At 39.7% G+C, this 56,323-nt stretch overlaps 1 protein-coding gene across 1 annotated transcript; it reads left to right on the top strand.

Moving 5' to 3' along the window:
* The first annotated feature begins 36,770 nt into the window (after nt 1-36,770).
* Nucleotides 36,771-38,324, top strand: LOC127800329 (uncharacterized). The gene is made up of 4 exons (XM_052334917.1): nt 36,771-36,954; nt 37,156-37,432; nt 37,538-37,787; nt 37,845-38,324. The coding sequence occupies exons 1-4, from the start codon at nt 36,771-36,773 to the stop codon at nt 38,322-38,324; spliced, it is 1,191 nt and encodes a 396-aa protein (XP_052190877.1).
* Nucleotides 38,325-56,323: the final 17,999 nt, after the last annotated feature.

Raw genomic sequence — 56,323 nt, 5'->3', positions numbered from 1 at the left:
AATGTTGCTGTCAACTATGTTTGATTTAGAAAAAGAACATAGTCGACTCGAGTCTTAGAAGCTGTCGACAGATAAATGATTCTGTCAGCTATCCTTGTAAATATTTAACTCTTTAGTCGACAAAGACATGAATTATGTCGACTATGCTTGAAAAGGAAAAATTTGATTATCATAGATGTGCCCAATCATCATTTATAAATTTTGGCCCTAATACATTCTGTCAATAGATTATTTTATTTATTTGACAGATTGAAAGCTTGGCCTTATCAAATATATATATAAGCAAGCATAAAAAAAAAATTCAAATACCACATACTTACTCATGTTATAATTAATCCCAGTTCACTCCTAAAATATTCAAACTTTTCTCAATCAAGAGGCTTTGTAAAGATATCTGCTACTTGATGATTTGTATCTATAAATTCAAGACTTATGTCTCCTTTTTGAACATGGTCTCTAATGAAGTGATGCTTTACTTCTATATGTTTAGTTCTTGCATGAAAAACTGGATTTTTTGTCAAAGCTATAGCACTAGTATTGTCACATTTTATTGGTATATTTTGAAGCCTTATTGTAACGCCCCGCTCCCACCTACGGGTGTTACTCACGAATAGCCAACTTACTATTCACATGCTAGGGCAAAGATGAAGAGACGGTTATGTTTCAACGGGAAACGACCTATGTGGGAACTAGGCTTTGCCCTCTCTTCGTTCCGATCGAGGGTCCGGGAATTATCAAAACGACCTATTAAAACCCGAAACCTCGTAATCGTCATCCCTTCTCAAGCTCTTTAATGAAGAGCTTAGGGTGACCTCCCAGGATCGAAAGAAAATAAGCTATAACTCTCTAGCTTCACATAAATCATGGCATAACGCCTTAATTATAAGAAAATAATTTTTTCCTTTCTTTGCCCCAACCATTAACCCATTTATCTCACATTCAATTCCTTTGGAAAATATTTGGATTAATATTTCTTTGGAAAAAATTAAATAAATTTTCCTCATAAATCTCCATCGAATTTCCCCTTTAATTATTTCAAAAATTCCATAATTTTCCAACCATTAGGAAATAAATTTTTGAAATACAAACCTCAAGGCATCCTCATCCAATTTTCAAAATTTAAGGAGAATACTCCATTATTTAATTTTCCAAAATATAGAAAATTTTCCCTCAATTGCCTCAAATTTATATTAATTTAATAATTAATTTAGAGGCTAAATACTCATTTATTTATTTATTTAAATATAAATTATTTCAGAATTTCTAAAATAATATCTTATATTTAAACAAACAGAAATTAAATTAAAATAAAATAAAAAAGGGAAAACAAAATAACCAACAGCAGTAGGGGGGGTGTGCGGCAGTTGGCCGCGCCCCCCCCAGCGCGGGGCCGCGCGCGCGCATGGGCCGCGCGCGCCTGCCGCGGGCGCTGGCCGCGCGCACCGGCCGCGGGCGCTGGCCGCGCGGCCATGCGCTCAGGCCGCGCACGCGGCCTGGCCGCCCGCGCGCACCAGCTGCGCGCGGTCGCGCCCAGGCGCGCCCAGCTGCGCCCCTGGCCAGCACACTGCCACAACTCCTCTTTTTTTTTTTTCTTTTTTTTTTTTTTTTGAATTGAAACCCCACATTTCCAGAATACTTCCTCATTCCAAGGGGCTTCCAAAACATTCAAGTTTTCCCCCTTTCACCCACATTTAGCCTTCATTACACATTAACAAAATAAATACAACACTTAAGCATAAAATACATAAACACTACTACTCTTGCTTTCTTCCTTGCTTTCAATACTTAACCTTGCAAATCTCCCTTCCTTCTTGCACATGAGATACCTACATGGTGAGGATAAAAACCTCATGAGCTATTAAGCTCAATAAGGGTGCAATGACAATAGTATGAACATGAAAATAAATGTGATGCCAATGCATGTATGGAACATGGTTAGGGCTTCCACATCCTCACAACCACCTTGGTTTGAGGTTTTAATCTACCCTACCCCACTCAACCTCATGGCCATAGGTCCTAGAACACACAACATGCCAATGCACACATAGGATTCATGCATCATACTTACAACTTGCAAGCCACCATCCCATGGGGCTATCCCTTACCTCTATTCTTTTAGATCTTCTACAATCTTTAACTTCAAGAGAGCTTCAACAACTTGACTTGGCAAGACTTCACTTGCTTCCATCCCCTAAAGAAGTAAAAGAAATAACCTTGATCTTTAAAAAATCTAATCCTTGAAGATAAGAAGACCAAGAAGTAAGAAGACTTAGATTTCTTTACAAAAACCAAAGAGTTTACCTCTAGGCTCTTTCTTCTTCTTCTTCTTCTTCTTCTTCTTCTTCTTCTTCAAATGACCAAAGGGAAGACTTGTAAGGCAACTTTCCAATTAATTGCCATTTATTTTAAATGAGATACTTTTCACCCATCAACCATGAAAATTTTCAAAATTCAAATTTGAATTTCTTTTCCCAACATCATCATCACCATCATTAATGGCTTGAGTGACTATTAACCTTTTCTTTTTAATTTAAAATAATCACTCTTATCTCTTCCATTTTACTTGGACAAGAAAATGCCAAGTGTCACTCCATACCACAACCTTGGCTTTCAAGACTTAATCTAAACCATCCATGTGGCATTTCCACATTAACCCACTATTTTAGGGAAAATCCATTGTTTTACTCACATAAATAATTTATGAGTATTTTTCCCTATTTCCATAATTTAATTCCATTATAGAATTACTCCAAAATTACCAAAATACCCTTTATAAATTTTTCAATCCCATTTATCTCCACATAATCCAAAATGGGAACTAATTCACTTCCATACTTAATTCCACCTAGGAATTATTTCCAATTTACCAAATTACCCTTTATTGGACTTCACTATCCAAATTACCAAAATACCCCTCTTATAGGGCACCCTCAATCTCAAGGATCCAACACCTTCTCAAGGGCATTTTTGGAATTTTCTCACTTTCTTTCTCATTCTTTTAACACCTGTAACACCGGGTGTTACACTTATGCCATAGTCTTCTACTTGGTATTTCATCCACAATATTTGAGCACAACAATTTCTAGCTGCTACATATTCAGGCTCAGTAGATGATAGAGCCACTGTGCTTTGTTTTCTACTTGACCAAGATACCAAACAGTTTCCTAAGAATTGACATGAACCACTTGTACTTTTTCTATCTATTTTACATCCATCATAATCTGCATCAGTGTATGCTATTAGATCAAAATTATTTGATTTTGCATAAAATAGTTCTAGATTTTCAGTTCCTTTTAGGTATCTCAAGATTCTTTTAACTGCTTTCAAGTGGGATTCTTTGGGATTAGATTGGAACCTAGCACACAAGCACACACTAAACATGATATCAAGTCTACTAGCTGTTAAATAAAGTAAGGAGCTAATCATACTTCTATAAAGCTTGTTATCTACAGCCTTCCCTAATTCATCTTTATCTAGGCTTTGAGAACCACTCATAGGTGTAGCCATAGGTTTACAATCTTGAACATCAAACCTCTTGAGAAGATCTCTTATGTATTTTTGTTGAGAAATATATATACCTTCTTCTTCTTGTTTTATTTGCAATCCTAGAAAGTACTTAAGTTCACCCATCATACTCATCTCAAATTCTTCTTGCATAAGATTTGCAAATTGATCACATAAAGATTTATTTGTAGATCCAAAAATGATGTCATCTACATATATTTGAACTAATAAGATGTCCTTATCATGACTTCTTATAAATAAGGTTGTATCTATTTGGCCTTTTTTAAATCCTTTTTCTAAGAGAAACTTACTAAGTCTCTCATACCATGCTCTAGGGGATTGTTTTAGACCATATAAAACTTTAGACAACTTGAACACATGATCTTCATACTTGTGATTTTCAAAACCAAGGGGTTGTTCTACATAGACTTCTTCATTAATATACCCATTTAAGAAAGCACTCTTAACATCCATTTGATATAACTTAAAGTTTTTGAAACAAGCAAATGTTAACAACATTCTTATAGCTTCTAACCTAGCAACAGGGGCATATGTTTCATCATAGTCAATACTTTCTTCTTGGGTATAACCTTGAGCCACTAGCCTTGCTTTGTTTCTTGTTACAATACCATTTTCATCCATCTTATTTCTAAATACCCATTTTGTGCCTATAACAGGATAATCTTTTGGTCTTGGCACTAGTTTCCAAACTCCATTTTTTTCAAATTGATTTAATTCTTCTTGCATGGCTATAATCCAATTTTCATCTTCTAGAGCTTCTTTGATATTTTTGGGTTCAACTTGAGATAGGAAGGTAGCATACTGGCATTCATTTCTAATGGAAGATCTAGTTCTAATGCCTCTGGATAGATCTCCTATGATTTCATTCTTTTTGACATATTTCCTTTCTCTTGGAAATGTTGGTTCTTTTTCTACTTGCTGCTCTTGTTCTTCTTCAAACGGATCATTCTCTTAAGTATTAGATTCATTTTGTCTTATTGAAAGTCTTTCAAAATTTTGGGTTACATCATTTTCACCATCTTTTCTAGGTTTTGGAACTTCAATGCTTATATCATCAACTATTACTTGGATTGTTTCTTCTACCACTAGGGTTCTTTTGTTGAATACCCTATAACCTTTACTTTGAGATGAATAACCTAAAAATATACCTTCATCACTTTTAACATCAAATTTACCTAGAGATTCTTTTCCATTGTTGAGAATATAGCAAGTACTACCAAACACATGAAAATGACTTATGTTAGGTTTTCTTCCTTTAAATAATTCATATGGAGTCTTTTTCAATAATGGTCTCATTAAAACTCTATTTAGAATATGGCAGGTAGTATGAATAGCCTTTGCCCAAAAATATTTAGGAAGATTTTTATCACAAAGCATTGTTCTAGCCATTTCTTGTAAGGATCTATTTTTTCTTTCTACTACACCATTTTGTTGGGGAGTCCTAGCACAAGAGAAGTTATGATCTATTCCATTTTCTTCACAAAATAGTTTGAAAGATTCATTTTCAAATTCTCCTCCATGATCACTTCTTATTTTTGAAATACAAAAGCCTTTTTCTCTTTGAATTCTTTTACTAAATATTTCAAATGATTGAAAGGTTTCATTTTTGGATGCAAGGAAGATAACCCATGTGAATCTAGAATAATCATCTACTATTATCAAAACATATTGTTTACCTCCTAAGCTTAGAGTTCTCATTGGACCAAACAAGTATAAGTGAAGTAGTGTTAGAGGTCTAGATGTTGATACTTCATTTATTGGTTTGAATAAAATACTGATTTGCTTGCCTTTCATGCAAGTGCCACAAATGTGATCTTTTTCAAATTTAAGCTTAGGCAATCCAATAACAAGATCATGTTTTACTAACTTGTTTATTAGGTTCATACTAGCATGCTCAAACCTACTATGCCACAACCAGGAATTTTGAGATGAATTTGCAACTAAACAGTTCTCCATTTTTGGTGATTCTAGAAATGTGAGATAGATGTTTCCTATTCTATTTCCTTTTAATTTTATTTTTTTTGTCTTAGAGCGTACAACTTTACAAGAGTTAGGATCAAAACAAACTTTATAGCTTAAATCACATAGTTGATTAATACTAATCAAATTATGTTTAAGACCATCAACAAGAAACACATTTTCTAATGTAATATTTTCTAAAGAAATAGATCCCATACCTATGATCTTACCTTAAGAATTGTCACCATAGAAAACCTTACCTCCTTCCTTGAAAACAATGTTGCTGAGAAGATCTTGATCTCCTGTCATGTGCCTTGAGCACCCACCTATCAAGGAACTACTTGCTCCTTGAATCATTTGAAACCAATGCAGCCTACATAAGAAATCATTCACGTTGTTCCCTTTGGTACCCAAATCATCTTGGGTCCATTATTGTTAGAAGAAACTATATCTTTAGGAACCCAAATTTGTTTGAATTTTTTAGGAAAATTTCGTATATAACATTTGTTAACTGAATGTCCATTTTTTCCACAGTAATGACATGGAATACTTCTTTTTGAAAATTTTGGTTTAAAGAGTGGTTTTCTTTGAATAAACTTTTGGTTTGAGGCTTTAACAAAAACTGTTTTACTGGAGCTTGCTTGGAATGGATCAAATCCAATTCCTTGTTTATCTCCAAAATTTCTTTGAGCTCCAAGGATCATTTCTAGTTTATTTTTACCTTCAACTAATTTTTCTAAAGATTCCTTCATGTCTTTGTTTTCTTTTAAGAGATTTTCCTTTTTAGTACTTAGACTGTCTCTTTCATTTTCCAACATTCCTATTTTGTTTTTCAGATCATTTACCTTATTTTCTAAAGAATTTAATTCCCTTTTTAAATCAATGTTTTTCTCATTCATATGCTCACATTCACTTAGCAAATCATTGAATACATCATGAAGTTCTTCAAATGTAAATTCAAAAATTGAATTAGGATGCTGAGAGTTTACCTTGTCTTCAATATTAGCCATAAAACAAAGGTTGGCAACTTCTTCATCTTGTGATTCATCACTTGATGAGAGCTCTTCTTCACCCCATGCAGCTAGAGCCTTCTTCTTCATTTTTCTTTCCTTGCGATCCATCTTTTTCAGTTAAGGGCAATCACTTCTAATGTGACCTAGCTTCTTACATTCAAAACATCGAAGCTCATTAGATGGATTAGACTCTTTTTGATCTTTTTCTTTCCGAAATGTTCTCCTTTGATTAAACCTTCCTTTCTTCATAAATTTCCTAAATTTCCTAACTAACAGTGCAAAATCATCATCTTCACTTTGAGAGTTTTTATCTTTATCCTTAATTTTAAATGCTACAGTTTTGTTTTTCTTGGAATCATCAACTTCATTTCTTTTCATCATTATTTCATGTGTCATTAAAGAACCTAGCAAGTTGTCAAATGGAAGTGTATCTAAGTCTTTAGCTTCTGTTATGGCAATGACTTTGGATTCCCACGATCTGGGTAAACTTCTTAAAATTTTTCTAACTCTTTCTCCATTTGTAAATGTCTTACCTAAGGCTTCTAAAGTAGTAACAATGTCATTGAATCTAGTGTACATGTCTTTTATAGATTTGTCTTCCTTCATAGAAAATAACTCATAATCATGGACAAGAAGATTGATTTTCGTTTCTTTTACCTGATTGGTTCCTTCATGTGTTACCTTTAATTTGTCCCAAATTTCCTTAGTTGTTTTGCACGTTGACACTCTATTGAATTCCTCTGAGCTCAGTACATAGATAAGAGTATTCACGGCTTTAGCATTTATCTCCATATTTCTTCTTTCTTCTGGTGTCCAGGTCTCAATTTTCTCCATGTCAGTTAACTTGATGTCCTTATAAACAGCTTGCATTAAGCTTGAGTCCTGCATCAAATAAATCTGCATTCTTGTTTTCCAATAGTTATAGTTAGTTCCATCAAAGAATGGGGGACGAGTGGTGCTTAGACCCTCGGATTGAGATGATGAGGCAAAATGAGCCATATAACAAAATCTTTTTCCCTAGGTTGTTAAACCGATAAAACATGGGAACCTTGCTCTGATACCAATTGATAGAATTGAACTGATATGGCACACACCAAGAGGGGTGAATTGGTATAATTAAAATTTCTTTAAAAAATAGAGATGTCATCAATGAAGACCACAGATTCGTTAAACCTCAAGACCTTGAAATGGCACGATGAGGTGTCAACCGTGTAAAAGACACTCTAGTTTTGTGAAGAATAAAATTGAAATCTTATCAATGAATGAACACGGTGAGTAGGAACAGAAATGCAAACACAAATAAGAAAAATTGGAAAGTAGAGAAGACACGGATTTATAGTGGTTCAGCTTTCCAAGCTTAGTCCACTATCTTAGCTACCCACTAAGGATTTTTAAAGCTAACTTCACTATCAAACCCCCTACTCAATACGAGCAGGTCCTCTAGTCCTTGACTAGGTAATGTACAACCTCCCAATTTAATGGGCCCTCTAGCCTCTACTAGGAAAAACACAGAAATTGTGAAAAAGAGATTCTAAGAGTACAACTCTTAGTTACAAGCTCTCTCTTTAAGTGAATGTTCGAGGCTTAAAATGAATGGAACAGTGAGATATCAAAGCCTCTTAAACGAAAATACAGAGAGAAAAATTAAATGCTTGATGTAACAGTGAAAGCTCGATAGTTCAAAATCTTCAATGTGTTCAACAGCCTTCAATGCGTCTTCAACCACCTATTTATAGTTGATGGTGGATAAGTTCAAAATTTGGACCGTTGTGGGTGGATGGGCGAGCATTAAATGTGTTAAAAACTAGCCGTTATAAGTTTATTTGAAACACATAGTCGACAGAGAAAATAGGTTAGTCGACTATTTCATCAAATAAAACTAGCCATAGTCGACAAACAGAAAAATATAGTTGACTATCTCTAACACAAATTTTCCATAGTCGACAGATACATAGACATAGTCGACAGATGTAAAAATATGAAGAGGATTTTGAATTTTATGGACAAATATAGTCGACAGATGAAAAGCCATAGTCGACTTTCCTTACATGATAGTCGACAGATCCAAAAATAGTCGACAGATACAAGATATAGTCGATAGACAAGCCCAAAAAGCTTCGTCATAGGTGCAGCTATCTTCGAAAACCCTTCCACGAATCTTCGATAGTAGCCTGCCAATCCCAAAAAGCTTCGCACTTCAGTCACACATGTTGGCTGCTTCCATCCTCGAACAGCCTCAATCTTGGCTGGATTCATTGAGATTCCTTTGGCTGAGATCACATGCCCAAGAAATGCCACTTGGGATAGCCAGAACTCGCACTTCGAGAACTTGGCATACAATTGGTGTTTCTTGAGGTTTCCTAGCACTATTCTCAAGTACTCCTCGTGGTCATTCTCATTCGAAGAACACACTAATATATCATCTATGAAGACGATCACAAACCAATCCAGGTAGGGCTTGAACACCCTATTCTTAAGATCCATAAATGCTGCTGGAGCGTTAGTTAATCCGAATGGCATTACAAAATACTCAAAATGGCCATACCTTAACCGAAATGCAGTCTTTGGAACATCATCTGGTTTAATTCCCAGCTGATAATTTTCGGATCTCAAATCAATCTTTGAGAACACCTTCGCACCTTGTAGTTGATCAAACAACTCATCTATCCTTGGGAGCGGATACTTGTTCTTTACCGTGGCCTTAGTTAGCTGACGGTAGTCAATGCACATCCTTAGACTCCCGTCTTTCTTTTTACAAATAGTACTGGTGCGCACCATAGCGACGTGCTTGGCCTAATGAACCCCTTATCAATCAACTCCTGTAGCTGACTCTTCAATTCTTTCATCTCCGTCGGAGCCATTCGGTATGGCGGAATTGATATCGGCTGGGTTCCTAGCACTAACTCAATTGAGAACTCGATTTCCTGAGGTGGAGGTAGTCCCGGTAATTCTTCCGAAAACACGTCATCATATTCTCGTACCACTCGCACCACATTGAGTTTCGGTACTTCTCTTTCTTCTAACTGAGCATAAGCTATGAATCTATGAGCTCCTTGGCTCAGCAACTTTGCTGCCTTCATTGCTGAAATCATTTTTCCAATCTCGGGGTTCCATTACCCCTAAAATTTGACCCACCCTCTGTAACGACCCGCTCCCACTTACGAGCGCCACTGGTAAGTAATCGACCGGATTACACACCCAACGAACCACAACTGAAGGGTTGGACTATGTTTCAATAGGAAATGCCCTAGGTGGGAACTAGGCTTCGTCCTTCCCTTCGCTCCACTCAGGAATCAGTCCCAACTCAAATAAGAAAACTCAGCGGACCAAGACCTGAAACCCAAGTGAGCTTCACCTCTCTTCAGCTCGCCTTATAGCAAGCCAGAGGTGACCCAGGCACAAAGTTAGCATAACAACCACTTCGCTGAGTATTGGGGATTTATGAGAACATACCTCGCTGATCTTTACTCGGTCCGAAACTCAGCTTCTCCAACTAAGCCATATACAACAAACAATCTCACAATCATTTATCACACTATGATGATTACAACAATTAAATACATTTAACGCTCAACAACACATACATTTACTCACAAGGGTATACATACATAACACCATATGGCTACATACAAGAGATAATAAAATACACAACTCGGGCAACACAGCTAGTTGCCACCACGGCCCCCCGGCGCCATCCCTTCTTGCATCTGGACTTGCAACATCTACACATGAGGTAAAACCTCATGAGTCATAAAGACTCAGTAAGGGTGCAATGCATGTAAATATGAATATAACCATGTTTATGTATGCCAATGCATGCAAATGAGGCTAGACCCACTCATCCTCACAACCCTCCAAGGTTTAAGCCATTAACCTATTAGCCCTCACAACACTAGTCCTCCATATGGCCACAGGTCCACTAGATCTCGCATCACGCAAGTGTTAACCACTTCATGCAAATGCAACATAAAAACATTATCAAACACATTTACCAACTTGCAAGGCTACCTTCACATGGGGCCGTCCCTTACCTGGTTCGAAGCCTCTTTTCTGCCTCGGCATGAATTCCAACCTGCACCTCAAGTTCCTCTTGGATCACAGCCTTCTCGGTCGAACCTAGAGGCAAACAAACAAAACCTAATTCCATTAACATCTGGCATTAAACCAATGCCCTTAACTTCGCCACACATCGTAAAACTCACCCGACAACAACTTCCAATCAACCCCACTCGAGGGTTCAATCCAATCAATGCTACACAATTTATTATCTCATTTAATGAAAATAACTACGAAAGAATTTAACTCAATTTACCTCGATTAATTCTAGAGAAGATATCGAGAAACCGCTTGCCCGGCGTTGCTTCCTTGGCTGCAAATCTTGCGCCCAAATCTCATTCTCGGCCTCCAGCACACTCCTCGGGCCCCAAATTAATTTCCAAAACTTTCCCATTGTTTATGGAATTTTAGGCTATTTTTCCTCATTTTCTCCATTTTTCCTTATTTTTCCTTTCTTTTATTTTTTTTTTCTTTTCTTTCTTATTTCTCTCTTCTTCTTCCCTGCTTCCTCTCCCGCGCGCGCTCTTGTTCCTTCAGTCGCACCTGGCACAGCCATCGTCGAACGTTGCCGGCCACTCGCTTGGCCTCTGTCGTTGCCGGCTCCACCGTCGGCTGCCTCCATATCGCCACCGCAGCCCGCACGTAGCACCACCGAGGCCCGCCTCTGCTCCAGCCATTATCGCAGCAACCAGTGTCACTGCAACCGCCATTAATGGATGCCGAGCTCCTGTCCACCTCGTACGCCATCGCACGCCACCGCGAACCAGCTCTGCCGACCTCCACTGCTGCACAGCCGCCTCCATCAGCCACCTCAGTTTCTGATTGCTACTGTCATGGCGGAACCAGCCACTGCCTGCCGCTTACCCTTGCTTCTGGCCAAAGCTCGTCGCTTCAGGCCGCTTCCAACCGACCATCTCTCCCTCGTGATTTCGCTCCATTGCTATCGCTGCTCTCGGCCACTACAACTGCAGCGTGAGGCTGGTACCGCCATGGCCAAGTTCGGCCAGCGAGCTTTCTCTCACTCTCTCTCCCTCTTTCTCTCCCCCGCGAGCTCTATCTCGCACTCTCGCCATCTCTCGAGCTTCGGCTCTTGGCCTCACTCTTTATCTCTCACTCTGCTCCATTCGGCCATTTCAAATGACAGAGACAATACATAGGAAGCTTCCTTGAAGCTTCCTCTCACGCGGGCGAACATACACCCATATACATATATAATTATATATTAACTCCATTGATTCTTATTAATTTCACTTGAGAACCCCTAATTCCACTTAGGAATTTTTAATAATGACATTTGGGCCCTCCAAGACCTAAATTAATTTTCATTAACCCACACAAATTCTTGATTCTTTGAAAATTAATAACCGACATCTACTCGAAAATCTTGATTTTGATTCTACACCTGCACGAAACCTTTATTCGACCCGAAAACACTTAAGGGTTGCCTTACTCAGAAAACCGAACCACCCCTAGGATCCCCTACGACTATTTGGTATTGGCACCCACTCGGGCTTATACAAAATTTATTTTGAAATTTATTCCCGAACGGACCGCTTCCAGCGTCATTATCCTCATCTCGAGACACTCACCAATCCCTTTCCCTCTTCCCTGGACATCCAAGTCCTGAGGCACTCCCAGCCGCCAATTCGGCAATTTTATTAATTAATTTCTCGAGATTGACCCTTAGTCTTCTCGGACCACCCGAGGTCCTGACAAAATAATCCAAATTTATTTATTCTTAATACCATGTAATACCGGATATTACATTCCACTCCCCTTAAAGAATTTCGCCCTCGAAATTCACTTTATCATACTTTCCTGCCCAAGACAATCACATTCACAAGTTACTCTCCGAATCCCCTACTCGAGAATCTCGTACCCGAACCATTTCTCAGTCCTTACCTCGAGTTATTCCCACCTCAAGGCATCACTTAGGCATTTGGTCCTCTGCCTCTCGAGGACATTCACCAACTGAATACCGCCTTGGCATTTAGCCAAATCGCACCACTGGTCGCTAGTCATGCTTACTGCAACGATATCCATCTCCTGATGGATTTCCTGTAACGACCCGTCCTGGATTAGCTATTTATTTTAGTGATTAATTAATGCAATTAGTTAATTTTTAGTTTAATACATATTTGCCAATTAATTAATTTAATTTGGAAATAGAGATTTTTAATTAAAAAATAGTGATAAATAGAATTAATTCCTTTATTTTTAAAGAGAATTAAGAGTAAGGGCTTGTTTGGCTTTTTAGCATTAGTTATTTTATATTATTGCTTAATTATTTAATTAAGTGATATATATATGGGATTTAATTAAATCCAAATATAAGATAATTTAAATAATAATCTCCTATATAGGTTAGGAGAAGGTTTTAAATAAAGTCTAGTGGGCCTAGGATTAATTAAACCTATTTTAGCCCATTAGGTTTTATTGTTATTAGTATATATATATATATATATATATATGCATAGCATGTAATTGGCCAAAAAGAAATTCTTCTTCAAATCTTGGCTGTGAGCAGCGCTTAGGAGATCTAGCAACAATCTGAAGGATCATGAACGAGGAAACAAAGCATGCAACGGAAGCGGTTTAAGATCAAAACCGTTCCTCGTATTGATTAGAATCTAGGAGACTTACTTTTTCGACGGATTACCGGTCGGAATGGAGCGACAGGAGCAGGATGAGCGGGAGCTACGGCGCGTGGTGGAGACGACGGCTGTCCTGCGATCCTTCGGCTCCTTCTCATCAGGGCTTCGAGACTCTCTTTCGATCTTCCGGAATATGACTCGAACTCGTGGCCTCTCTTCGGTGAAGAAGAATGAAAAATGACTTAGATGAAAAAACAACTAAAGAGAGATATATATAGGGAGAACCCTAGGGTTAAAACCCTAGTGGGCCAAACCCTAATGGGCCAAGATCTTTTAATTAATTTTCTAATTGGGTTAGCCCAATTAATTAATTAAAACCCTAATGAACTATTATTTTATTCTAGTCCAATTAATTATGGACCATTCCGAATAAAATAATTCTCTCTCAATGTAATTCATCCAACAAGCCAAATGTATTAAAAAATACATGAGTTACATCGAGCTACCCCGGGGACCAAAAGACAAATTATTCACGGCTACTAAAATGACCAAAATATCCCTGCTACCTAGTAGCTATATTTTGTCATTCTAAGTGTTCCAACTATCACCATATGGTAACACTGACCCCACGAATAATTTTGCACATGCCATGTCTTTGACCTACTAGTGTAATGACGAAAATACCCCTCTGCGTAACACCCATCATTTAGAAAGGAATAATGTACTAACACCTTTCTAAATGACTTCTACCATCCTTAGATCACTAGTCCAATAATCCGTGACTACTCGAATGTACTTGCCTATCACTGGGAGCTACCCAGAAGCACACACTCTTAAGTCACGTTCCCAGGGCCCTGGATTATTTGATTATTCTTGGACAATCACAAGGGGGTGAATCAAAGAAACTATCTTGTATTAGTCTGTCTTAGCTAATTAGAAACCATACTCCCAACTCAAAAGGATATTGATCTTTGATAGACCTCACCTACAATGAATCTAAGAATATAGCTCTAGGTTCACTAGACCACCAACTAATACTCAAGTATTAGAGTACTCGTCCACGTAGTAGCAGTGATAGACTAGCTCCATGATAATTAGTACTTTGTCATTAGCTTCTATCACAGGTCCACTCTACGCATTCCAAATGCGCTTGTACAATTAGAGTAAACAGACTGTTTACTGGCTAAGGCAAGCCATCCTCCATTAGGATCTATTGCACAATGATCTTATCATGATAGAATGCCCAGTTCTATCAAAAGATCAAGAGTTATATTTTCTTGCTTATTAAGTACCCATGATTCATGCCTAACTGTGAAGAACGACCCATCACATGAATCACTTACTTAATAGCATGGACACCTTTCCAACAATTAAATGCAAATAATATATGTGCCATAAACTGAATAAAAGAAACATTATTACCATAAATTAAACAAAACGTGTCTTTAGGGCATACATTTCCAACACAATCAAGAAGTTATTTTCTCCAATTTTTATCAATTAAATCAGAGCATCTAGAGGCAAGTTCTTCCATTCCATTCTCAAGATTTCTTCATTCAGTATAGATATATATATATATACATATATACGCACAGTTCATGCTTCATAGCATTCCAGGAAATTTCATATTTAAGTTCTAGTTTTGATCACGTTTTTGTATTGTAAATCAGTTCTTATGTGATCTTGGATTAATAGAAAACTATTGTTTCGATTCCTTTTAATGAGAAAGCAAAGAAAACAGAATGTATATTTATATATATATGCATACAGTGGCAGAAAACCAGATTTTTCAATTGAGTTGAATCATCAATTTTTCGAGTTTTGATCTGTTTATTTGCTATAATAATGATTCTTGCTTCATTGGGACTTGTTTTTCCCAAGATTTCTTCGAATGGTGATGTTTAGAATAAAAAAAATAATAAATTCCAGCATCCGGATACTCTATTAGTATCAGTTTTGATTTCTGGCGATTCCTTTCACGATTTCGAGTTTATTTCACTTTTTTTAGAACATTTTTGTTCTCTTGTGGGCCAATTTTGACCTTTATGGAGCCCGAATCTTGGAAAACGCAAAACATAAAAGTTGTAGGTCTTCCTCTTGGCTTTCCATATAAATTTGAATCAGCTCAATCGAAGTTTAGACGAGAGAGTTATGGCCAAGATACAAAAGAGTATCAAATCTGTCCAGAATTCCGTATTTTCGGATACCCCTCAGTAGAACTTCAAAATTAAATTCCAGCAAGTTAAAATTCTTTTATTTTCAATAAAAACAGTGTATCTCTTCCCTTTATTGAAAATAATATTAGTATAAATTAAAATAAATTATGTTTCAACATAATTTATAAAATCATGTACTTTTAAAATACATCAAGTATCAGTTTGGCAACAGTTATTTCATGACTAGTATTTAAAATGTTATGATCAGCATTTATTTGTGAGTTATGTGCATACATCCTTGTATGAACATTCAATATGAGTTTATATGGAGCACTACATATTGTGTGCCAACATCTTAATGTGCATAGCATTGCATGTTGCGCGCCAGGCGGCTTTGTCCACGGGGATCCCACCAGTTTGCTCGCCTGTGGTCGACCAGGGAGCTAGGGGTATATTTTACCCACAGTATATGTTTACAGTTTTTTTCTGTTTGCAGGTTCAGATTAGTGAGGTATGTGTTAAAACTTTCGGCCAACTTAAATCAGGTTCATACTCAATTAGCATTAGCCACCTGATTTACACCATGCAGAATGGTTGCCTTTGACCTTCCTGACAACATCTTTTCCCTGACAGCGACGATGACACCACCATATCATCTCAAAAGACTTGCTGCTCCTTAAATCTTCCTAGTCATCGCAACCAGCACGACCCCACTCTTAGGCCGCTTTCCTCATATCACTTTGCTATGCTTATAGCAGCTAGCCAATTCCCTGAGAGACTCTGGCTTCTCCTGGACTTTTTATAACTTTTGCTTCAATCAGCTCACACCACTCGGTGAGCAACCACATGGGTTCTAATGCCATCATCACCGGTTAAGATGAAATCTTTCCATCGCAGCGCCACATCCAGCCGCAACCGCGACTCAAGAGCCACCTATGCCACTAACCGACTATTCTCACGACTCCCCACGACCCTGGCCAGCCGCTGCACTGCTGCTGCCGCTATCACCGGTCGGCGTCTTCGGTCGCCATCGGCTACCCCCGACCGATCACCAATCGACTCCACTAGTTGCTTTCCTTCACACCCATTAACCTCTAACCACGAGGCTAAATCTTATCAATTACCCACACACTAAGGCATCCCTCTAGCTGTATCACTCACAGCCATTAGGTGATTTCATCACCTCAACACCATTTCTGGAAACCAATCTCGTCCCATAAGCTCTTCCTTCGAGCTCTCGTCACCCATTGGCGACATCTTAAATTCGCCCTTATCTCCCATCTAACCAACTTGATTAGCTTTAGCCTGACCGCCCAGCTCACAACGAACATCCTTTCACCAGGCACTGCACTTGCAATCATCAACTATCACCTCGATTTAAACTCCACCTACCGGACATCACGCCTACCACTCCGGTGGAATCCACACTTTCACTCAATGCCTTAGGACTCATCTTCCTACTCAAGCACTTGCCATTACGCTGGCTTTCACCGGGTGATCCATCCTATTAGAGTTGTAGTGCCTTAGAAGGTCCATCTAGTGTTGTTGCCCTATGCCCAACTTTTCCTTGGGAGAACCTCTCAAGTTCTACCTAGACCACATTTCGACACTACTATCTTTAACATTCGTAACGGAGTAACACTCCTTCAGCAGCACAATTCTACCCTGACCAACCATCTTCTATAATACTTGGATCTCTTTCTCAAAATTCGCCTGGTCTAGCCACCAGGACTCGCTGAACCTTTATGTACACGGTCAGTCAACAAGGCTTCCCATCACAGTCCTTGAGCCTCACGCTCCCATCATTCCATCAGGTGCTACCACCTGACAACTGATCCTGTCTCATCAACCGAAAATCCATCCAGTGCTACATGAGGATACTTCCTCATTTTCGCATCGATACATCAGGGCTAACAGTAGACTGTGCAATTGTGAGCCTTTATGGATTTCGATCCATGCCTTATCCACGCGTTCAGCCTGCCACAACTCACATTACTAGATTAGAGATCCCTTTACTTGGAACTTTTGCATGCTTCGATAATCCCATCCCATGGTTGGCTTTCATCTCGTAAGTCTCACCCTCCACGACACTTACGTAACATTCTGGAGCCATTTACTGACTCCACCAATTGACCCATCTTCTTGCATCACCGCAAGGTCACACTGGGTCTATCATCCCAATTTGCCTGATCAATTGCGATCAATTTAACCATAACTACGTTAGCATCCTTTAGCAAGGAGCCTCGCCACATTTCTTGTTTTCACACTACAAGATATCACCCACTCGATTCACAAACCTTCTTGCTGCCTTGACAACAAAAGCACTACCACCATACTTCAACCCTCACAGAAATTTAGGTCTGGCCTAGGCATAACCTACAGCATACCGTCTTCGGTGTCTAACCGTCTCCACTGTAGACATATTACTCCACATAGAGGGCTGCAGTCCCTCCCGTGAACTAACTGTCTACATCCAGTGGTCCTTAGCATTAGATCCGTTAACGATAGGCATCAACCGTAGCGTTATTCCCATGCTAGACCCGTTTCTTTTTCCTTGGGTTTCTTCCTCAAACATCTCAAGATGCTATAACGCCTTAACATTCGCTTATTACTCGCAGTTGAGTTGCGTAACTGACTACAGCTTTCGTCACCCCTACCGCATTTCACAAACCTTTAGCCCCTGACCATCTGCATAATCGCTGTGTTGCCCAGTGCTTTAGCCGAGCCAACACTTGGTCATCATTACCATGTCACTCCCATACACTGGCCCAACACTGGTTCCCCATCGTGTTGCCCTGTGCTTTGGAGAGTCAACACTAAATCATCATTACCGTGTTGCTCCCTTACACTAGCCCAACAACAATTCCCAACAACATGGCTCAAGTCCAACACTGACTTGCTTCACACCCGTAGCATCACCCCACCGAGTTTCCTACTCAACTACTACTCCATCAGAACGTTACCGCGTTCCACGATTCCTCCTTAGGACTACTCTAGATGTCCTATCCCTTGTAGGAGATTATTAGCCTCTTCTGACCAAATCTCTTAAGGTGTTGCTCTAGATTTTCGGCATCTGATCATCACCTGCAGTTCACTAAATTGCTCAGGCCCATGGGCCACTTGCTCTCAACGCGAGCTAACTTATTAGTCCTCTGCCACACGATCCATAGCATCAGATCCATCACGATGAGCCTTGCACCCGTAGCATCAAAGCTACTTAAAGCCTCCCCGAGCTATGATGGTTCCACCACCCTTGACCAAAACCATCCTACTTGGTTACCCTTGCCTTGATAACCTCAAGCTCACACCATGAGCCTCGCTTCTCAAGACTTTGCATCTCTTGCCGCTTAAGAGACTCTTAAACTACTTCTCCTCTTGAGGCCTCATAATCTTACCCCACAAGATCATGCCTCACGGCCTTCAATCAATATTTGAAAGCTCCAACTTTCCATGACAATGGATCCAAATCCATCATGATTCATTTCACCACCCAGCTCATCCCAAAGCTTGATTATCAATGATCTCTCTATCCACAACCGATATGCTGAGCCTACCTCAAGCTCCGGCACCCATAACCATAGAGCACCTACCATTACCCTCCAGGTAAATTGAGACCTCTCGTCTCTTCTTGCACACCCATAGTGCATTTAGTCACGACGCCCGACCTGGCCTTCTAGCACGCCTCACACGGGCTTCCATAACTTGAAATTTAAAATTCGGGGCCTCCACGTTGCTCACCATGCCCCTGCCCACTTGGCATTTCTTGCGCGAGCATAGCCCATGAATGTCTTGTTGCCACAAACTCATCGCCCTCGGACCACACACCGCTCATACCCTTCATTGGGTGACCTCCGCGTATCCCATCAAGGGTCTCGTAACCTTAGGCATCACAATGAGGGTCTATTCACCTCTCATCTCCTGACCTTAGGTGTCCACCAGACCCCAAGCGTCATAAAGAGAGTTTTGATTGGCCCCTCATCCATCAATCACATGAACGGTCTTTTGGCCCTTCACAACTAAGACTTCTAACCCAATGGCTCTCACACGCATATCAACGCATGCCCAACTTCTTAATCCTAGATCTGGATTCCCCTGGATTCCAGTTCGACCTACTTGGAATTTCCATCTCATACAGAAACCTACCAGGGTCCACTCATATCCTAGGTACATCCCTTATGGGATCATCATAACAATGCGATCACCTCTCATTAAATCATACCGTATACATCCAGCATGTTTTCAGCACGCATGACTCTCCTTGGAGTCCTTTCGGAGGCTAATTACTTCATGCCGTCACTGGCCATGACATACAGATGCCTTACATGCACACTTTCCATAAAGCCTTACTGGAACTAACCTTACCCCTAGGAGCTCGTCACATAGCCAGTTGACGACTCATTTCCTTGAGTCTCGAGCTAACTCCCACTATAGCTCACTCTATCTTAAGCGCACAAGCCTTACTGCACCACTTCCAAGGGACAACTCTATTCCCTCGAACATGCTCGGCAAATCCCTAACATAGGGACGCTCCACTAATCCTCTCCTGGACTAGTCACGCTTCGGCTTCGTGTCCCCACACGAGCCTCAACACTTCAATCTCAAAGAGTCCCCATCCTTAAAGCACTTCATATCCCCGAAATGCCACATTCGGGTTTTCTTGACACCAACACCCACACTTGGGTTTCCGGTTCCTTATTACCCCTACCCGTATACCACTTACGGGTATATCATCTCGATCCACGATATTTTCTTATCCCTGGAACAAGAATATCCAAGCATACCCGCAAAGCTATCACAGGCCTCAATGCCTTGACCACATCCCTTACGGTCCTCAGACCACATGTCCAGCTTTCAAGGTTTTCGGATCCATTTCACATCAAAGTCCCGAGACCATAACTAACTATTCTCGACCCCAACTCAGCAGCGAGGACATTCTAACTTACATCCAAATTATGCCAGACCATCCCTAACTCATAACTCTAGCAATCGCTCACATCAATCACTTAACCGACGTACTTAACACCCAAGTACGCTAGCCTTCCCCACTCATATAGCTAGCCATGCTCTGATACCAACTGTAATGACACGCTCCCACTTACGTGCTCCACTGGTAAGTAATCGACCGATTACTCACCCAACGAACCACAACTGAAAGGTTGGACTATGTTTCAATAGGAAACGCCCTAGGTAAGAACTAAGCTTCGTCCTTCCCTTCACTCTACTCCAGAATCAATCCCAACTCAAACAAGAAAACTCACCGGACCAAGACCCGAAACCCAAGTGAGCTTCACCTCTCTTCAACTCGCCTTATAGCAAGCCAGAGGTGACCCAGGCACAAAGCTAGCATAACAACCACTTCGCTGAGTATTGAGGATTTATGAGAACATACCTCGCTGATCTTTACTCGGTCCGAAACTCGGCTTCTCCAACTAAGCCATATACAACGAACAATCTCACAATCATTTATCACACTATGATGATTACAACATTAAATACATTTAACACTCAACAACACATACATTTACTCACAAGGGTATACATACATAACACCACATAGCTACATACAAGAGATAATAAAATACACAACTCGGGCAACACAGCTAGTTGCCACCACAGCCCCCCGGCGCCATCCCTGCTTGCATTTGGACTTGCAACATCTACACATGAGGTAAAACCTCATGAGTCATAAAGACTCAGTAAGGGTGCAATGCATGTAAATATGAATATAACCATGTTTATGTATGCCAATGCATGCAAATGAGGCTAGGCCCACTCATCCTCACAACCCTCTAAGGTTTGAGCCATTAACCTATCAGCCCTCACAACACTAGACCTAAATATGGCCACAAGTCCACTAGATCTCGCATCACGCAAGTGTTAACCACTACATGCAAATGCAATATAAAAACATTATCAAACACAGTTATCAACTTTCAAGGCCACCTCCACATGGGGCCGTCCCTTACCTGGCTCGAAGCCTCTTCTCTGCCTCTACACGAATTCCAACCTACACCTCAAGTTCCTCTAGGATCACGGCCTTCCCGATCGAACCTAGAGGCAAACAAACAAAATCCAATTCCATTAACATCTGGCATTAAACCAATGCCTCTAACTTCGCCACACATCACAAAACTCACCCGACAACAACTTCCAATCAACCCCACTCAAGGGTTCAATCCAACCAATGCTACACAATTTATTATCTCATTTAATGAAAATAACTAGGAAAGAATTTAACTCCATTTACCTCGATTAATTTTGGAGAAGATATCGGGAAAAGGCTCACTCGGCGTTGCTTCTTTAGCTGCAAATCTTGCGCCCAAATCTCATTCTCGGTGTCCAGCACACTCCTCGAGCCCCAAATTAATTTCTAGAACTTTCTCTAATTTTTCTGGAATTTTAGGCTATTTTTCCTCATTTTCTCCATTTTTCCTTTCTTTTATTTTTTTTTCTTTTCTTTCTTATTTCTCTCTTCTTCTTCCTTGCTTCCTCTCCCGTGCGCGCTCTTGTTCCTTCATCTTCCTCGTGAACAGCCGCACCGGCACAACCATCCTTGAACGTTGCCGGCCACTGGCTTGGCCTTTGTCGCTGCCGGCTCCATCGTTGGCTGCCTCCATCTTGCACCGCAGCCCGCACGCAGCGCCACCGAGGCCCGCCTCTGCTCTAGCCATTATCGCAGCAACCAGCGCCGCTGCAATCGCCATTAATGGATGTCGAGCTCCTGGCCGCCTCGTGCGCCACCGCACGCCACCGCGAACCAGCTCTGTCGACCTCCACTGCTGCACAGCCGCCTCCATCAGCCACCTCAGTTGCTGATTGCTGCTTCGACGCTACTGCCATGGCGGAAACAGCCACTGCCCGCCGCTTGCCCTTGCTTCTGGTGAAGCTTGTCGCTTTAGGCCGCTCCCAACTGGCCATCTCTCCCTCGCGATCTCACTCCATTGCCATCGCTGCTCTCGGCCACTGCAACTGCAGCGTGAGGCTGCTACCGCCATGGCCAAGTTCGGCCAGCGAGCTTTCTCTCTCTCTCTCTCTTTCTCTCCCCTGCGAGCTCTATCTCACACTCTCGCCATCTCTCTATGTAACACCCCTCTCCTAGATCTTCCCGAGAAGAGGTGCTACCAGAAAAATAAAATAAACTAACTGATAATCTGAAATCTGATACCATGACTGAACATCTCAATCAATTGGAATAAAAACTCTTAGTCAATACAAACTGAAATGCATAAACTCTTACTGAGGGACAATCCCTCAACTGAAATATAAAATAAGATCTAATCTAAGAAAACTCTATAGAACTCAACAGACTCCCAGACATCTTTTATCTTGAGCGGCTCCATGTACACACACTACTGAACACTGCTGCTAGGCCCCACATCTGATACTCCCCTGCTAGAACCTGGAGGGGTGAAGAGTACAAGGTGAGCTACAAAAGCTCAGCAAGTAATAAGCTGGAAAGAATACTGAAGCTGAATCGAAGAATATCGATACTGGTAAATAACTGACTGAACTTGTACTGTAAAATCGCTGTCTGTTTGCATTAATAAAAATGTAATGCACATAAATTGTAAACTAAATGCAGGTATGCAACTTTGGCTCATAGGCCCACATAATCTGATAATACATACCTGTCTGATCTGAAACCTGCATACATAAAAACTGTAAGCACATACTGTGGGCAAAGCCCCTAGCCCCCTGGTTGCCACCAGGCGAGCAACTCATAAACTGAGCTGAAACTGAAACTGATGGGATCCCCGCGGATAAGCCGCCTATCGCGCATAATGAAATGCAATGCTCACATAAATGCTGGCACACGATATGTAGTGCTCCATATAAAGTCATGCTCAATGCTCATACCAAAATGTATGCACATAATCTCACAAAATAATGCTGATCATGTCAAAATAAAATAATGCTGAACATGATATGATCTTCATCTATATATTGGAATACAAAGATTCTATGAATTATGATTTATGGTATGGGTATGATTAACTTGTCATGTTCTGGCTTATGAATTCAATGTTGGAAGGTATTGAATACATTGATTGAATTAAACTTGAATTAGGACTCACTGGAAGCTAAATTAGATTTCTGGAAAAGTCATCCGGATATCAGAAAGGATATCAGGATAAGAACAAAGACATCCAGATATGAAGAAGGCTCATTCGGATACACTGACATTCAAAGAAGAAGCTATTCGGATATGCTGGGAAGTATTCGGATATGAACTAGGACATCTGCATATGATTTTGGTCCTCCGGATATCTCACTGATGCATTCAGATATAACTGGAGACTATTCGAATGAAAAATTCAACTTTTGAGGGAGGCATCCGGATATCAGGCGAGACATCTGGATATTATCTTGACCTTTTCGGATGTATAAACAAGCCATTCGGATATCATACTTGAAGAACTTTAGATACATCCGGATACGATACAAGGTATCCGGATATTAGAACTTAGAGTAATAGAACTTACAATCCAAAATGGATAAGGATTAATAGAACTTGCAATCCAAAATGGATAAGGATTAATAGAACTTGCAATCCAAAATGGATAAGGATTACTGGAACTTGCAATCCAAAATGGATGAGGATTAAAAGAACTTGCAATCCAAAATGGATTAGGATTACTGGAACTTGCAATCCAAAATGGATAAGGATTAATGGAACTTGCAATCCAAAATGGATTAGGATTACTGGAACTTGCAATCCAAAATGGATGAGGATTAATAGAACTTGCAATCCAAAATGGATAAGGATTAATAGAACTTGCAATCCAAAATGGATTAGGATTACTGGAACTTGCAATCCAAAATGGATGAGGATTAATAGAACTTGCAATCCAAAATGGATAAGGATTAATAGAACTTGCAATCCAAAATGGATTAGGATTACTGGAACTTGCAATCCCAAATGGATGAGGATTAATGAAACTTGCTCATAACTTCACTGTTATACGCATATATATATATACGTCTCTGCTTACTGATATAAAATCTAAGAACTCAATGAAGAACTGGAATAATCTGAAAAACTGATATAAACCTGTAATGGAAGGGATTACAGGAAGAATACTTGCCTGATAGAACTCTTTGATCGAACCCTGGAGCGATCCTGAAGACTCTAGCAAGCCTCTGCTATCTCTTAGCCTCTTGGTTCTTCACATGGCGTGAAGAAAAGCTAAGCTAATGTGCTCTATATATAGACATAAAGTCCTAGATCTCTTTCCTTTTATAACTTGGAATCCCTCTCCCAATTGAACTTGGAGACTCTCAAAACCTTCTCCTATTGGGACTAGGAGACTCTTAATCCAATTCCATCTCATACATGGATTCTCATTCTTCTTTAAATACATAGTCCCACTTAATTAATAATAATACAAACATTATTATTAAAACTCTCAAATAATAATAAAACTCCAAAATTACCTTCATGCCCTTGCATTTAATCCACAAAATTGTTAGAGTTATGCCCCACAAGCCAATTATATTTACATGTAATTGATCATATTTTTCCATTGTGACTCTTTATCTTCAATCAATTATTATTGTAAGGCATTATGTTTTATTTGTCATTGATGGTTGACTTTATTATTTCCACTCTTGACAAAGTCCATAGATCAAATAGGCTCATGAAATATGGTCGTGCATAGAGATGACGATCATGAAACATATTCCTTATAAGCCTTGATCTTAAATGTTCCTAGTCATAGAGTTATTAGGATTGGACACTAATAACTCGGATAGACTAGCATATATGATGCATGCTCAATTAGGAGAATGTCTTGTTTCATAGACATTGGTGTGTGGACACTAGTGCATATATGTGGGTGCTTATTATAAGAATAAGTACACTGAACTGACCCGCTACAGAATTCCTAATGGTAATTGTTGATTGTCGAATTGGAATTTCTGTGTTGCAGTAGTGCAGATTGGTCCTTAGACTTGAGACATCATGGTAGTCTTATATTTGACTGGTTACGCTTTGGTTCTTTTTTGGATTCCAATGGAGTCATTAACAAATTATCACTGGGCGTAACCTTATCACATATGAAGGCTTGTGAATGTCGAAATAGGATTCATCACTTATCGACAAGATGAGAAGATGTCCTATGTATTCCGATGATTTCATGACTAAGGAAATCCTTGGCCAAGGTGAGATGGAAATCAAAAGGTGTTTTGATTTCATCGAACAAGTCATAAATCTGGAATGGATACATAGTTATTGAATGACTAGGGTTTCGTCATAAAACCATACCCTAAATTCAATCGGGACATAGTTGATGAAAGGATTTTACTGTACGGTAATTGCAATCAAAAAGGTCCGTGTTTTTTTCATCGTTGGCTAGGCGTTCATGGCATGTTGCTAGACGTTAACCATGATATGTAGGGTTTTAGAATTAATATGATTAATTCTAAAACTATTAATTAAAGAGTTTAATTAAGAAGCCCATGAGATGAGTTAATTATGAAGCCCATAAGTTTAATTAAAAGAGTTTAATTATTCTAAGGAGTTGGGCCTTCATATAGCCCAATAGAATTGGCCCTACATCTAGCCCAATGGTGGACCTAAGGGATCACACACTTGGGTCGAGTCCGTTCCACAAATTAAAAGAGAGATACGGCCCAATATGATTATGGGCCAGACCTAAATCGTTTAGGGTTTTTCCAAAGGCATAATTAGGGTTTTAACTCTATAAATAGGCCACTTAAGAAGCTGGAAATAGAAGGAAAAATTCGGATCTCTCATTGGAGGCGCCTGGGGTTACTAGCATTACTCAAGGCGTTCGTGGAAACGGCCGATCGTGTGGACCGACTTGGAGGAGTTCGTGTTTGCGGCTCTACGGATCAATCAAGGCAGAATCATATCTTCACGGTTGCCCGGTTCCTAACAAAAATAAATGCCATTTAAATGCTATTTAAATACTATTATCTCAATTAAAAATCACTAGTTTGCCACATTGGCAAATTCCTTTAACTCCAACATTAAAAAGAAATAAATGCTATTCTTTTCCTTCAAAATCTCTAAATTGCCATATTAAATAATTAATTGACAAAATCTCTTAATCAAATACTATAGCAATTAATTAAATAATTCTTGAATAAATACTAGGCCCTCTAATGGGTCGTTACACTCTAGCTTCGGCTCTCGGCCTCACTCTCCATCTCTCACTCTACTCCATTCGGCCATTTCAAATGGCAGAGATAATACATAGGAAGCTTCCTCTCATGCGGGGGAACATACACCCATATACATATATAATTACATATTAACTCCATTGATTCTTATTAATTGCACTTGAGAACCCCTAATTCCACTTAGGAATTTTTAATAATGACATTTGGGCCCTCTAAGACCTAAATTAATTTTCATTAACCCACATAAATTCTTGATTCTTTGAAAATTAATAACCGGCATCTACTCAAAAATCTTGATTTCGACTCTGCGCCTGCACGGAACCTTTATTCGACCCGAAAACACTTAAGGGTTGCCTTACTCAGAAAATCGAACCACCCTTAGGGTCCCCTCAGCTTCCAGGAGGTCCCCTACGACTATTCGGTATTGGCACCCACTCGGGCTTATACAGAATTTATTTTGAAAATTATTCCCAGACGGACTGCTTCCAATGTTATTATCCTCATCTCGAGACACTCATGAATCCCTTGCCCTCTTCCCTGGACATCCAAGTCCCGAGGCACTCCCATTTGCCAATTCGGCAATTTTATTAATTAATTTCTCGAGATTGACCCTTGGGCTTCCCGGACCACCCGAGGTCTTGACAAAATAATCCAAATTTTTTTATTTTTAATACCATGTAATACCGGATATTACACCCTCCCTCGGGTTTTCTTATGGTCATTATCTTTCTACGATAGTCTATATTGGCGTCGTACTGTGACAAGAAGTCCATCCCTAAGATTATGTCGAAGTCATATACTTCTAATAGAATCAGATTAGCCTGGAATCGAACGTTACTCAGGCTAATTTCGCATCCCCTCACCATTTTTGAGGACTTCATACTTTTACCCATAGGTGTCGAAATCACCATAAGACACCCTATAGACTCGGTTTCTACTCTCAAACTCCCAGCCAAAGCATGCGATATAAAAGAATGAGTAGACCTTGGATCTATCAATGCATGCATAGGAGTATCCAAAATGAAGAGAGTACCTTGGATAACTGTAAGATTCACCTCTACGTTCTCCTTGGTCAAGTTATAGACTTACCCTTGTCTAGTCCCTTTTCCCTCTTCAATCCTTAGTGGCTGCTCTTTCTTCTTCGGGCAATTCCTCGAGATGTGCCCGTGCTGGTTGCAATTGTAGCAAATCACATTCATTGGTGCTGCTGCTATGGCCTTACCTTATTGGACTGTTCCCTTTGAGTAATTTCTAGAAGTATGCCCGGGCTGTCCACAGGTGTAACAGACAATGCTTTGGCCATCGCACCTCTTGCCCGGGTGCCTCTTCTTGCATTTAAAGCACGTCTTGCCCTTTTTCATGATCTTCCCATCCCAAGGTCCCATAGTCGAGTGGGATTTCTCTGATTGTCCTCCAGTTTGAACCGTCGTGGCCTTTAGTTCTGCCACACGCGTCATATTTTCCTCGGTCGTCATAGCTTTGAAAGCTATATCTGCATAAGACTCCACTGGACCAAGCTCATCAGCTGTTGAAATTGGATTCACAAGCCTTGTAAGAATTTTCGTCCATTCTCCACATCATTCATCCCGTACAGTGGCATATACTTGATTAACCGCAAAAATTCAGCCTCGTATTGGGCTAAAGACGTATTTGGCCCTTGACGTAAGTTCATAAACTCTCAAGCTCTAGCCAACTTCCAGCAAGTGGGAAAGAATTTCCCGTTAAATTGTTCCTTAAACCGTTTCCACGACATCTAGGGTGCCTCCCCCATTTCTACGTCTGTTGCCAACCCCTAAGATCATGTCCGGTTAGGTACCGCTCGCTGCATAGACCTCCACCATTGGGCCGCTTCCTCTTCCAGCATATAGGTTACACACTCGACCTTGTCCTCATTCAGGATTCTCAATCTTTATAGGATCTTCTCGGTCTGGTCCAACTAGTATTCATTGATTGAGGGGTCGTCTGCCGGTTTTCCTCTAAACACTGGCGGGTTTTGTCGTAGATACCTCTCCAAAGCATCTACTTTTCTTTGCTCGGGCTGCAACTCCAAAATTTGCCCAACCATGCCTTCTAGGATTCTCTCGATCCTATCAATCCAACCTTCATCGAGGTCGGCTTGTACATCTCTTGGACCTTCCACACCACCTCCTGGGTGTGGGTTGTTGTTGCTTTCTTCGCCATTGCCTCTCTCGTGCCTGTTCCTTCTTGTATTCACCATCTGGCAAGAAGACAGGGTGATCTATTAAATCATCACGGTATGGCACAATTCAAATTGAATAAGCAACAAGAGTATGCCACTAAATATTTCAAACATCCTAATTCCCAAAACTTACGATGGCTTTACTCAACTAGCCACATGCGAACTTTTTTTTAGGTTCGCTCTGATACCAACTATAACGCCCCAAATTTCTTGAGCGTGTTATAACTTCGGATTTCGGGAATATAAAAATTATTCATATTACAATCGCTGCCATACATCACACAATATCCCCAAAACCCTAATTTTCGCCTTCTCAACTTAACAAACCCAATAAACGAATTGCTAAGACAGGTGTTAAAATTTCAAATGCGGGAGCTAGATTGAACCTGATATGGTTTACAACCATAATGCTTTATTTATCATAAAATTTTTCAAGACGTCTACAAAATGTATTACATCATCTCTCACAAGTGATAACTGAACGCCTTAAACATACATAGGCTCACACATAAATAAAGATATTCTAAACATGCTACAGATAGTAAATTAAGCTTATTCTTCCACCACCTCCTTTCCCTTTGAGAAATTTGTCGAACCTCGAACGTTTGAATATTCTAGAGACATAGTCCAATTAGAAGATGAATCTTCTAGTGAGAAACTCCAAAAAAATAAGTTTATATCGATGCATGATCAGGTATAAAATGTATGAGAAGACAACAAGAACTACTCCGAAGTGCCTCGTGAACACGTCAGCCTCCTCCAACTAGACCTTTCTCAATGGCGCACGCATAACGCCTCTCGGGAGGTCCCTAACCATGTCACTTCGGCCCGACCTCATAGAACTCATGCAAGCACCACATCCATTGTTCCTTAGACTCACGGTCTTCCCCACGAGAGCTTTCTCGATAGCGCACGCATAGCGCCTCTCGAGGGATATCTGACTTTTGCCCTCAGCTAACAATAAATAGGTGCAACAGTATGGCCACATGAATTGTATAAATGCAACAGTTAAAAAGCTAATAGCATATATTTTCAGAAAAATACAGTTCATGTATGCAACATGATTTCACATAAGAGAACAATAAGAGTTTACGTACAAGAACATCACAAAACATGTCTCATGTAATAGAAGTCTCTCATAAGAGAATAAAAAATAGGATTTGGAGTATAGGAGTCTCATCTAGTTGGTTTATCTCTTAAACGGTACAGTTTCACTGCAAACGACCTAGGTTTCTGCAGAAAACACACATTTTGGTAAACCTAATGTAACGACCCGCTCCCACTTACGGGTGTCACTGGTAAATAATCGACCAGATTACTCACCTATCAAACCAAAACTGAAGGGTTGGACTATGTTTCAAGAGAAACGCCCTAGGTGGGAACTAGGCTTCGTCCTTCCCTTCGCTCCACTCAGGAATCGGTCCTAACTCAATCAAGAAGACACAGCGGACTGAGACCCGAAACCCGAGTGAACTTCACCTCTCTTCAGCTCGCCCCATAGCAAGCCAGAGGTGACCCAGGCACAAGCTAGCATACAAACACTTCGCTGAGTATTGGGGATTTATGAGAACGTACCTTGCTGATCTTTACTTGGTCCGAAACTCATCTTGGCCAACTAAGCCATATCCAAAGAACCATCTCACAATCATTTATCACACTATGATGATTATAACAATTAAATACATCTAATGCTCAATATCGCTTACACTCAATTACATGAATACGTATAAAAGTTTACAAGGGAAAACTCAACAACACATCTCGGGCAACAAATTTAATTGCCACAACAGCCTCCCGGCGCCATCCCTGCTTGCTTCTGGACTTGCAATATCTACACATGAGGTAAAACCTCATGAGTCATAAAGACTCAGTAAGGGTGCAATGCATGTAAATATGAGTATAATCATGTTTATGTATGCCAAATGCATGCAAATGAGGCTAGGCTCACACATCCTCACAACCCACTAAGGTTTGAGGCATTAACCTATCAGCCCCCACCACTAGTCCTCCATATGGCCACAGGTCCACTAGTTCTTGCATCGCACAAGATATAACCACTACATGCCAATGCAACATAAAAACATTATCAAACACATTTACCAACTTGCAAGGCCACTTCCACATGGGGCCGTCCCCTACCTGGCTCGAAGCCTCCTCTCTGCCTCGGCACGAACTCCAGCCCGAACTCCGAGCTTTTCTAGGATCACCACCTTCTCGCTCGAACCTAGAGGCAAACACACAAAAACCCAACTCCATTAACATTCGGCATTAACCCAATGCCCTCGATTACGCCGCACATCACCAAAATCATCCATCAACATTATTTCCAAACAACGAACCACGGCACACATCAGCCGTTTAATAATTTCCAACCACCCCGACCCAGGGTTAAATCCAACAACATTACACAATTCAATGTCTCACATAAAGGAAATATTCCAAAAAGAATTAATTTACTTACCTCGGTCAAATCGAGAAGAGAAAATCGGTTAATCGCCCACGCCGACGTTGCTTCCCGAGCTACCATCACATGCCCGAAATTCCATTCTCGAGCTTCCGGTATGCTCTACGAGCCTCAATATAATTTCCAGGACCTTTCCCCAATTTTTTGGAATTTTTCGGGATTTTCCCCCTATTTTCCAGATTTTTCTCATTTTCTATTTTTTTTTATTTTTTTTATTTTTTTCTTTATTTCCTCCCCTGTTCATCTTCTTCTCCGCGCCTCTCCTCTGCGCGCGTCTCCCTTCTTCTTCCCCATGCATGGCAGCCTCCTCCAGCTGCTGCCTTGCTCCGCTGGCCGCTGCTATTGGCCGACAACGCCGCCTCCGCCGCGAGTAGCCGCGGCTCCCCCGTGCGCGCCTCCGACCTGCACCCAGCACCGCCGCGCACAGCAGCTCCTGCTGCTCGGTCGCTTCCAGCCACCATGGATGGCGGTGGTAGCAGCATCGACTGTCGTTTGCTCCATCAGCCGCTACTCACGAAGCCAGCAACCGCCCCAGCTCAGTCGCGTAGGGCGGCCTCCACCGCAGCCACCATCGCGACCCCTCCCTCCAAGCTTCCAGCCATCACTGGCCCAAACGTGCAGAGCCGCCGCTGCGCGCGGCCGTTTCTGGTCTCGAGCTTCGCCTCCGGGTCACCGCGACCACTGCTTGCCTCACCCAGCTCCATTGCGGCCACGACCTTGCTCGATCGGCCTCCATTGCAGCGGCCATGGCCGCTGTTGCCTTCACCGCGGAAACTCGCCAGCAGCCGCCCTCCGCCTCTCTCTCGATCTTGCACTTCTCTCTCTCTCTCTCTCTCTCTAGCTCATAGCTTTCTCTCTCTCGAGCCTCTTTTCTCCTCTCGTCCGAGCTCTCATGAGCTCTCTTTCTGCCATTTCAATTGTACAGAGACGGTCACTAGGAAGCTTCAAGGAAGCTTCCTCACATGGCTATATATATACATATATATAAATTACATATTAAACCCTCTAATTCTCCAAATTCCACTTAAGCAATTTATTAATTGCATTATAGGAATTTACTAATTACTCTTGGGCCTCCCAATGCTTAAATTAATTATAATTAAGCCACCCAAAATCTTGGTTTAATCAAAATTAATAACCGACCGCTACTCGGGAATACCGACCTTGTCCCTGCGCCTGCACGGGACCTTTATTCGACCCGAAAATACTTAAGGGTTGCCTTACTCAGAAAACCGAACCACCCCTAGGGTCCCCTCAACTTCCAGGAGGTCCCCTCCGATTATTCGGTAATGGCACCCACTCGGGCTTATACAAAATTTATTCCAAAAATTATTCTCGATCGGACCGCTTCCAGCGTCATTATCCTCATCTCGAGACGCTCACTAATCCCTTGCCATCTTCCCTGGACATCCAAGTCCCGAGGCACTCCCTACCGCCAACTCGGCAATTTATATTAATTAATTTCTCGAAATTTACTCTTGGTCTTCCCGGGCCACCCGGGATCCTTTCAAAAATAATCAAACTTTATTTATTTTTAATACCATGTAATACCGGGTATTACACCTAACCTCAAATATTTTTACATAGAGTTGAAGGGTATTAATGTAGGGGCATAACTAGAAAATTTCATAGAAAAAGAACATCTCACGCGCCTTGAGAAGGTGGGCCACGCGCCTTCACGCGTAGCCACTTTCTGGCACGTGTAACTCAAGCGCGGCTACCAGATTTTGGACAGCTTTGCCTTGTTTTCGTATTTTGGCCATAACTTCCTCATTTTAACTCCAATTCGACCCCCGTTTAAACCTACGCGACCATCTCTTCCCCCTCTACAGGATTATCAAAAAAATTGGACTTACCTCACTTTTTTTCTAACTGATTTCAGCAAATTCCGACAAAGACCCGCAACTCCGACGAGGCTCGTTCTCCGCCGCTTTCTTCCCGCCTTCTTGCAGAACTTCCTCCCTCTCTCTAGAGCAAGCTTCTCCACTTAGAGTGACTCACTCCTCAAAACTCTCTTGAATGGTTTGAGAACAGCCCATGGTGCCTATTTATAGATTACTTGAACCAATCACATTATGCCACTTGTCATAATCTTGGCCATGGACTCCAAAGACTCAAAGTCATAATTGAGTGGCTTTCGAAATCCAAAGCTAGAATGAATTTAACTTTTGAAATCCAAGCTAATACCCCAAACTTCTTCCAAATGATATTTTGGCGCTTATTTCAAGTCCTTAACTTTAATATTTTACCACATAAGCTTATAATTTCATCCTTATTTCGTTTGGATAATTCTCTAATTACAATTACACCCTCAAACATTAAATTTATCGAGATACTTAAAATCTCAAAATTAATAACTCAAAATTATTCGATATGCACGATTTCTTGGAAGCTCCTTACCAACATTCGGCCTTTTTAGGCTACAACTTAGCTTAACCAAAAATCATCTCTAATTTGATTTCTTTCAGCGTCATAAATCTCGCCTCGAGACGCTCGTAAAAAATATACCTTTGTCCTTAGGTATCTAAGCTCCAGGGCACTCCCTACAATCGATTCGGCCACTTGTTGCCATTTCAAGCATATTTTTTTAATATTTTAAACTCACTTAAAATACGTGGCATCTTCACGAAAATATGGGGTATTATATGAATGAATGATGAGATGAATGGACATTATGTAGCCTATGTATTTAAGTTCTGCTACTTTGAAATCTGAACGTTTTGAGGAATGATGATGTATGACCTTATGGTTAATGATGATATAGAACCCTATTTAGGGTTAGTGTTGGTCGAGGATGTAACACCCATTTCTCCTAGAACTGTCCGAGAAGAGGTGCTACGGGGAAATAAAATAAAACTAACTAATAAACTAAAATCTGATACTATAAATGAATATCTCAGTCAACTGAAATAAAAAACTCTTGAGCCAACATAAATTGAAAACCATAAACTCTATCTAAGGGACAATCCCTCAACTAAAATATAAAATAAACCTATACTGATAAGACAACATCTAATCCTAGACATCTCTTATCTTGAGCGGCTCCATGTACACACATTACTGAACACTGCTGCTAGGCCTCACATCAGGTACTCTCCTGCTAGGACTTGGAATGGTGAAGGGTACAAGGTGAACTACAAAGCTCAGCAAGTAATAAACTGGAAAGAATAACTGAAACTGAATCGAAGAACATCGATACTGATAAATTGCTTACTGAACTTGTACTGAGAGGTATAATCACTATCTGTTTGCATTCATAAAAATATAATGCACATAAACTATAAACTAAATGCAGGTATGCAACTTTGGTTCAATGGCCCTCATAATCTGATAACACATACTTGACTAATCTAAATCCTTGATAGAACACATATTCTCATATTATTTAGCCCTCAAATTTAGTCTTTTTTGCACATTAGTTGTGTCCTTTTTATTCATCTTGGTTTTATTTTATAGGAATTGGGCTTCACACTATTTTACTTTATTTTTCCAGGTTTATGGGCTATGGGAGCATGATATGGGGCATGAAACGTCTTGATGGCAATGAGATATCTTGGAAATTGGAGAAAGAGAAGTAAGGGCAATTTTAGCAGATTTAACCTCCTACACTTCCTTCAGTATTTTGGCCAAGATAAAGTTCCAGAATGAAGATGATGTCTTCAGAGATATTGTAGGGGACTTCTAGAGCTTTCTGTAATGGTATGGTTTGTCCAAATCCGAGTCCTTTTGGGCTTTAAAACAGCACTTCAAAGTCGGGGCCAGGAAGTTGGGTCAAATTAGGAAAGCTGTACAGATGCTGATTCTTTAAAAGGCCATATCTTGGGCGTTCGATATCCAAATCAAGTGATTCAAAATCCCAAATTCATCTAATCTTCCTGATCTACAATTATTATGAAGAGGCCGAAGCCCATTCCGCACGTTAACCTATCCGAAATCGGCTGTGAAGTGGCAGTAACCTAGGGTTTCATCCTTAAGCTCTACTTAAGCACCTTAAGTGGCCGATTTTGAGAGAATTCTTTCGAAGGGCGTGAACAGTAGCCAGCTTTCCTTCTCCCCATTGTTCTTGTCAAGATGGAGGGCTAAGGATTCTGTAATCAGTTGCAATACCATCCTTGTTCCCGGTTTGAGTCTTTGGTTTTAATGGAAATCTAGTTTTTAGTTTTAACTTTATTGTTCTCTTGTTTCTGTTCTCTCTTAAATCTGTGTATGTGTTGATGCCGGTTGGATGAATGCATGCATTGTCTTTGTTTGAGAATCCAAGGTTTTTGTGCTCGGTTGAGGCTTTAACTAGAAGCAAGAACAATTAGTCTCGAATATGTGCAATAAGGGGAATCAAAACTGATAGATTGAACTAAGAGGTTTCTGAAATCTTTTTATCGGTTTTCTTTCCAATCTTTGGCGGTTGTTAAAGGATTTTTGTGATTTCTGATTTGAGGATTAAAACTAAACAAATTTTTTATTGAGAAGGCGATGAAAACTGGGATAGAAGGTTGGTTTGCAATTGATTGCATCTCGATTTCTTGTGTTCTTGCTTGTTTAGTTTTCTGTTTTTTATCAAAAACTTCCCCCCCCCGTTTAGCCTTGTTTTGACAGATACGCTTGAGGTTCATTGGGAGATGACTTTGGGTTGCACCCTTGCTGCAAATCAAAATTCTTATTCAACTAATCTATTGGTGTTCGACAGCCCCGATCAGATTTTGGCGCCGTTGCCGGGGAACCAATCTCGTTTCTGTCAAAAGAAGACTGATTCAAAAAAAAATAATATATATATATATTCTTTGATAATCTAATAGCAGAGATTGTGGTTGCTACTTGGTATATAGGTTGGAAACTAGCTGGTTGCGGGCTACCGGTCCAAAGCGAGTTAACCATACTCGGCACTGCTAGATACAACGCCACGTACCAAGTTTATACCATAAATCAAGAAGTGAACATGCCTTCAGGAATAGCTGCTGACAGAAAACTCTTATTCTTTGTTTTGTAGTGAGACCAGCAAGCTGAATCCAAGTGCAAGAGAGAGCAATATTCAGCAGTTTTGACAGCAAACTCAGCAAACTCTTATTCAGCAGATTTTGACAGCCTCCATGACAGATAGCAAAATTTAAGGATTGAGAACAAGATACCGGTTCTATCCTCTTCCTTTCTCATCCTTACTTGATGTTCTTTCATGTCTTTATGCCTCCCTTGATGTTTTCTTGCATTTAGGGTGGTTTTTGAGGCAAAATAGGAGCTGATTTGATAAAAAAACGATTTTGACAGTTACTGTTCACTGCTTCCAACTTTCTCCGATTTTGCTGAAACTTGGTGTCCAAAGAAATGGGGTTGTGAGGATTATGAGTCACAGCTATGCAGTGAGGAGATCATTTTTTGGCCAAATTCCAATGTTTAGACCACTTTTTGGTCCATTTTGTGTTTCTCAGTGGCTAATTTTGTGTGGTTTTTAGTGTTTTTAGGTCCCTCAGTGTTTTAGTGTTGAAACTTTGTGAAAAATTGCATAAAAAATCATCTAAGGGCTTCTTGTTTGACCTGTTTTAGTGTTTTTGTGTTTGTGTGTTTTTTGTGTTTTTTGTGTTTTTGAGTTTTTGGTGTGCATAGGCCAGTTTGTGTGCTGTTCTTTGTGAGTCATTTTGAGTGTGTTTTTGTGCTGATCTTTAGTGCATGACCAGGTCCTCTAAGGGCATACCAATTGACCTAGACCTTGAAATAGAAAGGACCCTTAGGAAGCAAAGGAAGGCTAGAGAGTTAGAGCTTCGGATACCTGATAATCCTCCTGCCTCTTCTGCCACTGCATCTGATATTCCTTCTATTTCTATACCTACCCCTGACTTAAACACAATGGCGGGTAATGGGAATGAACACAATCGGAATGGAAATAATGGAAATAATGTAAATCATGGTCATTTGGATGGTAGAACCATTAGAGAATTGGCTGCCCCTGATGTGCACTACCAGTCTTTATGCATTCAATATCCCCAATTGGATGCAACCTTTGAATTGAAATCTAGGCTAATCCATTTGCTTCCCAAGTTTCATGGCCTTGCAGGTGAAGATCCGCACAAGCACCTCAAGGAATTCCATGTTGTCTGCTCCACAATGAGGCCACAAGGAGTTGATGAGGAGCAGATAAAACTTAGGGCCTTCCCATTCTCATTGGATGGAGCTGCAAAGGATTGGTTATACTACCTACCACCTGCTGCCATCACAAGTTGGGATGGGCTAAAAAGGATCTTTTTGGAGAAGTTCTTTCCATCATCCCGAACAGCCGCCATTCGAAAAGAAATTTGTGGCATAAGGCAGAATCATGGGGAGACATTACATGAGTATTGGGAGTGATTCAAGAAACTCTGTTCTAGTTGTCCACACCATCAAATCAGTGACCAGCTGCTGGTCCAATACTTCTATGAAGGTCTTGTTCCAATGGATAGGTATTTGGTGGATGCAGCTAGTGGAGGAGCCCTCTCTGAAAAGACACCAGCAGCTACTCAAGAGCTAATCTCCAAGATGGCACAGAATGCCCAACAGTTTGGTACCAGGTCAGCCACTCCCATGAGACAAGCCAATGAGATTGGTGTTGCTACCATCAATGACCAACAGAGGATAGAGAACAAACTGGAGGAATTGGCCTCCATGGTCAGACAGTTAGCCCTTGATAAAGGACAGTCCAAATCTCAGCAGGTATGTGGTATTTGTTCATTATCCTCCCATGGTACTGACCAATGTCCTCAACTGCAGGAGAATACAGAAGCCTGTGCTGGCATTTTTCCAGGAAGACCCTTCCAGCCACAGCAACAAAGATATGATCCATATGCTGCCACCTATAATCCAGGGTGGAGAGATCATCCAAATTTGAGGTATGGAGGTCCTTCCAACCAGCCATTCCAGCCACAGCAACAGCAACCTCAGCAGCACAGATTCAATGCACAAAGACCAAGTCAATCAATGCAGCAACCCCAACCAGCTCCTAAATCCGAATCAAGCTTGGAAGATATCATGAAGCAGCTCATTGCCAACAATCTCCAGTTTCAGCAAATGACCGACACTGCCATACAAAATTTGGAGACACAGATTGGACAGCTGGCAACCAACATCAGTGAGCTACGGAGTCAAGGATCGGGTCAGTTGCCTTCACAACCAGTTTCAAATCCAAGGGGCAATGTAAGTGCTATCGTTCTCCGCAGTGGCAAGGAGTTAAGCAGCCCACCCTCTCCATAACCAGAATTTGGGCAGCAACAAGAAAGCCAAAAGGAAGATCATCCTCCTCCCATTCAAAAGGACAAGCAGCCCACCACCATTGATTAAGATAGAGGAGAGACTTCTCACAACCATCCATTGCCATTTCCTCACCGAGCCACTCAAAATAAAAAGAGGGCAGAAGCTGAGTTGGACAAGGAGATCATGGAAACTTTCAAAAAAGTTGAGGTGAACATACCACTCTTGGAGGCCATCAGACAGATTCCCAAGTATGCCAAGTTTCTCAAAGACTTGTGCACCCACAAAAGGAAACTGAAAGGAAATGAAAAAATCAACTTGGGGAGAAATGTGTTAGCATTGATTCAACCTGCCATGCCTCAGAAATGCAAAGATCCAGGGACTTTCACCATTCCTTGCACTATTGGAAATTTGCAATTTCATAATGCTATGTTGGATTTAGGAGCCTCTATTAATGTGATGCCTAAATCTGTGTATTCTTCTTTGCAGGCAGGCGCAGGCACATTGACATCTACAGGAGTGGTGGTCCAATTGGAAAATAGGAGCACAGCATACCCTGAGGGAGTATTAGAGGATGTATTAGTAAAGGTAAAGGATTTCATATTCCCTGCTGACTTCTATGTTTTGAATATGGAAGATGATCGCACACCCGGACACGCACCACTTATTCTAGGTAGACCCTTCTTGAAAACTGCAAGGACAATAATTAATGTGCATGAGGGTACTTTATCTATGGAGTTCGCTGGTAACACCATTCAATTCAATATCATTGATGCCATGAAGTATCCCTTAGAAGATCATTCTGCCTTGCATGTTAACTTTATTGACTTAATGGTGGAGAAAGCATGTGTTGAGTTGTATAATCTTGAGTCTGAATTCCCCACCATCCATGATTTTCCTGATGATATGCATTGCCCTCAGTGTCATGACGGACTCAGTAAGTGTAATGCTTGTTTTGAAATAGATGAGTTTTTGAGTATTGTTGATAGTGCGCCTTCTCATACTATATCCGATTCTCATGTGCCTCCCATAGAGGAAGTTTCTGTTGTTGAGAATGTAGTGAAGGTAGGTGGAAACATAAACAGATTGGTGCCTTCAATTCAACAACCACCCACCTTGGAGTGTAAGCCCCTGCCCGAGAATCTGAAGTACGCCTACTTGGCCGATGGAGACAAGCTACCCGTGATCATCGCCGACAACCTTCAGCCTGACCAAGAGGAGAAGTTGTTGAATCTGTTGAAGCAACATAAGAGAGCCATAGGTTGGTCACTTGCATACATTCCTGGTATATCCCCTTCCTTATGCATGCACAGGATTCATTTAGAGGAAGGAGCTCGACCAGTGAGGCAGCCCCAAAGGAGACTCAATCCCACCATTCTAGATGTGGTCAAGAAAGAGGTAAGTAAACTACTTTCGGCTGGCATTATTTATCCCATCTCTGACAGCAAGTGGGTGAGTCCAGTGCAGGTAGTTCCGAAGAAGACAGGATTCACAGTGGTAGCCAATGAGAGGAATGAGCTAGTGCCCATGCGAGTGCAGAATAGCTGGAGAGTCTGCATTGACTATAGGAGGCTCAACCAAGCTACCAGGAAGGATCATTTCCCACTCCCATTCATTGATCAGATGCTAGAAAGGTTAGCTGGAAAGTCCCATTACTGCTTCCTTGATGGTTTTTCTGGTTATTTTCAGATTTGCACCGGAGGATCAGGAGAAGACCACCTTCACCTGCCCCTTTGGCACTTTTGCATACCGGAGGATGCCATTTGGTCTATGTAATGCCCCAGGTACGTTCCAGCGATGCATGGTGAGTATATTTTCAGATTTACTTGAGCATTGCATGGAAGTTTTCATGGATGATTTTTCTGTTTATGGGACCTCCTTTGATGAGTGTCTGATCAGTTTGGGTAGAGTCCTAGAGAGATGTGTTGAGAAGAATCTTGTCCTAAATTTTGAAAAATGTCATTTCATGGTTGAGCAGGGGATTGTTTTGGGTCATGTTGTGTCCAAGAGGGGTATAGAGGTTGATAAGTCCAAGGTCGATATCATTTCTTCTTTGCCTTACCCCGCGTCTGTGCGGGAGGTACGTTCTTTCCTTGGACATGCAGGATTCTACAGGAGATTCATCCAAGACTTCAGCAAGATTGCCCTTCCAATGTCCAACCTGCTTCAGAAGGATGTGGAATTCAAATTTGATGAGTCTTGCAAGATAGCCTTTGAGGAGCTCAAGAGGCGCTTGACTTCTCCACCCATCATCCAGCCACCCAACTGAGACTTTCCATTCGAGCTCATGTGTGATGCTTCCAATTATACAGTTGGTGCCGTCCTTTCACAACGAGTGGAGAAGAAGTCACACGTCATTGCTTATGCCTCGCGCACTCTGGACAACGCCCAAGCAAACTACACCACTACTGAAAAGGAGCTTCTTGCCATTGTGTTTGCTTTAGATAAATTTCGCTCTTATCTCCTGGGTTCTAATGTTGTCGTGTTTTCTGATCATGCAGCTTTGAAATATCTCTTGAAGAAGCACGATGCCAAACCCAGGTTGATACGGTGGATGCTCCTGCTTCAAGAGTTCAATGTTGAGATCAATGATAAGAGTGGAGCTGAAAATCTTGTGGCTGATCATTTGAGCAGGCTTCCTTCCCCTTCAGATGCCACTACCATGGACTGTCAGCCTATCAAAGATGACTTCCCAGATGAGTTACTCTATCACTTGCATGGTACTGAGCCCTGGTATGCTGACATTGTTAATTTTCTAGCTGCATCTGATATCCCTGCCCATCTTAAGAGAGATCAGCTAAGTAAATTTAAAAGTCAGGCCAAGTACTATGTATGGGATGATCCATATCTATGGCGCATGTGTAGTGACCAAGTCCTTAGGAGATGTGTGCCTGATATTGAGTTTGCTTCAGTCTTGCATTTCTGTCATTCACTTGCATGTGGTGGTCACTTTGGTCCTCAACGCACAGCTAGAAAGGTCCTAGACTCAGGTTTATATTGGCCATCCCTTTTTCGAGATGCTCATACATTTTGTAAGAATTGCACACGTTGCCAGCACACAGGATCAATATCACGTAGGAATGAAATGCCTCAGCAACCCTTACTATTTTGTGAGATCTTTGATGTTTGGGGCATTGATTTCATGGGTCCTTTTCCTGTCTCCTTTGGTTTTGTGTACATTCTTTTGGCTGTGGATTATGTTTCGAAATGGGTGGAAGCTGGAGCCACCAGGACTGATGATTCTTCTGTGGTTGCAGATTTTGTTAGATCTCATATTTTCTGCAGGTTTGGCATTCCCAAGGCCATCATCAGTGATCAAGGATCCCACTTCTGTAACAGAACAATGCAATCCATGCTTCGAAAGTATGGAGTTTTACATAAAGTGGCGATGCCCTACCATCCACAGACCAATGGGCAGGCTGAGGTTTCAAACAGAGAGATCAAGCATATTCTAGAGAAGACAGTCCAGCCCAACACGAAAGACTGGAGCAAAAGGTTGGAAGATGCACTTTGGGCCTACCGCACGGCCTACAAGACTCCTATTGGCATGTCCCCATATCGACTGGTCTTTGGAAAAGCATGTCATCTGCCGGTAGAGATCGAGCATAAGGCCTATTGGGCGGTAAAGCAATGCAACATGAATATGACAGAGGCTGGTTCCCAACGAAAGCTTCAATTGCAAGAGCTTGAGGAATTGAGATTGGAAGCATACGAGAACTCCAGAATTTACAAGGAAAAAACTAAGGCTGCTCATGACAAATTCATCAACAAGAAAGAGTTCGAAGTTGGCCAGAAAGTCCTCCTATACAACTCCCGTCTAAAACTAATGCCAGGTAAGTTGCGTTCTCGTTGGATTGGTCCTTTTGTGGTTACTCATGTTTTTCCTTATGGTGCAATTGAGCTTATGGATGAGTCAACTGCAAAGCGATTCACAGTCAACGGGCAGCGGCTTAAGCCATTCTACGAGAGCTTTCAGGAGCATACTATGGAGGAGCTGCATCTCCTCAACGCCGCCTACAATTGACAAAATCAGGCTGTTCCTCTCTCCTTATTTTATTTACTTGTCCTATACCTGATTCTTGCTGCATGCTTACATTGAGGACAATGTAATGTTTAAGTGTGGGGGAGGAGTTTTAGAAAATTGAAAAAAAAAAAAAATAATGCAAAATGAGGCAAATTGAGTTTGAAAGAATTTAGCATGATTAGAAAGTTGATCTTATCTTTTTGGGCTTTCAAGTAAATTGGAAATGAGTTTGGCTTGGTGAGTTGATTGAGGTAGCCTTTGTGGGGATATTTGTGCATGTTCTTGTCCTTTCTTATGCTATGCCTACATCCACTAATTATGGGTATCACTCCAGAGCTTGTTTTGAGTCTTTATTGAAGCTATCAATGCTCATGCATGTGAAAAGATGATTAAGGCATTCTTTCATTTTACTCGTCATACTAAAAAAAATAAATAAATAAATAAAAAAGAGGAAAAAAAAAGAAGTGATCTTTTCCCTTCTTTAGGTTGAAGAACATTCATTGCATCCCTTGATTATGGAAACATATTAAGCAAGTCCTTTGGAATCAAAAAGAAAAATAGATAGAAAGGCCAAAGGCCAAGGTGAGATGGAGCGTAAAACGCACTCACAAAGGTTGGGATGGAGCGTAAAACGCACCCACCTTTCAAAAAAAAAAAAATTTGTGTCTATTTTCTGCTTGCTTAATAGTTCTTCATTGATCTTGGGTTGTCTTGAATGTTTTCTTCCTAAGGTTTACTTTACTTTTCATTGTTATCTTCTTATCCCTTTCACCTTACCATGTTTGAGCCTTGAATAAAAGTCCTTTTGATTTGCATGCATAAAGCACTGAGAGTGGAGATTTAGAAGATGAGCATATCTGGTAGTGGAATTATGATTGAGTGGAGTTGGGCATAGCATTTGAGGAACTTGAAAGCATGTTCTTATTCTATGAGGGTCTGCTTATTTTGACTCGCCTTGCCAAGTATAATTGCCATGCTACTTGTTTATTTGGGAAGTATAAGAAAAATGATCTTTGAAGTGTTGAATTCCTATAAAACTTGCCATGCCTCTCATTTTGCATTCTTTGCATCCTTTTTGTTCGAAAGAGTGAATGTTAGTGTTTAGTGTTTTGCCCAGGAGTGCAAAAGTCCAAGTGTGGGGGAAATTGATAGAACACATATTCTCATATTATTTAGCCCTCAAATTTAGTCTTTTTTGCATATTAGTTGTGTCCTTTTTATTCATCTTGGTTTTATTTTATAGGAATTGGGCTTCACACTATTTTACTTTATTTTTCCAGGTTTATGGGCTATGGGAGCATGATATGGGGCATGAAACGTCTTGATGGCAATGAGATATCTTGGAAATTGGAGAAAGAGAAGTAAGGGCAATTTTAGCAGATTTAACCTCCTGCACTTCCTTCAGTATTTTGGCCAAGATAAAGTTCCAGAATGAAGATAATGTCTTTAGAGATATTGTAGAGGACTTCTAGGGCTTTCTGTAATGGTATGTTTTGTCCAAATCCGAGTCCGTTTGGGCCTTCAAACAGCACTTCAAAGTCGGGGCCAGGAAGTTGGGTCAAATTAGGAAAGCTGCACAGATGCTGATTCTTTAAAAGGCCATATCTTGGGCGTCCGATATCCAAATCAAGTGATTCAAAATCCCAAATTCATCTAATCTTCCTGATCTACAATTATTATGAAGAGGCCGAAGCCCATTCAGCACGTTAACCTATCCGAAATCGGCTGTGAAGTGGCAGTAACCTAGGGTTTCATCCTTAAGCTCTACTTAAGCACCTTAAGTGGCCGATTTTGAGAGAATTCTTTCGAAGGGTGTGAACAGTAGCCCGATTTCCTTCTCCCCATTGTTATTGTCAAGATGGAGGGCTAAGGATTCTGTAATCAGTTGCAATACCATCCTTGTTCCCGGTTTGAGTCTTTGGTTTTAATGGAAATCTAGTTTTTAGTTTTAACTTTATTGTTCTCTTGTTTCTGTTCTCTCTTAAATCTATGTATGTGTTGATGCCGGTTGGATGAATGCATGCATTATCTTTGTTTGAGAATCCAAGGTTTTTGTGCTCGGTTGAGGCTTTAACTAGAAGCAAGAACAATCAGTCTCGAATCTGTGCAATAAGGGGAATCAAAACTGATAGATTGAACTAAGAGGTTTCTGAAATCTTTTTATCAGTTTTCTTTCCAATCTTTGGCGGTTGTTAAAGGATTTTTGTGATTTCTGATTTGAGGATTAAAACTAAACAAATTGTTTATTGAGAAGGCGATGAAAACTGGGATAGAAGGTTGGTTTGCAATTGATTGCATCTCGATTTCTTGTGTTCTTGCTTGTTTAGTTTTCTGTTTTTTATCAAAAACTTCCCCCCCCGTTTAGCCTTGTTTTGACAGATACGCTTGAGGTTCATTGGGAGACGACTTTGGGTTGCACCCTTGCTGCAAATCAAAATTCTTATTCAACTAATCTATTGGTGTTCGACAGCCCCGATCAATCCTGCATACATAAAAACTGTAAGCACATACTATGAGCAAAGCCCCTAGCCCCTTGGTCATCACCAAGCAACCAACTCATAACTAAGCTAAAACTGATACTATGGGATCCCCGCGGATTAATCCGCTTAGCGCATATAATGCAATGCAATACTCACATAAATGCTGGCACACGATATGTAGTGCTCCATATAAAGTCATGCTCAATGCTCATACCAAAATGTATGCACATAATCTCACAAAATAATGCTGAACATGATATGATCTTCATCTATATATTGGAATACAAAGATTCTATGAATTATGATTCATGGTATGATCATGATTAACTTGTTATATTCTGGCATATAAATTCAATATTTGGAGGTATTGAATATTTTTACTTGAATAAAACTTGAATTAAGCTATTCTGGAAGTTCAATTAGATTTCTGGAAAAGCCATCCGAATATCAGGAAGGACATCTGGATATGAAGAAAGACATCCGGATATGAAAAAGGCTTATCCGGATACACTGGTGCTCAAATAAGAAGCTATTCGGATATGCTAGGATATATTCAGATAGAACCTAGGGCATTTGAATATGATTCAGGTCATCCGGATCTCTCACTGTGGCATTCGAATATATTAGGAGACTATTCGAATATGAAATCCAACTTTAGAGGAAAGCATCCGGATAAAGAAGGAGGCATCTAGATATTCTAAACCTATCCGGATAGAAGAAAAGGGCATTCGGATATGAGCTATCTGGATGTACGAAGAACCATCCTGATATCACATGCAAAGAACTTGGAACTCATTTGGATATCTGCAATTAAATTTGACGAACATGAACACTAACAGAGACTGAAATCTATAACAAAGCTTAATGATTCTACACCATTCTGAATAAAATCTTGGGAAAACGAATCCCAATCAATATGAAACAACTTTAAGGATGATTCAAAGATAATATTTGATTGAATCGCTATAAAGATCATGCATATATGAGAACTTGCCTCTAAAAGAAATAAAAGGAGGAAAAAAACTTGCAACTCAAAATCCAAAATGGAGAAGGAGTAATAGAACTCAAAATCCAAAATGGAGGAGGAGTAATAGAACTCACAATCCAAAATAGAGAAAGAGCAATAGAGCTTGCTCATAACTTCACTGCTATACGCATATATATATACACACATCTCTGCTTACTGATATAAATCTGAAAAGTACAATGAAGAAATGGAATAATCTGAAAATGAAACTAATATGAACCTGTAATGGAAGGGAATACAGGGAAGATACTTGCCTCGATAAATCTTGATCGACTCACATGATCTCAACTAGAAATCTCCTATGCAAAGCAACTTTTGCAACTTACAGACTTCTTGGCTCTCTGCTCCTCATACGACGTGAAGAAAACTATGGCTTATATGCCTTTATATAGAGAAAAAAATATCCTTAGAAGCCCATCTCCCTCTCTTTTTATAATTGGGAGTCCTTATTCTTAATTAACTTGGAGACTGGCTGCACTCTCACCCTACAATTAAAACACAATAAAAACACATTAAAACTTTTATATTTTTTTCTTTATTTTAGTGAGAGGTTTATACTCGTCAGTGTACGAGTGCAGTTGTAGTCAAAATTTATATTTATATTTTTTGGATGAGTCCAGGTCGTCCACTGAGAGATTTATTTATGGCAAAACAAAAAGAATATCACACATACGCACACGCATTTAGATGAATTAGCAACAAGATTTTTTTTTTTTTATGGATTTTTAGATAACAGATACTAGGAAATAAAGCAAGGCAGAAGTTGAAATAAACGCTGAATGTGAGAATATGAAATTAGATAGCACTTGATTTAAGACAATTTTAGCACCAACCCGTTGATTCCCAAATTTTAGTAGAAAAGATTAGCAACATTAATTTAATTTCAGATATGAGGGTTTGTTATTAAATGCAATTAGAGATGATGATAGTTCTAGTTTAAGCAATCCCCATACATGATATGCAGGATTCTCATTTATGGAACTACCATAAATCCAATTGCAATTAATACACAAAATAACTAAATTAATCATCCGGGTTTGGGTATGATAGTGTTTCCAGTTCTAGTATCTCTCATGCGTGACATGAAAGCTCTAAATTAGACTTACGCTCCAATCCAAACCTAGTGATTTCTCAATAATTAAGACACACTCATACTGAAATTTAAATTAATGTTACTCATTTAAAGCGCTGCTTTCTTTGGGAATCATTGCCATTGGACACTGTCCTTGCCTTAACCCAAGATTGGATTTAGCTACTCATCTCTATTTAAAAGTTAATTGACAGGAATTTAAATGACATAATTTAAATAACATAATTTAAATGACAGGAATTAAAATAGTAGAAACTAACCGGCCATTTAGGCGGTGGATAATAAAAAGACAAGAATTAAAATTACAAAAATTTAAAAGCATAATTTAACCGGTCATTTAGGCGGTGGATAATAAAGTACCAATAAATGACATAGGAATTCAACAGAAGAAAGAAAGAAAGTAAGTAAGATCACAAGAGAAAACAATAGAGAAAAGAAGAAAGAACAAAAATAATTCTCAAAGAGAGAATTCTAAGAAAACAACTAAGCTTTGATTCAAGAATAATAATCACCCTTACAAGTGCAATCAAGTGAGCTATTTATAGCCCACAAGATGCAATACAAACCACACAATTTCAATTATTCAACTAGACATAATTATATCTAATGGGCACTCACACACTTAAAGTTAAATGGATTTTAGCTATGATACACACCTAAAGTTAAATGAATTTTAGCTAAAATACACACGTAATAAAGCACTCATAAAGTTAAATGGATTTTAGCTATAATACACACCTAAAGTTAAATGGATTTTAACTAAAAAACACACATAATAAAGCACTCATAAAACAAAAAAAATAAAATAAATAAATTTCTACAATTTGATTTTTGGTCTTCATTAGGATTAAAAAAAATACTTGGGCCTTCTCCAAATGATGTCTTCCATGGGCTTGTTCAAGTTGGGCCTTAAATTCTTCATGGGTTGGGTTTGAATTCTTCATTCTTCAATCCAATTTGAGTCTCCAAGCCCACCTTCTTCATGCCGACAAGCAAGCTATAATAGCCTATATTTTCATGAAGATGCCACGTATTTTAAGTGAGTTTAAAATATTGAAAAATATGTTTGAAATGGCAACAAATGACCAAATCAGTCACAGGGAGTGCCCTAGAGCTTAGATACCTAAGGATAAGGTATATTTTTTACGAGCGTCTCGAGGCGAGATTTATGATGCTGAAAGAAATTAAATCAGAGATGGTTTTTCGATTAAGCTAAGTTGTAGCCTAAAATAGCCGAGTGATGGTAAGGGGTTTCGGGAAATCATACATATCGAGTAATTTTGAGTTATTAATTTTGAGATTTTAAGTATCTCGATAAATTTGATGTTTGAGGGTGTAATTGTAATTAGAGAATTATCCAAACGAAATAAGGATAAAATTAAGAGCTTATGTGGTAAAATATTAAAGTTGAGGACTTGAAATAAGGGCTAAAATGTTATTTGGGAGAAGTTGGGGAATTAGCTTAGATTTAAAAAGTTAAATCCATTATAGTTTTGGACTTGAAAATCCATTCAAATATATCTTTGAGTCTTTGGAGTCCATGGCTTAGATTGTGACAAGTGGCACAATGTGATTGGTTGAAGAAATCTATAAAAAGGCACCATGGGTTGTTCTCAAATCATTCCAAGAAAGTTTGAGAGTTGAGGCACTCTAAGAGGAGGAGCTTTCTCTAAAGAGAGAGGAGGAAGTTCGGCAAGAAGGCGGGAAGAAATCGAAGGAGAAGCCGGGGAGAACGAGCCTCATCGGAGTTACGAGCCTTCACCGGAATTCACCAAAATAGTCAGAACAAAAGCAAGGTAAGTCAATTTTTTTTATAATCTTGTAGAGGGGGAAGAGAGGGTCGCGTAGGTTCAAACGGGGGTCGAATCGGAGTTAAAACGAGGGAGATATGGTCGAAATACGAAAATGACGCAATGCTGTCCGAATTCTGCTATGCAGAGCGTGAGATACAAGCACCGGTAGTGGTTGCGCGTGAAGGCGCATGGGCCACCTTTCCAAGGCGCGTGAGACCTCATTTTTCCATGGAATTTTCTAGTTTTGTCCCTAATTTAGTGCCCCTCAACCCTATATAAAAATATTTGAGGTTAGGTTTACCAAAACATGTGTTTTCTGCAAAAACTTAGGCCGTTTGCTATGAAATTATACCGTCGAAGAGATAAACCAACAAGGTGAGACTTCTATACTCTAAATCCTATTTTTTATTCTCTTATGAGAGACTTCTATTGCATGAGACGTGTTTTGTGAAGTTCCTATACGTAAACTCTTGTTCTCTTACGTGAAATCATGTTGCATATATGAACTATATTTTTCTAAAAATATATGCTGTTGGCTTTTTAACTATTGCATTTATAAAATTTGTGTGGCCATACTATTGTACCTATTTGTTGTTGGCCAAGGGCAAAAGTCGGATATCCCTCGAGAGGCGCTATGCGTGCACCATTGAGAAAGCTCTCGTGGGGAAGACCGTGAGCCTAAGGAACAACGGATGTGGTGCTTCTATGAATGCTATGAGGTCAGGCCGAAGTGACATGATTAGGGACCTCCTGAGAGGCATTATGCATGCGCCATTGAGAAAGCTCTCATTGGAGGAGACTAACGTGTTCACGAGGCAGTTCGGAGTAGTTCTCGTTGTCTTCTCATACATTTTATACCTGATCATGCATCGATATAAACTGTTTTTGGAGTTTCTCACTAGAAGATTCATCTTCTAATTTGACTATGTCCTGGATTATTCAAACGTTCCAGGTTAGATGAGCGGCTCTAAGGGAAAGGAGGTAGCTGAAGAATAAGCTTAATTTACTGCCTGTAGCATGTTTAGCATATTTTTATTTATGTGTGAACCTATGTAATTTTGGATATGTTTAAGATGTTCAGTTATCACTTGCTAGAGATGATGTCCATGTAATACAATTTGTAGACATCCTGAATAATTTCATGATAAATAAAGCATTATGGTTGTGAACCATATCAGGTTCGATCTAGCTTCCGCATTTGAAATTTTAACACCTATCTTAGCTATTCGATTATTGGGTTTGTTAAGATGAGAAGGAAAAAATTATGATTTTTGAGATATTGTGTGATGTATGATAGCGATTGTGATATGAAAAATTTTTATATTCCCGAAATCCTAAATTATAACATGCTTAAGAAATTTGGGGTGTTACAGTTGGTATAAGAGCGAACCTAAGGAAAAGTTTGCATATGGCTAGATAAGTAAAGCCACCGGGGTGTTAATTTTGAGATTTTAAGTATCTCGATAAATTTGATATTTAAGGGTGTAATTATAATTAGAGAATTATCCAAACGAAATAAGGATAAAATTAAGAGCTTATGTGGTAAAATATTAAAGTTGAGGACTTGAAAAAAGGGCCAAAATGTTATTTGGGAGAAGTTGGGGAATTAGCTTGGATTTCAAAAGTTAAATCCATTATAGTTTTGGACTTGAAAAGCCATTCAAATATATCTTTGAGTCTTTAGAGTCCATGGCTTAGATTGTGACAAGTGGCATAATGTGATTGGTTGAAGAAATCTATAAAAAGGCACCATGGGTTGTTCTGAAATCATTCCAAGTAAGTTTGAGAGTTGAGGCACTCTAAGAGGATGAGCTTTTTCTAGAGAGAGAGTGGAGGAAGTTCGACAAGAAGGCGGGAAGAAATCGAAGGAGAAGCCAGGGAGAACGAGTCTCGTTGGAGTTACAAGCCTTTGCCGGAATTCACCAAAATCAGTTAGAAAAAAAGTGAGGTAAGTCCGATCTTTTTTTGATAATCCTATAGAGAGGGAAGAGAGGGTCGCGTAGGTTCAAACGGGGGTCGAATCGGAGTTAAAACGAGGGAGATATGGTCGAAATACGAAAACGACGCAATGCTGTCCGAATTCTGTTGTGCAGCACATGAGATACACGTGTCGAAAGTGACTGCGCATGAAGTTGCGTGGGCCACCTTCCTTGGGTGTGTGAAAGCGTGTGAGACTTCCTATTTCCATGAAATTTTCCAGTTTTGTCCCTAATTTAGTGCCCCTTAACCCTATATAAAAATATTTGAGGTTAGGTTTACCAAAACATGTGTTTTCTGCAGAAACCTAGGCCGTTTGCTGTGAAATTATACCGTCGAAGAGATAAACCAACAAGGTGAGACTCCTATACTCCAAATCCTATTTTTTACTCTCTTATGAGAGACTTATATTACATGAGACGTGTTTTGTGAAGTTCCTGTATGTAAACTCTTGTTCTCTTACGTGAAATCATGTTGCATATATGAACTGTATTTTTCTAAACATATATGTTGTTGGCTTTTTAACTGTTGCATTTATAAAATTCATGTGGCCATACTATTGTACCTATTTGTTGTTGGCCAAGGGAAAAAGTCGGATATCCCCCGAGAGGCGCTATGCGTGCGCCATCGAGAAAGCTCTTGTGGGGAAGACCGTGAGCCTAAGTAACAATGAATGTGGTGCTTGCATGAGTGCTATGAGGTTGGGCTGAAGTGACATGGTTAGTACCTCCCGAGAGGCGTTATGCGTGGCCATTGAGAAAGCTCTCGTTGGAGGAGGCTAACGTGTTCACGAGGCAGTTCGGAGTAGTTCTCGTTGTCTTCTCATACATTTTATACCTGATCATGCATCGATATAAACTGTTTTTGGAGTTTCTCACTAGAAGATTCATCTTCTAATTGGACTATGTCCCTAGAATATTCAAACGTCCAGGTTCGACGAGCAGCTCTAAGGGAAATGAGGTAGTTGAAGAATAAGCTTAATTTACTGCCTGTAGCATGTTTAGCATATTTTTGTTTATGTGCGAACCTATGTAATTTTGGATATGTTTAAGATGTTCAGTTATTACTTGTTAGAGATGATGTCCATGTAATACATTTTGTAGACGTCTTGAACAATTTCATGATAAATAAAGCATTATGGTTGTGAACCATATCAGGTTTAATCTAGTTTCTGCATTTGAAATTTTAACACCTATCTTAGCTATTTGATTATTGGGTTTGTTAAGCTGAGAATGTGAAAATTAGGTTTTTTGGAATATTATGCAATGTATGATAGCGATTGTGATATAAAAAAATTTTATATTCCCGAAATCCTAAGTTATAACACACTCAAGAAATTTGGGGTGACACACAAGCAATTGAGTGTTATTAACAGATTATATATTATATATATATGTATTACACATATCACTTATATATATTAGATTATATTATATATATATATTACATGCACGCATGTATTGATGTATATGTATTATATATATTTATATATGTATTATTATTATTATTATTATTATTATTATTTTAAATTTTACTTTAGAACTTCATTTCATTCATTTTTCAATTTAAATTTGTATATAACCATAAAATATGTATTAATATCTAATTTAAGCCAATTTTAAGATCAAAAGAAGGGTATAATTATAATAGAATTTTTACAAAATTAACCACTAATCAGAGACTTCAAACCTAAACCTTATTCTCTCAATTACATAATATCTCTAATTAAATAATTCTTAATAATAGAAAATTATTATTTAAAACTCTAGAATTACCTTCATGCCCTTGCATTTAATTTTCACATAATTTAAATGCCTTTAAATGTTATACTCTTAATTAAAAATTCTAAATTGCCACATTAAATATTTAATTTGCAAATTCTCTTTTGTAAAAAATTAACTAAATAATTCTCAATAATTTTAGGCACTTTTGACGGATCGTTACAGAGGACGTATGTTATGTATTAATGTTAGTCGAGGACTTATGTTATGTATTAATGTTAGTTGAAAACTTATGTTCCATTAATGAATAGCCTTGTATTGACGATTAAGTTCGAGAAACAGTGATGTAAAGAATTGATTTATGATTAATGTTAAGATGATATATTCGATTCTAGATTCCGCATTTGATGTTTATGATGATTCTCTTTTGAGATAGACGAATGAAAATTCTGGGATGGATACAAGGAATGATATAGTTTAGCATTAGTTTGAAAGAAAAAAATTATTGTCCCAGAATTGTCCCAAGTTATAACATGCCCAAGAAAGTGGGGTGTTACATAGAACATACCTTGCCTTTAAAAAGAGCTGGCTGATATAGGAGGAGGAGATGTCTTCCTGCATGCATGCATCGTGCGTCTACAGGTGATGGGACTGAGTATCTAGAGTCAATGGAAGTTCCTAGGTAGCAACATGGTGGCGATGGGACCCTCTTTAATGTGGATGGGATCCGCCATTAATGAGGATGGGATCTAAGGCAGTTGTGCGGATACCCAGTGGGGTTGCAATGATGCTGCAACAGGCTGGCGCGAGACCTAAAGATGGGCCAAGAGAGAGGGCCGAGAGATAGGGCCAAGATTGGGCCAAGAGAGAGGGCCGAGAGATAGGGCCAAGATTGGGCCAAGAGATGGACCGAGATTCGGCAAAGAGATAGGGCCAAGATTGGGCCCGGATGGTTCACCTTGTATTTTCATTGAGAGAACTTGTAACTAAGAGGTCAAACTCTTAGAACTCTCTTTTTACTATTATGTTCACTTGTTTCCAAGCTTGTAAAGCTTGAGGGCGTATCTATTTGATAGGAGGTTGTATTTTCCTAGTTTTTGTACTAGAGGACTTGCTTGGTTTAAGTACATGTTTTTAGTGGATTGAGTTTAAAATCCTTAATGCAGAACTAAGGTAGTGGTGTAACACCCCGATTTTTCTAACCGAGCATGTCACTATGCTGGGTCCCAAAATATACATAAATTTCTTTTTATCACGGTACATATCTTAAATTTCAAGTACCGAATTTCGAACATAACCCCCTGGCATATCATAAAAATTATGAAGGCGATAATCGAAACCTGATATGGTACACAACTAAATTCACTTTATATATCATAAATGAAATCGTTCAAGATGTCTACAAAATGCATTACAAAGACATCATCTCTGGCAAGTGATATTTGAACGTCTTAAACATATCCAAAACATATATAGGTTTGCACATAAACAAAGATATGCTAAACATGCTACAGGCAGCAAATTAAGCTTATTCTTCAGCTACCTCATTTCCCTTAGAGCCGCTTGTCGAACCTGGAACATTTGAATATTCCAAGGACATAGTCCAATTAGAAGATGAATCTTCTAGTGATAGCTCCAAAAACAGTTTATATCAATGCATGAACAGGTATAAAACATATGAGAAAAATGAGAACTACTCCGAAGTGCCTCGGGAATATGTCAGCCTCCTCCAATGAGAGCTTTCTCAAAGGCGCACGCATAGCGCCTCTCGGGAGGACCCTAATCATGTCACCTCGGTCCGACCTCATAGAACTCATGCAAACACCACATCCATTGTCCCTTAGACTCATGGTCTTCCCCACAAGTGCTTTCTCGATGACGCACGCATAGTGCCTCTCGGGGGATATCCGACTTTTGCCATCGGACAACAATAGATAGGTACAACAGTATGGCCACACGGATTTTATAAATGCAATAGTTGAAAATCAACAACATATATTTTCCAAGAAATTACATTTCATATATGCAACATGATTTCATGTAAGAGAATAATATGATTTTGCGTACAAAAACGTTACACAAAACACGTTTCATGCAATAGTCTCACATAAGAAAACAAAATTAGGGTTTAGAGTATAGGAGTCTCACCTTGACTTAATTTCGGAATTCCTCAAAATTTGTGCAAATCCACCTTCTCACACGCCCTCAGGCATTGAGTAAGTGCTTCTTCTTCTCTAGGAACAATAGCCTTCTATCCACTAAGCTCGAATCACTCTCGTCTAGCACGAATTTATCATAACATAGAATAAGGAAACCCTTGGCCATGAGCACCCTATTTATAGGTTTGGAAACTTGGCCACCAAGTAAGTCACAATCGTTTCAAATCTTTTCTAAATCTTCCAAGATATTCCAATAATTTCAAATCTTCTAAAATATTCTTTAATCATTCCAAATCTTTTAAGATATTCTCTAATCATTCCAAATCTTCTAAGATATTCTCTAATCATTTCAAATCTTCTTAGATTTTCTGCAATCATTCTTATCTCAATCAAATCTTATCCGAATCAAATCTTATTCAACTAAAATCTTATCAAATCTTATCCAAATCCAATCAAATCTCATCAAATCTTATCAAATAAGTCATCATGAGCTTTCATCTTATCTTTAAAGTCATCATGAGACTTTATCCTTAATCTCCCAAATGCCCCTAGGAAAAAGGTTTCAAGAATTACACTTTGGCCCAAATTTTTCAGGTAATTGCACTTAAACCCTTTTCAACTTGGTCCCTAGGCCAATTTTTAATTGAATTTTAGTCCCAAAAAAAGGACTAATTACGCTAATGTCCCTGATTTTTGGGTAAATTACACTTTTACCCGAACCTCAAAAATTACGATTTTACCCCTGACTCAAAAATTGAACTTCTCCCTCAAGACCTTTATAACCCTTTGAAATATCCTAAAACATTCCCTTGAAGATTCCAAAAAAACATCGTTTCGACCTCCCTCTGTCAATTTTGGAAAACTGCACTAAGGCCCGAATCTTCGTTTTGGCTACAAACCTTTTTGTTTCTTCCAAAAACTACTAAAGGGTTGCTCTACATACCAAATATGAACTTTCTCGGGGTTCCGTTTGTTGGAAATGTATGCCCTAAAGACACGTTTTGTTTAATTTATGGTAATGATGTTTCTTTTATTCAATTTATGGCACATATATTATTTGCATTTAATTGTTGGAAAGGTGTCCATGCTATTAAGTAAGTGATTCATGTGATGGGTCGTTCTTCACAGTTAGGCATGAATCATGGGTACTTAATAAGCAAGAAAATATTACTCTTGATCTTTTGATAGAACTGGGCATTCTATCATGATAAGATCATTGTGCAATAGATCCTAATGGAGGATGGCTTGCCTTAGCCAGTAAACAGTCCGTTTACTCTAATTGTACAAGCGCATTTGGAATGCGTAGAGTGGACCTGTGATAGAAGCTAATGACAAAGTACTAATTATCATGGAGCTAGTCTATCACTGCTACTACGTGGACGAGTACTCTAATACTTGAGTATTAGTTGGTGGTCTAGTGAACCTAGAGCTATATTCTTAGATTCATTGTAGGTGAGGTCTGTTAAAGATCAATATCCTTTTGAGTTGGGAATATGGTTTCTAATTAGCTAAGACAGACTAATACAAGATAGTTTCTGTGATTCACCCCCTTGTGATTGTCCAAGAATAATCGAATAATCCAGGGCCCTGGGAACGTGACTTAAGAGTGTGTGCTTCTGGGTAGCTCCCAGTGATAAGCAAGTACATTCGAGTAGTCACGGATTATTGGACTAGTGATCTAAGGATGGTAGAAGTCATTTAGAAAGGTGTTAGTACATTATTCCTTTCTAA

Source organism: Diospyros lotus, chromosome 1, assembly GCF_014633365.1.
Source record: "Diospyros lotus cultivar Yz01 chromosome 1, ASM1463336v1, whole genome shotgun sequence".
NCBI classification, from domain to species: domain Eukaryota; kingdom Viridiplantae; phylum Streptophyta; class Magnoliopsida; order Ericales; family Ebenaceae; genus Diospyros; species Diospyros lotus.
This window is presented reverse-complemented; position numbering and strand designations above follow the sequence as displayed.

What these genes read in the sequence shown, in the direction of transcription:
- LOC127800329 (XM_052334917.1), top strand. Translation starts at nt 36,771, where the DNA reads ATGACCAGGTCCTCTAAGGGCATACCAATTGACCTAGACCTTGAAATA. An exon ending in TGACTTAAACACAATGGCGG is followed by an intron (nt 36,955 to 37,155) that starts GTAATGGGAATG and finishes ATGGCCTTGCAG; the next exon opens with GTGAAGATCCGCACAAGCAC. An exon ending in GACAGTCCAAATCTCAGCAG is followed by an intron (nt 37,788 to 37,844) that starts GTATGTGGTATT and finishes CCTCAACTGCAG; the next exon opens with GAGAATACAGAAGCCTGTGC.